The following is a 67208-nucleotide window of genomic DNA, read 5'->3' as shown; positions in this document are numbered from 1 at the left end:
TAATCAATTTGAAGGCCAGATACTCTCCAGGTGAGAACCATCACGCTGCTCGGGGTAGGGCATGGGAGGTGGCGTCTGGGCAGACCACAGTGTGTGCAGAGCCGGCAGCCTGCGGGTAGAAGCTGGGATCCAACCTGGGAGCCATCTAGGGCCCCACAGTCTCAGGCTTGGCAGCCACAGGTGAAATACTGCCTGGACGTGGACGCTGTTGTGCTATCCAACCGTGAGCAAGTCACTTTATCTGGCTAAGCCTCAGTTTCCTCACCTGAAAAATGGAGGTGACGGGTCCCCTGTCCCATGAAGAATACATGGAGTGAGGTGATGGCTGTTGTGTTTACAACTGAGAAGGACTACAAGAAAGAAGAAGGCCAGCCTTTCTAGAACATTCGCCACTCTGCACAGTGCCTGGCTCGGTGATCACAGCCTTGGGTTCAGGCCACGATTTCCTCCTCAGCTTGTTATGCCGGGTGGCAGCTGGTGTGAAATCACAGCTTGCCACAGGCGGTTGGCTCCAGTGCTTGTGAGTGTGGTGTCCCCACGTTGCCACGCTGCGTGTGGTGACTCCAGACTCCCCCGCGACTCTGAGGCTGAATGAACAACTGGGAAATCCTCCTCCGTCTGGCACATTCCATCAGCATTTGGGCTGCACGTGGTGTGAACACAGCACTGGGTTTGTAATGGGGATCGTAGTTTGAAAATAATAACTACATATGTTTTTCTTCTTCTGCAGGAGAACAGAAGCCCTTCCACGGAGGCGCGGCGAGGCTTGCATGTGGGGAAAGTTCTGGACAGAGAGGAAGGAGCAGAGTCCACCTCTTCAGCAGCAGGAAAAGGAAGAGAAATGTAGGGTGGGGCTGGGGGGCAGCAGACATGGCTCCAGTCTCCCTCTTTAGAGCCAGGCTCTGGTAGAATTGCCGGTTGGAAATCTACCCGAAAGCCCTGGAGGATGGCGGCACACAAACTCCAGGAGAAGCGTCCACGGCCCTCCCTCGGTGGGGTGTGCGTGTGGAGGCCACACGTCCCGGGCGTCTGTGCTGAGGGGCTGGCCCGCCAGGCTGCGGCTGCCAGCAGCAGGGTGACGCCACGCACGCATGTCCAGCCTGGGCCTCCGAGGCAGCCGCTGTGGGCTCAGCCAGTGATCTTCAGGGCCAGACGAAGGGCAGACAAAGCCCAGTCTCCTGACCAGGACGCAGCCCAAGCCAGCCTCTGTGCAGCAGAGCGAGAGCTGTGAGGACAACCCCGGGGGTCCAGCCCCCTGCCCAGGGCCAGGCAGATGCTTATCCTAGAGGGGAGTGGCCCAGGGAAGACCCCTCAACCCCGAGAAACCGAGCAAGCCTGAGGACACCAGTGAATGGGAAAGCACCCCAGATACTGCATATTCAGGTCCGTCTGGAGGACGGCTGTGTGAAAGAAAGAAATGGGATATTTGTTTCTTTCTTCCTGTACATCCTGTATTAAAGGTACAATCCACTGTTTATTCCTTTATACAGTCAACAACTATTTACTGTGCTGGGCGTGTTTTGGATATTTGGACGTCCAGAGTTTTGGCAATGTATAAAATAAAATTTGAAAAACGAGAGGAGGTCCCCGCTGCCTCGTCTTGTGCCAGGAGGAGCAGGCAGTAAGCGCGCACATAGACAAGCAAGCTTCCGAGGTCAGGAGAAGCGTGTTACAGCTAAGGGGTAAAACAGAGCATGCTGAGGAGGAGGCAGGGAAAGCCACAAGTGCTCACTGGGGACCAGAGCCAGCCAGGCTGCGTCCCTCCTGTTCTCCCAGCTGAAAACCAGGCTCCCAGACGAGAGCCTTGCCAGAAGTCCCACTCGTAGTTACCAGGGTTCGATGCGCGCGTGCTGGAATCCAGCTTCCAGCCTGGCAAGGCTGCGCGTGCTCGTCTGCTTCCATGGGTTGGGAGAATAATGGGCTGTGAACCCCCGGGGGCCTGTCTGGGTTGGAAGAAACGTGAACTTGTAAGCCGAGCAGAGCTAGGTCTGAACTGCAGCTCTTCCACTTGCCGCTTTCCAGTGAGCAACTCCGTACACTCTGTATACCCCAAATCACAGTGTACTCTCTGAGAGCAAGTGGTGAACTTTGTGCCTGGTACACTTTGCGGGGCGGGGGGTGGGTAGTGCACACTGTTGCTGGGCTCCAGTGGCTCACACCTGTAATCCTAGCTACTGAGGAGGCTGAAATCTGAAGAACACGGTTCAAAGCCAGCCCAGGCAAGAAAGTCCTTGAGACTCTGATCTCCAATTAACCACCAGAAAACCAGAAGTGGAGCTGTGGCTCAAGTGGTAGAGTGCTCACCTTGAGCTGAAGAGGTGAGGGACAGTGCCCAGGCCCAGAGGTCAAGCTCACAAATGATCAAAACAAAAACAAAAACATGCACACTGCAAGTCCACTGCCAGGACCAACCTGTTCCTGAAGGGAGGAGCCCATTGGTTTACCTCCGTAGCCCCAAGACATCACATGGGGTACAGGAAGCCGGTGGAGGTGGGGGGGGGCGGGGGAGGAGGAGCAGAAGCCCAAGAACCTCTGCTCAGAGGGGTAGGGGAGGGGAAAATGGGCTGCAGAAGCATCTGGAGCCCTGACGGGTCTGATGGTCCTGGGATGTTGTGTGGAAGGGGGAGGAGGCAGATTCTGAGCTGAGCCAAAGGGCAAAGGGAAGGAAACAGAAGGGACTGGGTGTTGGGTGGGGGGGTGGGGGGTGGGGGGCTGAGCAGGCCACTAGCCTGGGCGCAGGGGCTGCCTAAAGCCTCCACCAGGGAGCTGATGGCCAGCTAGGCAGCTGCCCTGCACCCACCTGAGTGTGGTGATTCAGCAGAGAAGGCAGAGGAACTCCCAAGGCAGCGATTCCACCACCGCCCAGGATACCAGGCTGGATGCCCTGTGGCACTGGTTACCGCGGGCAGCCGGACCCCAGGACAGAGCATGGGGCTGTCAGGCAGGTAGTCAAAGCACAGTTCTCCATGTGGGAAGCGAGAGCTGGAAGCAGAAGCTAGAGGCCCTAGAGGAGAGGGAGGGAGGACAAAGTAGCCCCTAGGTGGGATAGGGTCTGCTATACCTGGGTCATGGCCTCCTTCCTCTCCCACACTGGCCCTGGGTCCTGGTTTGGGGCAAACGTGGCAGAGCCTTGTACACAGGCTCACTGTCCCCTGCTGGGTCTCCGGCGGCCTCCCGGCTCAGGGCTGAGGCCACGTGGGCTGGAGGTATACAGGACTGTGTAGAAGGCCGGAGCGCTCCCGCCATCCACCAGGCCGGTCCATCCTCACCAGTGCCAAACAGGACCCTTGTGATGGCCAGCAGGCGGAGGAACTGTCCTTAGAGGCCGGCTGGCCTGTTGCTACTCAGTACAACAGTGACAAGAACCGTAATTATGACACACACCTACGACGGTGTGCCTTCCTGTGAATGGCAGTTCCCACAAATGGCAGCTCAGGAGTCCCCAGTGGTGGCAGGAACTCTCATTTCCCCAGTCCCTGGACACTGGCTGATTCACACACACACACACACACACACACACACACACACACACACACACACACACACACACACACACACACACACACACACACACACACACACACACACACACACACACCAGCTCTGAGCACGCCAGACCCCTTTCAGTGTCCCTCCCCAAGTTCCCTCTGGAGCCTCGGGCGGCCTGGGAATGGGGCAGCAGGACCCATCAGCTCCCTGGGCTGTGGACAGACAGTCTGGGGTGAGGGCCCCTCCATTGTGACCAGTGGCCAGCACTGAGGTCTGGACTCCAAGTGCATCCCTGCTGGCTGCTCCCTGTGTGACCTGTCATCAGCCCCATCTCTGCCCTGTCTCCCTTGTCGCTGCTGAGAAACCCCTTCCTCCATCGACACAGGTGACATCGATGGACATGTACTCACAAAATGCTTCCCGAAACGGCAACTCCTTTGTGCAACAGTTTAAAGATAATTTGAACAAACAAAAAGGAAACCATTTCCTCTCCTTTCCTGCATCTCTCTTTGCCTGAGAGGCCTTGAAGCCCCAAAAGTGCTGCGAGGAAGGGGTGCTTTGGGGGGGCCTCCTGGCCCTCCCCTCCAGGGGTAGATGAGCCTGGGTGGGCTCGGGCTCTTTGGGGCTCCTTTGCCGGGGAATGCAGGGCAGGCTTTGATGCAGGTGGCAGGTTGGGCAACCAGGCGCCAGAGATGGACACAGCACAGGACCCTGGCCACAGACCTGGACCCCACATTCCTTTTCTGCAGGTCCAGTGGGGTCCTGCTGTCTCTGACTGCTGTGAGTGCTCACCACATCATGCTGACCGGCTCCTTCTGGGACCTTTCCAGTCCTGGGTTCAGGAGAACCGCTCAGGCCTGATGGACACCGAGAAGGGTTGTCCTACTTTCAGTCTAGTCTGGAATCAGGGGGAGGGCAGAGTGGACGAGGGCATGGTTCGGATAGACTAACAGGTTAAGCCCAACCAGTAGGCCTCAGTTAAGTCCCCCTCCCCAACCCACCCTGCCTCCTTCCCATCCCATGCTCAGAACCCTGGGCCCACCACACATGGCAGCAGCCATCTTTATAAGTATATTTTTATTGAAAATAAAAAAGACATACTGCTTCTTTCCTTGTACATAGCACACAGCACCCCAGGGCTGCCACGCCCACTCCCTACCCAGAAGTCTCATTGTGAACTGCCATGAACGGCTCGCTGGTGGACAAGACGGCGTCGACTTGTGTATTTGTTCGTTGAGACAGAACTCCGGGACTGAGTCCCCTCCCCCGCGCAAAGAAGGCAGGGCTGGGGTAATTACAATTCATGCAGAACAGGTGTCACGCTACCTGGGCTGTTGAGATCACACTTTGTACAGATGCAGAGTACAGTTACTATATATATATATATGTATGTATAGATATCTCTTTAAATATATATAGCTATATATATTTGTCTATATTTGTACACCAATTAGTCCTTCTTCCAAAACCTCCTCTAGAGGCCCTCACAGGAGCGCTGGGCAACTCTGGGCGCTCCCAACTGCCACCGGGTTCTTATGTTCTTATCCTGTGCTCAAATGTGGCAGAGACATTGAAGAAAACGCAGCGGTGGCCTGTGGACTTCACTCCTGACCTCATGCAGGGACTGAGAACAAGTCTGTGTCAAGGGGACAGACTCCCCTCCCCCCACCTCGGCCGGGACGGTGGGCTAAACACCAGGTGGGTCTCTTGCTGGGCCTTGTGTTCTTGGAATGGCCAGTCCTGGGTTTGGGTGGGTGAACAGTGCTCAGGTGAACCCTCTTGAAAAGCTAGGTCCTTCCCTTGGTTTTCTCTACTGGGGGAGACGGACTACAAGTTCCGCTGAGGGAGAATTGATGTGTGCCCCCACCCCAGCTCCCCCAGAGTCCTGCCTGTCTTCACAGGGATCAAGGATGATGGATGACTTGGCCACAGTTCCCGCAGGTTAACTGCAAACTGGGAAAGCCAGACCCTGCCCACCCTTTCCTGACCCATCCCAGTACTCAAGGACGCCAGGGCCAGTAACTCCCCTCCAGCCCAAGTCACGGGTCTTCTACCCCATGAGACCCGAGGACTGGGGTCCTGCCTGCCCCATGTCTGGGGTGGGCACAGGCAGAGGTCCAGCGAGAAGCAGGGGCTGCAGCAGCAGAGGCCAGTGCCCTGCATGGGGCCTATGAGGCTCCGTTCCCCTTTCTACCCCCCACCTTCCTCCTCAGACCTATTTATCACCTGGTTCTGCTTCCTGAGTGCTCACCTGGGGTGGGGGGGCAGGGAGCAGTTAAGGGCAAAGCTGTTGGCATTCCTGCTCTGATGCCCAGGTATGCTGGGAGGTGACATGTAAAGCCAAACTGAAGCAGAGGGCCAAAGCGAAGGAGAACTAAAGCCTGGGTCAGGACGATGCTACAGCCCGGCAGACGGAGGCTCTGGGATAGTGCATCCTTTGGCCCCAATGAAGACTCACTCTCAGGCCTGTGAATCTTACCTGGGTATGAAAGTCTCACTTGTAGCCCATACAGAGAGGTACAGCAGTGGCTGAGGGAGCAAACTGGATTCACCCAGCTAGAGGGTGCAACCATGGAATGTGCCCGGTTGTTCCGGACAGTGCAGAGGGGTGGTGTGGGGAGCACTGGGGCCAAGAGCGTCTTCCTCACTTGCCAAGTGATGCACAATCACAAGGCCCCGCCACTGTGGCAGCCCGGTGCAAGAATGGCTGCCAGGCCAGGTCACCCGGGAGGGGGCCTCCCTCCCCTCCGTCCCACAGTCCGTCAGAACGCCGGACCACAGGAAGACTCACAGGAGAGACACAGGAAGACAGCGGCCACCTCCTGGGGGCTCTGTGGGTAGCACAGGCAGGACTTGGGGTGGGGGGACTGTGGGTGGGACACAGTGCCGGGCCAGCAGCGACCTATCACAGTGTCCCAGTGGTTTTGGCACAAGTGGTGGCCTTTGCCTGTGAGGCAGGGCCTGGCTCCCTGGATGCTCAGCTCCTTCAGGGTCCGGTGGTGTGGGGCTGTCCAGAGCAGGTACAAGGGCCTCTGCTCTTCCCAGGCCATGTCCCCTGTGCCTGCTCCTAGTGAGTTCTGCAGGCTGGACGGACAGACGGACAGACAGACAGACAGACAGACAGACAGACAGACAGACAGGAGGCATGGCCTGGGGTAGGGGTGGGGCAGGAGGGCGGAGGCGGGCCTGAAGACGATGCCATGGGGGTGACAGACAGAGGTGTGGGGAGCACCTTTGAAGGGGATGTCTGTCTCAAGGCGGTGCTGATGGCTTCTGTTGGAATGTCCACAGAGAAGCATGTGGGCTTCCTGGAGGAGGAGGAGGAGGAGGAGGAGGAGGAGGAGGAGGAGGAGGAGGAGGAGGAGGAGGAGGGGGGGAGGAGGAAGAGGAGGAGGAGGAGGAGAGGAGGGAAGGAGGAGGGGAGGAGAAGGAGGGGAGGAGAAGGAGGAGGAGGAAGAGGGGAGGAGGAGGAGGAGGAGGAGGAGGAAGGAGAAGGAAGGAGGAGGAGGAGGGGGAGGGGCAGGGGGAGGGGAGGAGGGGGAGGAGGAGAGGTTTTCCAGGCTCTAGATCAGCTTTCTTGTGACTAACGGGGGTGCCTGCCTCCACACCCTAGGAGACAGCCAGACCCTCTGGGGACATTCGTGGGCCAAAGACAAGACAAAGAGAGGGATGTGGAGAGGCTCAGGCCATGCCACCACCCCAGGTGCTGCATGCAGGGGGCTGCGCTCAGCCTGTCAGCAGGGCTGCCCAGCCAGGGCCAGCCTGGGAAGAGGATGTTTTCCTCCTTCAGGAGGCTCCGGGTTTACAAGGCATGAAGTCCCGGACGAGGCCAGGGTCAGCTGGTGCCCACCACCTTCCCATGTCCACTAGTGCCACGAAGGTGTCCTCCCGGCCAGTGGGTCCAGGCCTGCAGACTCACACCACCGCATTGTTCACATCCACCCCTTTGTTGCCCTGTGCAGAGCTCATGGGGTACTCAGCAACACTGGTGCCATTTTCTTCTTTCCTCAGTGGTTTCCTGGAAGGGGGTGAAGGCAGGAGGAGGGGAGGGGAGGCACAAACAGGGTTAGTCATCAGCATTTGGGGGGGGGGCTCCCAGCCCTCCAGGCCCTTAGGGATTAGTATCTTTGGACTGCTGGTCCTTGTGGATCAATCAGAAGCTAGATAAGATTCTAATTTAGCATGTCAACCAGGACATGGTTGAGGAGGGAAGGGGAGTGAGACAACATGCCTGAACTGAGACTTTTCTAGGCAATTAATGTATGGTCAGCCCAGAAGGATCAAGCTTTGATTGAATCCTTTAATTACGAGCAGGCAGTTAAAGGTGAATAGTTGGGAGTCCGGATGGTTAGAAGAGAGGCGTTAGTGACTGCGTTGTGCACTCTTGCCTCTGTGTGGCCAAAAGCAATAGAAAAATGTGATGAAGGGGATGTTGGTCACAAGAGGCTAGTGTTGGCGATGACGCTGACGGCGGTAGCTGTGCTGTAATGATGGCGGACGAGGCGGCAGAGGTGCTAGTGGTGGTCAGGGCTTTGGTGATGATGGTGTGGTGGCTGTGTTGGTAACCGTGGTAAAGGAGACGGTAGAGGAGCTAGTGCTGATGATGGCCCACGGTGGTAGTGATGATGATGGTGGTGGTTGTATGGTAACCATGATGAAGGCAATAGTGGTGCTAGTGGGGATGAGGGCCATGGTGGTGATGATGATGGTGGTGTGGTGGTTGCACTGCTAATGTGGTGGAGGCCGTGGTAGTGCTGCTGGTGGTGATAGCAATGGTAGGACAGCAGACCAATGGGGATGATGATGGTGAGTTCCATTCATTGGTACACACCAGTGGCTTTTGGATACTTCACACTGAATCATCTGAAGCTTGTCCCAGAGGCCATGGAGCCTCAAGACCATTTCCCCTCTGCACACAGGAGGTCAGGAAGGCTGGGCAGAGCCTTTGCTCTTGCTTGCTTGCTTGCTGAGGTGCTGAGATCTCTGTATACTGCCTGCTTCTGGCCTGGCTCGTTCAGGCTCTGACTCCTACCCTGCATGCCCCCACCCTGCCTGTGTTGTGCGTCCTGTGGGGCTCAGGGGCACGGTGCCCCACTGCTGCCTCTTGGGTGGATAGGATTCCCAGGGGGCCATCACTCATGTCCCCAGTGGTGCTGGGGTTGAACCAGGTAGACTGCAGTTGAATGCTGTCTAAACTGAGTATTTATGGTGATCTCAAAAGCCCAAGATGGATTTGTCTTAAGTATCCCCAGAGCTTCCCAAAGCAATCGTGGTACTTAGTGATGAGTTCGAAGCCCATAGGAGAAAGGCTGTGTGAGTGAGCTGAGGGGAGAGAGGAATTCCAGGAGCCTGTCGGTGGTGTTCTGAGTGGGATCACCCGGCCTCAGTCAACGCACTTTTCTTTGTGAGAAAAGTCGCCCCCCCGCAGCACGAGAGGGGACATGAAACCCACACTGGGTCCACAGTGCAGCATGCTTTATATAAAACACTCGCAGTAGAGATCTCCTTGTCTCTCCTCACTCCTCTGAAGCAGCTAGGCTGGAGCTGGAGGTCATTTCATGGGGAAACTGAGGCTTACCGAGGGCTCTGACTGCGGAGGTCCTCTAGCTAGACTGTGGTGGAGCCTTGCTCACCGTCACCCACTACTACTGTCTGTCTGTCCTAGTCATGCTCACGAATGGGTTGGCATTCCCAGCAGCTCTTCCACAGGACATAGGAAAGCCTCCTCCACTCCTCAGAGATTCCCAAGGGCCCGGAGGCTATCAGCGGCATTCACCTTTAACCCTGGACGCTCATCACGTCCTGTACCTCATTCATGGGGCTGCTCACTGATCTCTGCCAGGGCAGGGACATGAGTCACATGGAGGCTCTCCTGAGAAGTAGACTCCACTTGCTTCTCCCCTGGCACCCAAGACACATCCTCTACCAATGTGCTCCCTGGGCTGTGCCCCAACGCTGCTCCCCAAACCTGTCAGGTTTCCGATGAGAGCTGGATTTTTCCTGGAGCAGAAGATGACTCTACCCCTGCCCCCGACTTCCTCCCTTCACCAAGCACGGCATTGAATGGCTGACATGGCATGCTGCACCACCTTTCTGAGCCTCAGTTTCCTCATCTGTGAAAATGAGCATGACCATGGCGCCCACTTAGTAGGCTTGCTGGGATGATTAGACACGTTAGTGCGTGTCCAGAGCATGGGCGGGTCTCCGGCACAGGGTAAGTACACGTTAGCTCTCAGCGCTGCTGTGGGAGAGGCGTCGGCAGGAGGAGGCTGTGCCCTGCACAGCAAAGGCCACAACGCTCCGGTCTGCCGGGGCAGCCTACCTAACACGCCCTCTGAGGTTCCAGAAGTGCTAGGGGGAGCCCAAGAAAGACATTGCCACCAGGGTCCAGGCAGAGATGGCCACCCCGAGCTCCTTAAATGGCATGGGTCCTAAAACCAAGAGAAAGGCGAGTGAGCTTCTCCCTGGCTGGGCCCAGGGGTCCTGGGAACGAGGGAGCTTGGCCCCATCTGGAGACCTCTTGTCCGGACCTGGGCCTGGCTAGCCACAGCTGCTCCATGCTGTCCTCTGGCAGGGCGATGCCCAGAGCTCCTGCGGCACAGTCTCGAGGGACTTCTGCAGAAATGGTGTCGCCTGGCATCTCCGAGCTGGGCGGGCAGAGCAGAACCCAGGGGGCTCTCTTGGGTCTAAGGAGATGACAACTTCACACGGGAGAGGGTAGTCCTGAGCAGCCTGCCGAGGGAGGGGGAGGAAGGGAGGGGGAGGGAGGGAGAGGGAGGGAGGCTGCCCAGCTCCCTTCCTGTCTCACTTGCCCCAGCAGAGGGTCTGCTTTGATGCAGGTGTCAGGACCCAGAGGCCTCCTTCCCAAGATACCTGTTCTTCCCACTGCCCAGGATTGATAGCGTGTACATGCACGTGCGTGCGCGCGTGCACACATACACACACTCACCCCTGCATGCACATACACCACTGAGGTTCACTGTGTGGCTCCTCTGACTGTAGATTTACTATAGACAACACATGTCCTAACTCCAGACCAAATGGGGAGCCCCAAGAGTCCCCCCCTCATATTTGCTGATGATGGAGGCTCCAAGGCCCTGGGGCCTGGAGGAAGGTGCGCAGATGGAGAGGGCTGGGTGCCTCCCTGCTGCTACCTCTCACCTCCAGCCCTTCTCAGAGCTGAGCACCTCAGTCCGGTCAGGACCGCGCCTGGCAATGATGGTGAGAAACAGCAGCTCCTGAATCTCAAGGGAAGCCTGTGGGAGAAATGTCAAACCTAGACAGCAGGGACACCAGCAAAAGAGGCTGGCCCTAGCCACAAGACTGATTCGTATACTGCAACAAAGCCAGAATCTAGACTGGCACCAAGGCACCAAAGACATCCGAAAGGTTCTGAGCAGCCAAGGCCATGGTCAGTGCCCAGCATTTGACCAGAAGAGGCCCTTCCTGGCCCTGCATGAACTTGGACTTGACTCTCAGTAAGAGAAGCTGTGCTGAGTGGATACTGGGTGAGAGAGACAGAGACTGCGCCTGAGGACATCCCAGCAGGGAGATGGGACAGGTGGGTGTCTCTGCACGGGCCCCCACCTGGCCACAGATGCTTGGCTCCACGAGGTAACCCCGTGCCATGGCCCCGGGGCTCCAAGACCCTTCAAGGCCAGTTCCATGCTCCCACAGTTTGTGGAGAGCTGAGCATGGATGGAGAGTCCCAGTCCTGTCCTGTCCTCCTGTCCTCCCTGCTAGCAGGGACCACAGTGTGCATACCAGAAACTAGGGGAGCCAAGACCACAGAGGGCCCGGGAAAGGGGTGCTGGTGAAGGACTGGGGGCTGGGCATTGAAAACTGCACATGTTCTCCATTCCCAAGCCAGGTTCTAAGTCACTCTTCCAGAATGGGGCAGGGGCGGAGGGAGTTAAGTGTGCTGGGATTCTACAGAGCACTTACCAGATTAAAACCTGCAGTCCAGGATGTCTCTGTAAACAAGTCTCTATTCAAGCCTCAGGAATAGCCACCAAACAGTCCCTAAAGGCCAGGCGCGTGCCAGGCACAAGTCAGAAGAGATAACTGAAGCCACCTGACATGCGTGTGCACACACCCCTCAGACACGCCTGCGTGGGCCCATGTGTGAACCACACCCTTCCCTCAACAGAGGCAGAGGGCAGTGACCCAGGGCAGGGAAGACAGACGGAACTTGCTTTCATCTGTGAAACAACAGGTTGGCCCTTCACCTTGGACGCTTATAGTGGCTCAGACTCTGTAGGAACCTCATTCCCTCCCCTCTCTCTGACAGTCCAGTTTTGGGGTGGGGGGTAGGGGGATGCCACAGGCTCAGTAAGAAGGAGCCCTTCTCTGCGCCACCCCAAATCTCCAAAGAGAAAGCACCATTGTCACATTGACAATGAATGTCTAGTGAGTCTATAATCCAGGGAAGAATTCAAGGGAGCTGGTGCCCTGGTGGCAAGGGGCGGGGACCGAGGGCTGAGTGTGGGGAAAGCAGGGAGCCCCAGTCCGCCCTGCAGGGGGTAGAGGTCTCCTGGAGACCCTGGAAGCCGCGTATTGACCACATCTTGAGGAGGCACTGTGGCTCCAGACGGAACCAGCACAGCATGCTAAGCGGCTCAGCCACATCCAATATGGACACTATCATGCTAAAGTCAATTTTCAAGACACCCCCAGGGGTGTCTGTTAGGTGCAGGTACACTGGGAGTTGAGAATTAAGGGTGCTGACCTTGCTGTCTTCTGTAGCGGAAAGTCAGTATGCACTGTTTAAAGGCAAGCACATGACGCGCCCAGGCAGGGAGAGCTGTACCCCTCCCTTCCTCACTATAACCTGCCTTTTCTCTTCATAGACCTTGCTGTCTTCTGGAGCAGAAAGTCAATAAGCACTGTTTAAATAGCTGCCTGCCAATCACTTAGAATCTATGGAGAAATACCAAAGAAAGCAATTAAAAGTGGCTGCCTGGACAGGTGCTGCTGGCTCACGCCTGGAGCTACTCAGGAAACTGACATTTGAGGATCAAGGTTTGAAGCCAGCCTAGGTAGAAAAGTCTGTGAGACTCTTATTTCCAATTATCCAGCAAAAAGCTGGAAGTGGAGCTGTGGCTCAAATGGTAGAATGCCAGCCTTGAGTGAAAGAGCCAAGCCCTGGTACTGGCAGGCATGGACAGACAGACAGACAGACAGACAGACACACACACACACACACACACACACACACACACACACACACACACACGTGTCAGCCTCTCAAGGGGACTAAGGGAAGAGGAGGCGAAGGCCAAGGACTATTGTTTTTCTTCATAGCCTTTGTGGAACGATTTGCCACTTGGGAACTGCATGTGTGTGTTTTTATACATACCGGAGTCGGTATGTATAAAAACTAAACTAAAAAGGTGTATGAAGCCAGCAAAGCCCTAACCTCACTTCTTCATCACTCAGCACCCTCCGGAGGCACACACCAACACCCCGATTCTGAGTGGAGAAAGCTGCACCCTCCTTCCCTCACCACAACCTGCACGTTCTCTTCATAGCCCTTAGGGTCTTTCATCCTGTTCCCTCTGGTAGTTTGCTGGTCTTGTGCTTAATTCACCCCTTCCACTCACAAAAGGCGGGGGTCCTGGGCACCAGGACATACACAGTGAACACATGCGGACCAACACTGACGTCCTGAGCAGCCCTGTGCCAGCCACTGGGCTTCAAGGCCCCGACCATGAGGTAAGAGCTTCTACTACAAGTGGCTGTGAACAGCCGTGAACGCCAGAGCTGAGCCCAGGGGAAGGGGTGCAGAGCCCCAGTCTGGAGCGCAGACTCTAGGCTTCAAATCTGTGCCGAAAAGCTGACCAGATCGCCCCCTGCAGCCAGGCCACAGACGGGAGGGCACTTTAGGGGTACTTCCTGAGTTTCCCTGAAGACATCCTCAAATGTCAACCTGGCATCTCTAGAATCACCTTCCTAGCCAGTTCTAGAACCTTCCACTTGCGCTAGGGCCATTTACAAAAATGGCTTAGAAAAACTACCTTGGGACTTATGGCTGTGAGGGTTAAAAAAAAAATCCTGTTTAAAGAATGGGGTGTACTGCTGAATTTGTCTTCCGATGGTTTTCCATGGTGAGAGAAAAGGCGTGTTCCAAATGAATGTGCGGAGTGACCAGGGTGGCCCTGGGCAGTGCCGCGCTGCCCGCTTGCTCTTCCAGGCGGTGAGATGGGCTCTGGGGGTGGCCTTGTCTACAGGAAGGAACGTCCTTCTCCCCCAGGCCTCACCTGGCTCTCACCTTCCCTGCAGAGCCCCTCCTGACACTCAATACCCTCCTGCGCCGGGGACTCTCCCTGGATTGAGGGCGGAAGGCTGAGTGGAAATGGCTGAGCTGCCGTCTCCGCTACCCCCAGCTGCCCATTCTCTCCCTGCCCTGTGCCCCAGGAAGCTGGACTCAGCTGGCTTGGTTCCTCTTGGACTGGGGTTTGGCCATTCGAGTCATCCATGGAGACCCAAGAGGTAGCAGAGGTTGGGAGAAGATCCAGCCCTTCTTCCCTGTCTTGGGAATACATTACATCTGGCAGGTCTAATCACAGGCCCGGCTGGAAGACCTTTCTAATGTGTGAGCGACTCCTGCTCTCAGAAGGCACCCATGGCACAATTTCCTAGTCTTTCCTCTCCCTAGGGTGCTCACCATCCCCACTGCTCTATTCCCAGCTAGTTTTGCTGCTTGTACCAGCCAGCGGATATGCCTAGAGAGATGTCCTAGACCAGAGCCACGCCCACCCATGGAGGAGCCACGCCCACTCCATAGTAAGAAAGCCTCTCTCCTGGGAGAGGCTGGGAGATGTGGTACAGATGTGTTCATGGGAGTCAGTTCTGCTACATTCCCTTCCTCTCCTCCAAAGGCAGGAAACCCATTTCTTCAGGGGAGCTTGAGGCAGGAAGTGGGCCCCGCTGTCTCAGTGTGCCTTTCGGAAGCTCTGAATCTATGAGAGGTTAGGCTGAGCATCTCCCAAAGATGAGGGGGGACTGGCAGCCAGGGCCGCAGTGCTGTACTCTCCCCTGAAACCCTCGGGCTCCCACAGCCCAGTCACAGGCAGCCTGCTCAGCCTGGAATCAGAGGCTCCCCAGTCAGACTCAGGTCCCCGGGGGGAGGGGGCAGCTCTTCCTGGGGCCTGGGAGCGCAGGCCCGTGCTCTGCTCCTGAAAATCTTCCTAGTCCAGCAGTTCATTAGCCACGACTCTGCTGAATTCACCATTTCCCCTCAACAGCCACCACAGGCCACTAGCTCCCTTCCCAGCCTCAGGGCTTCTAGGTCCTTCCTCCCTGGGGTTACTTAGTAATGGCAGAGCCTGAGTGGGATCTCGCCAAGGCCAAGGCCCTGTCCCGGGCTCTCTGTCTGCCGGTCCTTGTGGCGAGGTAGGGAGGGGCACAGGCACTCTGCACCAGTCCTCAGAGCCCCTTCTTCCACAGCCCTGAGGACAGATGGAACGCGGGGGGCGGGCGGATCTTCCTAGCCAGAGTGCGAGTTGAACTTATTGTGAACACCACAATACCGCTCAGTGACCAGGGCTGGGCTTCAGTTCTAGGTTCAAAGTCTGGCTTCACGCTCCCTGGTTGTGCCATCCTCTGCACAGCAGCTCCCTAACTGTGAGAAGGTGAAATGGGAACACTGGGGAGAGAGGAGCCAGCACTGGCCGGGGAGTGACGGGAGGGAGCCAGAGTCTCCCTGTCTCTTGGGAGTGTGCCTTAGCCATCTCTCTGCAGTATAGGAGGGCTTTCCCGGGAAGCACAGCCCTGGGCTGGGCCTGTCCAGTGTGGCAGTGCCCCCTGGTGTGTGGGTCTTCTGCCAGGCGCTGGATGCAGGCTGATGGCTTTTCATGGCTCTCAAACCATGTGTGGATCAATTGCTTGTTGTAAGATGTGTGTGTGTGTGTGTGTGTATGTGTGCGCGCGCGTGTGTGTTGCTGTACTAGGCCTTGAACTCAGGGTTTGGGCACCGTCCTTTAGCTTTTTTACTCAAGGCTAGCACTCTACCACTTGAGCCATAACTCCACTTCTGGCTTTTTGGTGGTTAATTGGAGATAAGAGCCTCATGGACTTTCCTGCCAGGGCTGGCTTCAAATAGCAATCCTCAGATCTTAGCTTCCTGAGTAGCTCATATTACAAGTGTAAGCCACCAGTGCTTGGCTTGTTTTTAAAGACTTTTTAACTTGATATGCTTGCCTTGCTGTATTTGAATGGTAAAAGAATGAAAAAAGGATGTGTTTAAGTGTCACAATTATTCTTTGGACCTCAGTAAATTAGAGGGAAAAAATCTTTCTTCAAAATACATGATCAACCCCCATTCCCCTGTGGTATTTTACATTTATTACACTGCTCTGAGCCTGACCTATTACTCCCCTAAGCCTGACAGGGGCCATATGCTTGAGATCTGCTTTACAATAGTCTAGTAATAAGAAAGAGTGAAGGGTTCTGGGGGGAATGGTTATAGTAGTTATAGTGAAAAAAAAAATCTTGCTGGGTGTGGTGGCTCATGCCTGTAATCCTAGCTATTCAGGAGGCTGAGCTCTAAGGTTTGCAGTTCAAAGTCAGCCTGGGTAGGAAAGTCTATGAGACTCTGGTCTCCAATTAACCACCAGAAAACCGGAAGTGGCGCTATGGCTCAAGTGGTAGAGAGTGTGCCTTGAGCTGAAGAGCTGAGGGACAGCGCCCAGGCCCAGAGTTCAAGCCCCATGACTGACCAAAAAAAAAAAAAAAAATATATATATATATATATATATATATATATCTTGGCCATCTCTGGGTGAGGGTAGACGGGAGTTCATTATACACTCTGTGCTTAATTATCTATCTTAAAAAAAGAAAGAAAGAAAGAAAGTGACGAGGGCCGAAGAGCGCCCAGCCCGCCGGGTCTCTGGGACACAGAGCCGGCACAGTGGGTGAGCACTCACCTTTTTATGGCTTTGTAGCAAATGATGACAAGCACGGTGAGAAACACCAGGGAGGCACAGCATACGGCGATGACGATCACCAGCCCCGACCACCAGCTTTCCTCAGTGGGGCACGAGGTAGAGTTGGGAGCTGGAAGAGACAGGAACAGCCTGAGTCTCCCCGGAGGAGCGGGGCGCAGCCAGTGTCTGAGGTGCGTCTGTCTCTACGGCCATGCAGCCATCCATCACCCGGAGGAAGGCCCTCTGACCTTTCCTGTCTCTGCCCCTACCCCAGGCAGCTGACATCATGGCTGGCCCCCAGCCAGGCGCTTCCTCTCCCCTCCTTTGTGCCTCCATCCTGGCCCTGGAGTGCGCTGTGCGCTGCCCGGCCGTCCATCCTCCCAGGCATGAGATAACTGACAGCCGGGTCAGGTTTAATTTCCCATGAAAAATAACAGATCATCTCATTCTCTCAGTTGAGGCATTAAATCCGGTGTTTCTGTAGGTGGGGGCGGGGAGCTGGGCTCACAGGGGACTCTGGGGGAGGAAGGAGAAGGAAGCGGTCAGTGTCGGCGTCGGATGCTGTCTGTCTGATGTGTGGATCCCGCCCAGGTGGTGGGCACCTGCAGCTTCCTGTGTGAGCGGGTGGGCGGTGGGGAGGGAAGGCCAGTTGGAAATGTAAGGACGCCCTTTTGCATCCACTGTGTGAGGGACCCCTGAAGCACGCATGTCAATGGGCCCATTCACTTCCCTCTGAGAAAAGCGAGGACATCCCAAAACCATTGGCAAGACCCAAGGAGGAAGCATCTAGAACTGCAAAAGGGATGGGAGTAGGGGAGAAAAAAAGAGAGGCAGGGAAGGGCTGGGGTGGCGGGATAAAAAAGCAGCAAGCAATGGACAGACAGACTCACACAGGGCAGGTCATCAAGATATGTCAGACATGCAAATGATCGGAACAGTGCCCCACTCGGTCCGCTCGGAACTAGGCACCCAGGGGCTGCATGTGTATGCAGGGTCAGGTGGAGCACTGCGCAGGCACCGCGTGGATGGTCTTGTGCCTGTGTCCACCATGAGTGCCCCCTCTGACAGCTGGGCCGGAAGGAGGCACAAATGGGAGCTACGCCCCATTCGGGCATTTCCAGCACTTTCTAGCTCATCTGTACCCTACTCTTCTGCAACTCCTATTCTGATTTCTAAATTCACACATTAGATTTGCTTGCTCCTGACATCCATATAAATGCAGTGCGTGCAACAAACATTCCTTTTCTGTCTGCCTCCCTCCCTTGATGTAGTGTTTGAGGATTCACCTGTGTGGTTGCATACTTCAGTCATTCCTTTATACTGCTGAGTAATATTCCATCGTGTGGGCGTGCCACAGTTGTCTAGTCTCCTGTGGGCAGACTATAAAATGTTCCCAGGTTTTTGTCCAGCATGAAAAAAAGCTGCTGCAAACATTTGCATGCAAGTCTTTGCACAGACAGGTTTTCATGTTTCTCTTGGATAAGCATAGCAGTGGCAGCTCCGGGTCCCACAGAGTGTGCGTGATCGATGATGCCCTGAGGAACTGCCAAGCTGCTTTGCCCAAGTACTCATACTTTCGTGCCCTGCTTCCTTGTGGAGCCAAGAAAACGGGTGAGAGGAAATGAGAGAGCTACTGAGATGCTACTGAACTCAGCCGGCCCAGAGCTCCAGGAAGCCATTGCCTGGTGCCTGGGGGATTGATCTGTGCTAAAACCCCATTAACAGATGCAAAGCCCAAGGGGCAAACCTCAGATCCTCCCAGACCCCAAACAAAACTGGTGAAGCCTTCTCCAGAACGGCAGGACCAGCACATCACCAGCCGCTCTCAGTCTGGCCCGAGAAACGACCACAGCAAAGATACAGGGCCCAGAATTCAAAGCACGAACAAACGCTGAAGTGAACTTGTCTAAGACTTGACACCAGACTCCAAATCCTTCCTTTCACTTCCTCATTTGGGGGTGTCTCTGACTTGACGAGATCTTGCAGGGGTGCCCTGGCGCCGACCCACCTGCACACACGTCACTGTGGGAGAGTCGTTCCCTCCAGGCTTTCTCTGTCCATCCGGGCTCCACCCCTAAAAGACGTGCCCCATCTTCACTGCCAAGGCTACTTTTGGCGATGACCTCAGGCTGCAAAGCCTCTGGGCAAGTGTGGACCACAGACTGGCCCTGGACCACAGAAGATTGCCTCCCCCACTCCATCCTGGGGCTAGGAAGAAAGAAATCTACCAGTGTGCAGTCTTGGCCAGGGCCTGTACTCCAGTCTAGTAGCACTTGGAAATATGGGGATTGGGTGATCCCAGAATCTATGGATGTTAACGACACGGGAAAAAATATTTACATGTAAGGAAGAATGGGTCCGTCGAAGCCCCCATGTTCATCGGCTTGGGGGGTTCTGTAGCACCCCCAAACCTGGCAGCTGATCACATCATCTCTTTGCTTTATGTTCTGTTACTGGGGTGGGGGTTCTTTTTTACGTTCACTTCTCAAGTCACAGCTGACGCTGACAGCACTGAACTGTGCCCATGTCCTTCTACCCAGTTCCCTCTAGTACTCGGCAGGCCAGACCAAGAGTGGCTGGTGATGTCCTGAGCAGACTGGGGACTCAGATTTGAGGAGACAGTGCCTTGAAGGTGCTCATTCGCTCACTCATTCTCCGACATACACTGAGCATGCCTGGTGCCTGGCACCATGCTGGGAGCTGGAGATACAGCGATAAATCACACATGCGCCATGCCCTTGCAGGCCTGGCGCCAGCTGTGTCTTGGATCATTACAGAGCTGACTAAGACCCGCTCATTTTGCTCAAGGAGCCAGCAGTCTCCAAAAGCTGCGACATGATTTGCTGATAGGCCAGGCGAAGGTCAACTGGAGAGAGGACACCAGGTGTTCAGGTGGTGCTGGCGGGGCGACGCCGGGGAGGAGCAGGTGGCCAGACAGGAGAGTCTGAGACACCAGTACTGTCACGAGCCCAAGTAAGGGCGCCCCAACCCGCTGCCACCTCTGAACATGACAGAGTGGCCGGAGCTGTCCACACACCGCGGCAGGGGCCACACCCCCTCCCCACGCTCAGTGAGGCCGGGTCTGCTGACTTCAGTACACACTGGTGACACCTGTAGAGATGGTGACGGGCAGGCCAGCAGGGCAAGTTAGAAGGACCCAAGCTCATGTTTGCTCTCTCAGGCAAGCCTCATTCTTTGCATCAGTTCCAGGCACTGGTGGCTCACGTCTGTAATCCTAGCTACCCAGGAGGCTGAGAGCTCAGGATCACAGTTGAAAGCCAGTTTGGGCAAGAAAGTCCGTGAGACTCTCATCTCCAATGAACCAGCTGAACACTGGAAGTGGTGCAGTGGCTCAAAGTGGTAGAGCACTAGCCTTGAGCAAAAGAGCACAGGGACAGCACCCAGACCCTGAGTTCAAGACCCAGGACTGACCCCACCTCACCCTACCCCCCCCCAAAAAAAAAGGAAAGAAAGAAATGCATCAAGCTGGGAACCCACCCATGGCTCACGCCTGTAACCCTAGCTACTAGGAGGCTGAGATCTGAGGATTGTGGTTCAACGCCAGCCTGGGTAGGAAAGTCCGTGAGACTCGTAACTCCAATTAAAAATACCAAAAAGCTGGAAGTAGAGCTGTGGCTCAAGTAGCAAAGTACCAGCCATGAGCCAAAAGCTCAGGAAGAGCACCCAAATTCTGAGTTCAAGCCCCAGACTAGTAACAACAACAACAAAACAAAAGCTTTGTGACATCTCCTTCCAGCCAAGAAGGGGGACCAGGAGCCACATAAACCCCAGAAAACAAGCCAAATGTGATTCTCTAAATAGTGAGGATCAGCAAACAACGATTCCCCTAGACACCAGAGACACAATGAATTGTGTTGGGCAGGGAGAGCCCTGGGGCCCGGCCAGCTGTGAACAGGGCGGGGCAGTCCCACCACTGCTAGGATGGAGAAGCAAAGAAAGCCAACAGCAAACAATGATGGTGTGGAGATCTGATTACACGTGGCGGACAACGCCATAAAAAGAAACAGAAGAGAAGCCAGCGAGGTGGGAGCTTCAGGTGAGCCTCTTATTCAGAGTCAGGAGCGATCTGCGGGGAGCTTGTGGGTTCCCCCAAATTCATACAAGAACGGTGTCTGGCCAGACGGACCCTTCGGCTGCTCTCCCTGTCTGCCTTCCTGTGAGTTTGTTGACAAAAGAAGTCGCTTTCTAGTGGACAGCAGGAGTCCAGTGGTAACTTCAAAGCACACAGGTAGGCATCATGGAGCCTGGACAAATTATACTCTGCTCTACAGTGAGGAAACTGAGGCTACATAGGCCCAGCCCAGACCTGGAATAGCTAAACGTTGGGAATCTGAGGTCCGAGGGAAGCTGAGCGCTGAGTGACAGGAGGGAAATGTTCCCGCGAGAGGGATGAATCAGTCAGAGTTGCTGCAGGCTTCTGGAGACAACACCACTTGCAGTAAGGTATCATGCAGCCATGCAGTCACACACACTTGTCTGGAGGAGCGGGGAGACAGCCACGTTATTTCTTTTAAAGCTATTTTGCATCTTGAGCTGGAGGCTTTATCTGTGACTCAGCCTCTTGACCCTGCGTGTGGCCACCAGTGGAGAGGCCGGCTGTTCCCTCACGCAGTGTCCTTCCTGAGAATAGCCTGCACCCTGGGCCCCACTGGGACCTGGGGGGCATCATTAGATGTCCCCCCCTTAACCTCAAACTCCGTGGTGACTCATGCCCTGGCTGCCTAAGTGGCTGCCTGACTGCGCTGTGGGGAAATTCGACTTACTTATGGCCAGGTGAGGAAGGCTTCCTGCCTTGTCTACTCTCTTCTAGCTTTGGCAGGGAACCTAGCCCCACGGGGTCTTTCCACCTACTTGGCCAGCGCTGCCTCTGTGGTGGAGGTCAGTTCCTGTCTCGTCCCATGGGCCAAGGTCCATGAGCCTGTCTCCAAACACAGAGGTCAAAGGCCAGAGCTGCGGGGCTGAGCCCGGAGTTATTGCTCTGTCTTAGGGTTAGCACCCCAGACAGGTGGCAGGAGGAAAGCTTTCCCTCAGGGAAGGCCTAATCCAATTACAATCTGTCTTCTGCCAACGGCCATTCAGATATTTATACCATCACTTGTGGGCCTTACAAAATCATTAACACAAGATGGCCGCAGGAAGCTGCGGAGAAGCATCCACATTGGTCCCATCTCCAGGTTCTTATCTAGCCCCCGGGCTGAGCCGGTCCTCCTCTGGAATGGGCACAGATGGCCCAATCGGGTGTCAGGACTTCTCTGCAGGTCTCTCTCCCACCAGGTCTGAGGAAACTGCCCCAAGCTCCAGGACAGAAGCAGCACATGAGCCGCAGCACGCAACCTGCTGCCCGCCAGCCACCCGTCCAGCCCCAGCTAGCTGGCAAAGGACACCACCTGGCTTCGTGTGGCTCACAGGGACAGTGAGAGGTGGGAGCTCTGCTGGTGGCTTGTGTGGTGGCTGAAGCTGCTTCACAGACCCTTGGGAGAAAGAGGAAACCGAGGCATGGAACAGCAGAAGAACTGCTGGGGATGCATAGAGACCAGACTCAGATTCTCACAGCGCCCAGCCTGCTTTATGTACTATACCCGAGCAAAGGGCGTGGGGCTCAGAGTTTGGTCTCCTGCCTTGGTCCTAAGCCTGGATCCCAATGAATGGCTTGACCCAGACCCAAGGTCCAGCGGGGAAAGGAAGGGGAGGGGCACCTTCTGCCCCACCCCACACAGAGCCCCATTGTCTCTGGACACAAGGGGTTGATTCTCAGCCACTGCTTCCCATTCATGGGCCCCAGGGATCCTCCAGTCCTGGGCAGGCCTGTGCCAGGGGCATCTACCAGCCCTAGGGCCAGCAGGGCCGGCTGTGGGGCAGCTCATTCCTGATAAGAAATCAGAAGAAGGTACCTGGGTTTCTGAGATGAACTTGAAACCACATTGGCCTGGGTGCTTGTACCAACCCCTGAACTCAGCTCCCCTTCCACACAGAGGGAAGAGGTGGCTGTGGACCTGGCCTCCATCTGTGCCTCCATTTGGAGGGGGGGCTCTCACCCTTTCTCTACTGATTGGATGCTATCTCTAGCTTCTGGGTCCTACACAAGGTAACCTCTTCTCCATAAGCCTTCCTCCCTCAGCCAGTGGCTCCTGCAGCAGGAAGCAGCTGACCACCCACAACAGTCAGCCTTGGTTTCCCTGCCTGGAATAAGCAGAAGACAGAGGGCACAGGCCCAGCCCCACAGCACTGCAGGACCCCTGGAGGTACCTCAGAGGGGCTAGACGTTTCCATCCTGCTGTAGATTGTGAATGCTGTAGCCTATCTGGAGCTCCTGGCCTGCAGCTGCTGGGAAGCAGTGCACCAGCGGTGCCTCATGCCCTGGGGGACAGACGGACAGGCACTCCAGCCCTGCGGGACTCGTGCTCCATGGCCTCCCCAGCCTGTCCCTACACTACTGCTGCTCCAGTCAGCCCAGCTGTTCAGGTGCTGAAGATGGAAATGTTGGTCCATGACATGCACAAAGCCGAGACGACAGATGTCAGGGTGTCACCAGGCTGTCTCTGAGCTCCAGAGTCACCCACACCACAAAGGCTGAGCCAGCTTGGCCCTCGCTGGGCTTCCTATAGGAGGACTTCCCGGGACCCCAGGTCCAACCTTCCTAACTGCTCTACTTGTGGCCCTGAAGCCTCCTCTCAGCCACACCTCTGTGCATGTGGCATCTCCCAAGAGCCAGCACCCCAGCCTGGTCTTCCCCAGCTGGAAGCATCTAGCGATGGGCTGGACCTCTTCTCCCTGCCCTCCTCAGTCCCATCAGGAGCCTCCTCCCTGCCAGGTTCAGGCCCCGCCTGGAGCTGCCCTCTGCTGAGCCCTGTTTTCTGAGCCCATGGTTAGGCCGTGGGTGGCCAAATGGTGTGGCTGTCCCTTCAGCCCAGTCCCACTGCCAGTCCCCCTGACTCCTGCTCCCCTCTCAGTAGCCCCTCCTCTTTGGGTATCAGTTGCCCAGTTCGGCAGCATTGACTTTGAATCAGGGCCTGGAGAGGCGTGAGGGCCCTGACCCGGCCCTGATTGGTCACATGTCATCTGGGCTTCTCCACTGCATGTTGTGAAAAGCAACAAAGCCTGTTCCACAGGTGGGTCAAGAATGATGTGGGATGCGCCATCAGAGAGCTGGGGATACCTACCCACTTCCTTCCCCTTGCCCCAAACCGACCCCCACCTCTCCTGTGCCTACAGACCCACACTTTGAGGAGTGGGTTTCCATGGCTCAGACAGGTCCTTCTACCTTTAAGTGGTTTAGGGGTCATGAAGCTCAGGCTAATGACCGGAGCAGCAATGTCAGGAAATGATCATCTGGCTCTTGAGGGAGGCACCCAGCAAGAGGCAGGCCTCATCTGGCACCACGGCGTCCTTTCCTGCAAAGCAGAGCAGCTTGAAGGGCTAGGAGGGCTTCAGGGCAGGGCAGGTAGGTCTCGGCATGAAGTAAGGGCAAAGGTGGCCTGGAGAGGTGAGGTTTGAACAATGGCTGGAATTTGGCAAGGGAGTTCAACCCAGGGAAGGAAGGGTCAACGTAAAATCCCTGAGAGAGTGACCGCTCCCAGCAGGGACAATGAGGTGAGGCTGTGTGGGGTCTGGAGGCCGTGAGGAGGAGTGAGAACTGGAGAACTGGTGTAGCCTGGAGCCTCTCAAGAGGGGTGGCAAGGCCTGACTTCCAGGGGGAGAAGTCTTGGAGCATATTGCCAGGAGCAGGAGAGAGATGAGGGGGACTTGAACTGCAGGGCGGAGGGGGGGGGAGAGTCAATGATAGAGCAAAGGTTAGATTCAGGAAATGCTTTGAAGGTCAGTTTGATTGGGTGGAGGGAGGGAGGGACAGAAGAGCTAAGAGTGCCTCTCAGGATCTGGGGCTGGGTTGTGGAAGGACGGAGCTGCCATGGACAGGTGGGAATGGAGATCAAGCATCCATCACCCACCTGGAAAAGATGGCATGCCAGAAGCTTGATCTCAGCATCCAGAAGTGGGGTGTGGGGAGGGGCATGACTGTGGGAGTTGTCTGTACCCACAGTGGCACCCAGGCCCCTCTTGGGGATGTTCAAGCTCCCTTCTCTGTGAGAAGGGAGAGGAGGCCCTGTGGGGAGGTGCTATTCAGGTTGGCTTTGGCTAGAGAGAGATGGGGGAGAGGCACTGGCAGCTGGCATCCCACTGGTCCCTGCTCCCCATGTGGGTGACTGGAACCTCTTCCCTTGATGCCCGGGCTGAGGAGCCCTAGACTCTTCCACTGGTGACTTTAACTTGTGGCCTGTGCTCCACAGACCACTCTTCCCTCCAATGTATTTACTTCTGCCCAGCGTTCTGGGCACAGAGCCAGCATGGTGGCAGTGCGGCTATTTCTCATCAAGGTCCTGTCCTCAGGCTCAGCTCCTGCGGAGCATCTAAACCCCATGCATTATTAATCATTATCTCCATCACTCCTGAGCCTAATTAGGAAAGGAAAATTATGAATTGGGTCTATGTCTCTCTGGCTGGGGGCGGCCACCGCGTTTTGCCAGCATGAGGGAAAGAGGGTGGAGGCCAGGGTGGGAACTGGGAACAGTGGGAGGCTGGCTGGTATAGTTAATTATGCCTCTGTGGCCTTGTTTCCTTGCTCTTGGCCCAAACAGCCTCTTTATTCGGCTTCTGAAGGTGAGGACCTGTTCATCCACAGCAGCCACTGTGCTTGTCCCAGCCAAGCCGGTCCCGTGCCCTGCCCTCTGTCCCTCCATCCCTGTGCCAGACCCCCCAAGCACGCTGCTCTCAACGGGGCTGCAGATGCACCCTCGCCATGAAGGTGCACCCACAATCGTCAGCTCTATAACAGAACAAAGCTGAGGAGAAGTGACCAGGGGGGAGCATGTCCAGAAAGCTCCAGGTGATCACCTGAGCCCCAAGTTTCCCCCAGTTCCTCATCGCTCCAATGGGAAGGCATACGCTCACTCAGCACCCAACTATCCCATTGCTACCACACTGTGCTCTGTGTCCAGAGTACTGGACAGAAATGAATAAATAACTCAGAGGGCAAGTGGGCTACAGAGAGTAGGGGCCACAGGTCAGAATCACAGATGGAAAGGTCCTGAGCCCCATCCCCGGGACACTAGAGGAGGTCTCAGACACCAGTGCAGGGAGCAGAAGGGATTAGGGGTACCAAGATACTGAGAACATGATGGTCAGGAAAACAAAGGGTTCCCACCCTCATTATGCACATAAGCTGCTGGAGAATAGACATCAATCAAACAATCACCAAGGAAATGCAGACTGTGTTCTTGCCTTACCAGCACTACCTTACTGTGTGTGCCTTAAGGGCAAACAGCAAGAGATTATAAAACCAAAATAGCAATGCCCTGGCCTGGGGAACCAATGGGAGTGGATCAACCATAGTGAGCTCATCCTTGCCTGTGAACGTGCTCCCAATGTTGGCATTCGTGCCCGGCAGAGCCCACCTTATTGACATTCAGTAGACACTGGATAGCTTTCTTTCTCTCCTTAGGGGGCCTCTTAACTGATTGGTGATGGGAAGATTCCAAATGCCCAGTCTAGTGGAATCTCTGTTCTGTCTAAACAGTTGTGATGTGGAATGCAGATTTAGGGTCAACTTGGACTTGTGGTTGACCTGGCCTGTAGGCCGTATCCCTCCCATTGCCTGTTTTATTGGGACACAGCAATGCCTTTAAATGTCTCTCACTGCTTCTGTGAATATCGGCAGGGTTGGATAGTTGTGACAGAGAATGTGGGACCTATAAAGACTCAGGTATTTACTTCTTGGAAAGTTGGTTTGCTCCTAACCAAGAGGAAGTTTTCACCAAAGATTCTTAGGCAGATTCTTAACATTGCTCTGAGAGCACACCGAAATCAGACTTGGAATTTGTATTTTGCAAGTAAACACTCAGGCTCCTTCTGGTTTATTTTTAGAAAAGTTCTTCACTGTAAATGTCACACCAACCACTCTGGTAGGAGTCTCTAGGTTTGTGGCACAGGGCCCTGCCCTGCCTGCAAGTTTTAACATTGTCAATGTGGGGAATTGTGAAGCACAGCAGACGGAAGGATAGACAGACAGCTGAACCTGAGTTTTGGTACTAACTTGGCTACACCGTACGTGCTAAGTAACCTCTTTCCCCCTGACAGAGGACTTGAACCTGGCAATCCTCAGCTTCTCAGAAAAGGGTGACCATGTTCCCTCATGGCGGGAAAGAACTGTTTTCCATGTGTACTAGATACAGTAAAGTGTCACCAGAGTGACACATACAACTTTTCCTGACACCTGCAGACCTTTGTAATACTCTACCAGGGTCTGGGAGCCTGGAGTTTATTCCCAGTACCCACAGAGTGTCCTTCACAGGTGATTGACAGGGTCAAGTGTGAATGACCATCCTCTTTCATGGCTGGGGCAACCCTGGGGCTCAGAGCACCTCTAGGGCCTGGCCTGTCACGCTCACTTGCCTCCTTCCCAACCCTTTCCCACCTCCTCCATGGCTGTCTCCCCTGGGAACATCTCCTTCTCAAATCCTTGTGGCAGGATCCGAGGAGTGGGTCCATATCGGGGGACCCAGACATGAGGTCACTAAGGTGCTGACAGTCCCTGGCTGCTTTACCAGGTATGGGCAGAGATGAAATTCTACCCCAGGGAGATGCCTGTGAACTCTTCAATCTGGACCATTCCTTCCCAGAACTCTTACTACTTCTCTGGATAGACCCTAAATATATATATTTAGAAAAAAAAAGAAAAAGAAAGAGAAGAAGGAAAGAAAGAAAAAGAGTGAAAGAAAGAAAAAAGCAAGCAAGCAAGCAAGACAGGAAGGAAGGAGGGAAGGAAGGAGGGAAGGAAGGAAGGCGGGAGGGAAGGAAGGAAGGAAGGAAGGAAGGAAGGAAGGAAGGAAGGAAGGAAGGAAGGAAGGAAACCTGCCTATGGCTTTGGGACAAAACCATAATATTAAAGAGGAAGAAATATCCATGCTACTGGGCTAGTGGCATACTCTCCAATATCATGGCCACTAGTCATGTGTGCCTACTTCAAGTTAAAATTAATTAAAGTGAAATAAAGTAAAGAATTGAGTCAGTTATACTCATTGTATTTCAAGCTCTCAGTAGCCAGGTGGAGGGAATGGCTACCACACTGGACAACACAGATATGGTCATTTCCATTAGCACAGAGTTTGTTGGATGGCACAGGCCCAGGGTTCTGGGAGGTACTGCTCCTCTTTTCAAAATGGAAGCCATGATAGGCAGACATGCCACTGTGGTGAAGCTGGTGAGGCCTGAGACCTGATCTAGAACAGTCCTATGGGCAGCTTCTGCCACTGGCCTGTCCTGTGGCTAGGGCACCAAGACTGGGCAGGTCTCACTTAGCAATGGGCTCCTGCTTGCGACTGCCCTTCTCTTATCTGGACAGTCAGTTCCTGGTAAATACCAAGGTCATACAACCTGGGTCTGGGGTTGTCACTGGAACTCCTTAAACTTCTGCAACTGACTCATCTCTCTGGACCTTGAAGACCTCTTGCCCAGTGGGAGTGGCAACTTTGGGTGGAACAGGGTACTCTGGTTTGGCACCACTGACCTCTAGGGTGGATTATTCCTTATGGTGAGCTGTCCTACACATAATGCCAGATGTTCATGCACATCCCTGATCTCTGTCCACTAGAGGACAAGCATGATTGCCTGCTGTTAGGAACCACAGATCTAGAGGGTTTCAGGGCCCCAAGGACACAGCTTTAGGGGTAATGCAGACCCACCTGGTCTTTTGGAGTGCACTGGACCAACTCTAGCCCACCTAGCGAGTTATACTTGATGACCTTCTGGCTGGGACATTCTAAGATTCCTAGCCAACTGCCTTCAGAATGACCCACAGCTACTGGGAGGCTGTGCAGTAGGATTGTTTGTAACAGGGTCCAGGAAGAAGCCAAGGCATTATTTCCAAAGCACCCATAATTCTCTCCACCAAAGCGGGAAACAATGTTTCTTTGCCACCCACAATCCAGTTCATTCTAAATCTGAGCATAAGGAGCCCATTGACTCCGAGGCAGGGGGCAGAGGGGTGGGGAACGGGTAGGAAATGGTGGCCTCTAGCCTGTTCTGATTGCTGGCAGGGGTGACACTGAAACTTGGGAGCAGAAAACAGGAAGTGCATATATTGCCTTGTTTTTCTCTGGCAGAACAAGAAACGGTCCTCCCTCACCCACGTACAATCTTGCCATCTTTCCTAGATGGAAGACAACAACAGAGCCTTCTGAAGGGCGGCAGGAGATTGACCTTCACCAAACCAGGCAGGGGACACTGTCTCTTCCAAATAGAACTCCTTTGGTCATGGGAGATAAAAGGGGTAAGGCCACTGTGACCTACTGTAGGAAGGACAGCTTGAAGTTGGGGTGCACCCACAAATCCCATGGTATGCTAAATCCCAGTGTGAACCATAAACAACTTCTCTGCTGTAAAAAGATGTCATCAACACAAGTTATAGAAAATCAGAGCCACCGTTCAATGCGTCCCCGCTAAAATCAATGAGGGCCACTGAGTGTGTATGCCAGGCTGTTCCCACACTTTCACTACTATTTGTTACTTGTCACCTGCTGGTGAACGAGCAAATTCTATGATTTCAACAAATTTTATGGAAGAAAAATACTAATACCTTAAAAAGTTCCATTTTTAAAAAGAAAAATAGAATGAAAGCTGTCACCCCCTTTGCGGGTGCTTGTCAAGTGCTGTGGCACATGCATGTGGTCTAAGGTGTCTGAGCCAGGCATTGTCCCCCTTAGCAGAAGAAGAGGGGTCAGGGACAGAGCTGAGGCTCCAGGAAACCTCACCCCGCAGCCTCGCTTCATGCTACCACAGGCGATTGCAAAGCAGGCAAGACCATGATTATGGGATTTTAGCAACAGCCATGTTGGTTCAGCTTGGAACCATGGGGAGTGGGGGGAGAACTTGATCTCAGCCCTCTGGCTTCCATGAAGGGTATCCCTAACCTTCCCCAGCCTCTCACCCATTCCTCCCAAGGGCTGACACCACAAACTGAAGAGTTGGTATGAGAGGCGAGTTAGACCTGGGCAGGCCAAGTTTACTTCATTCACGCTGTGGACTCAAAGTCAGGGAGATATGGGGAGTCATTCGTCCATACCATTTTCAGAATGAATTCTCTCCCTTTAACTCAGTATAGTCATGAACTCCTGTAAACACCTTATTACAAATGCAATGAACTTTGAGCCCCTCAACAATACAGCGACTGCCATCTGCTCTTTGTTTTTCCTGACAGCTGGTCACGCAGGTCACCATAATTGACCTCTCCATCATTTTCCTCTGACAGGGACATTAATGGGGCCTCAGAGGTAAGGGCTGCTCATCTAGACACCAGCTGTGTCATCTGCGTTAGCACCCGTTACCCAGACCAACACCACAGCAGCCAGTGCTTCCTTGGGTACTCAGAGCTTCCCATTTCCTTTCACTGGCCAGCTTCTAGATGTTTCTAGAACTTTCCAGTTTTAAGAGGCCAACTCCTTTCCGATCAATCCCTCTAGACTCTATGCATTTATTGCTTTTCAGAGTGAGAACACCCCTGTACATACCTGGCCTGTTATTGCTTGTGAGATATAAAATACTACTTAGAAGTAATATATTTTGGTAATGTATTCGTATCAGTATGAGTGGAGCTACTCATTCTTTTTCTTTAAGAGCTCAATAGAGTATCATTGTAGTCCACAATTTATCTATTTTTCAGATATAACACTTCAATTCTTTATTTGTAATTTCCAAACCCCAAAAGCTACCTTGGTACCCAAGCTAAATGTGGTACTACCTATGTGCAAAAGTGGTTCTTTCTATGGCCTTCCCTGATCTCACCCAGTAGTCTGCTTGTCTTCTGCAGGAATCCTACCCAGTGCTGGCCTGCCTAGCCCTGACACTTAAGCCACAGTGTATAGCAGGAACCACTTCTCCAACATCCTTGGCCTTCTAATTTCCAAACCTTTCTAGCTTCTGGGGCCTGCTAAGGCACATGGACTTTTCCTCAAGCTTCTGTTTGCTAGCGAAATGGAAAGCCAGATACGATGATGGGCACCCATGGCTTGGCTCTTGTCCCAAATCTACTAGGGGGCCAATTCAGCTTCCCCCTCCCCCCAGCCATCCCATCCCACAGGAGGCCTTAACCCAAATGCTGGAGATTTCCTGGCGAGGTGAGGAAGGATTCACCAAGCACAATGAAGAACAGACAGTCCTGCCACCCCTCCATGCTGCCCTGCTCTCCCCAGTCCATGCCTTCCTGGCACAGGCAGCCACCCGATCTTCCTTCCCTTCCTGCTGAGCGCCTTGCCTCAACCTCTCTGGACCACCTCCAGGAGCTCATACTGACCTCTGCTCTCTTCCAAGCATTGTGAGATGTACAGAAATCAGTATTGTTAAACGTGAGGAATCTTTGCTTGTGAGAGACCATGGCTTCCCTCTTCTATTTTGAAACAATGGTTGTGACTTGCTAGGCCTCTTTGGTATCATTTCTGATAAGGCTTCCATTTTTGTACCTCTGAGGGGGCTGGGACATCGGTCACAACCTCTGAAATGGATCCATTTTGACCCATGTCCTTGGGAACAGAGCAAAGAAACAAAGTTGTCATCTTGAAAGATGGAAAGCAAAATAAATGCAGTATTTTTAGGTCCTGGGTGTATGGTCTGACTCTTACCAAGGGTAGATAGGTAGGAAGATCCAGAATCACTATTTCTAGAACCACCCCTATTGGCTGTCTTTCCCCAGAATATCTGTCCAGTTCTCTGCTTCAATTCTAGACAGAGGCCAACTCTATATCTACAGCTTCCATCCCAGGGTGTCCCCACCCCCAGACTGTGTCCAGCTGCAAATCAGCATCTCCCCTTGGACAACACAGGCAGCCTTTGGCCTCCATGTCCAATACAACTCGTTCCTCCCCACTCCCTGCCTGCTCCCCTGACCACCGGCTGCCCAATCCAGAAACCTGGGGGTAGCAGGGCAATCCCCCACCATCTCCCTCCCTTCCTCAGCCCTTCTTCCACTCAAACCAAGAACCAGCCAATCACTTCTGTCTCTTTGACCGCAGCAGCCATTCACCCGCCTCCACCCTACCCACTTCCCCTCGTGGCAGCCTGAATCAGGTGGATCACGTCCTTCTTAATACCTTTAGAGACTTCTTGCCAAAGGTGGCCTAAAACCCTCCCTGGCAAATGTTGCACCCATTTTGTTACTACTCTGGTAGGGAAGAATCTAGAAACTTTCCAAGTAATAACAGAGGGATCAGAGCCAGCAACAGTGGGAGATCTTTTAAGGGGAGGCTGAATGGGTTGTGGGATGTGAGTTAGGAAGGAAGGAAGGCAGGAAGAGAGGGAGGGAGGAATGGAAAGAGAGAGGGAGGGAAGAAAGAAAGGGAAGGAAGGAAGGAAGTCGGAGGGATGAAAGGAAGGAGGAAGGAAGAGGGAAGGATGAAAGGAGAGAGGAAGAAAGGGGGAGGAATGAAGGGAGAGAGGGAGGGAAAGGAGGGAGGAAGGGAGAGAGGGAGGGAAAGGAGGGAGGAAGGGAGGGAGGGATTAGTCCTGTTGTCTAATGGCTGCCCTGAGGGACAGCAGCAGTTCATTCCTGCCAACACCACCATGAACAGTGCCCACACTCTGCTCTTCTTTCACCCACAGATGCGAGGTTGGGTGGAAACGTCAGAGCTAGTTAATCCCACAGGGCTTAGGGGGCCCACAGAAAACATCTTAAGAGTTGAGTAAGGAGATAAACTGCTTTGCTGGATATACAGCCCAGAATGTTCTCGGAGATGAGACGCAAATCCTTTGTGTACTTCTGACAGTGAAGGAATCCAGGCCCTGGCCTGCCTGGGGTGCGGGCTGCGAGGTGGGGCCTGGCTGCGAGGTTTACATGTGTGGCCTGTGGGAACTGCTCCTCCCGTGGTGTCCACTCTGAGGTGCCCTGGGTGTCGGGGGCAGTGTGCTCTGTTCCCAGGAGGAGCAGAAGTTCAGTGGAAATGCACAAAAGGGAATTTACCAAGTCTTTAAGTCTTATGTCATTGGATTCTGCCAATTTTGGGTCAAGAACTGAAAGTGTATATTGTGCTTGATGGTGTTTTCCTACTTCTCAAGAGGAATATGGAGTTGATGCTGGGGACCCTCTACTGGGACAGTCAACCACTCACTGAGTGAGCCGCCCCGCCCCGCCCCCCATGCTAGTCCCTCCTCAGGCAGGTTCCTGTCTGGTGTCCAGTACTTCAGGGGTTGTGTGGGCTGCCTGGAAGGGAGGGGCTTGCTCAGTTCTTTCCCTTTCCTGCCCCTTTCCCTCCCTTCTGCCTGGTGCCTGTCTCTGCAATGCCTTTAGGAAGCAACTGAAGACAGGATGACTCATGCAAGCCACAAAAACATCAAGTCTGCAAGGACCCAGCCTCAAGGGAGTACACGGGAGTCTAGGAGAGTTCAAGATGAGAGGCCATTCACAAGTGAAGAGTGCGACAAGAGCCCTGCCGAAGGTCACAGTCCTGACCCTCAGCCAGGAGCGGGCCCCTTGGGTCAAGTCAACATGTCCCACGGTCTCTGAGTGACCCACAAGCAGGGCACTGCACCACCGGCCCTGTGGGGTGGATTCAGGGGTGAAGAGGACCCACTCTCCGCTTTGCCTGAGGCCCGCACACAGGCTTTGCACGTGTGTGCCACTGGCGTGGGATAGGTGCTCAGTAAATAGTTCATACATGAATCAGAGGAGAGAGTGGACATGTCAACACAAGTATGATTTGTGCAGGGGAAGATTCCAATGTGGAACTCAGCTGAACAACTTACAGCTTAACAAAATGGATACCCGGAAATTGGAAATTATGGTGTGTGGGGGGGTGTCACCGTTGTGGGTAGGAGTTAGACAAATAGAGACAGGAAGGGTGGGTAAATACAGTCATAATATTCAATCTATCTATATGTGTGTGTGTATATGTATAATATGATATATATATAAAGTATATACGGTATATGTATATATATATACACAAATATACACATATAGTCCCTCAGCTCTTCAGCTCAAGGTTAGTGCTCTACCACTTGAGCCACAGCGCCACTTCCGGCTTTTTTCTTTTTGCTTATGTGGTGCTGAGGAATTGAACCCAGGGCCTCATGCATGCAAGGCAAGTGCTCTACCACTGAGCCACCTTCCCAGCCCGTGGTAGCCTCTTATGGTAACAATGGCTTCACTGAGTTTTCCAAAACCAGAAAGCGTCGACTGGCGGAGGGGCGCCTGGGCAGGATGTGGGATCTGGCTACTTGGGAGGAAGGCGCGGTGGCCAGGCAGGTCCTGGGCATGCCACTGTGGGCATGGTGGCAGGGAGGGCAGCTCTGTGTGCCTGCTACGTGTCACCCCTGCTTCTGTCCACTGTGTACCTGGAGCGCTTGACCTCCCACCAAAATGGCAGGAAGGAGACAGCCCAGGGCTCCAGCTATACCAAAAGGGCCTTTCTACCTCTTAGGGACAGCCACTGGTGGACAAAGTCGGCTCAGGTGACTGGGAAGAGAGAGAGGAGGGCAGGCAGCGGCCATGGTGGGGTGGGGATGCAGGTGAACTTGGGAGGAGAACACAGAGCGGGAGGAGGGATGCCCTCCAGGAAGCCAGCCTGCCCCCAGCGGTCCAGGAAAGATGCTGCTTCCAGCCGCGGGAGCGGGCTCCATGCCGCTGCTGCTTACACTCCAGCTTCAAACCTGGGGGAGTGGCCAGTGTCCCCGGCAGAGGAGCCTCCAGAAAGAGTCTGTTTACCACCCAGCTCTGTCCTTGGCAGAGGCCGTGGTCTGGACACCCACAGTCTGGGAGCTTTCCAGACAGTCTGGCCCAAGACACCTGAACCTTCGCTGAGTCCCTCCTCCAGGGCCCGAGGGGCAGAGCGGCTGCCCGGTCACAGCTGGTCCTGGTGAATTTCAGAAAGGTCCGCCCTGGGGGCGGGGAGACACCATCTCCCCGAGGGCAGCCTGGCCATATTTAGAGAAAGCTCCGGGATGCAGGCAGCATAAATCAGCTCCCCACGCACTGGGAACAAAACCAGGGTGGTGTCTTGGCACACTTTACAAAGAGATGGTTGTCACAGCCAGCAACTCAACACAGACACACAACAAAAGCGTGGAGCTCAGGCCCCCTCCTGCCCCTCTGAGATGACTGCCTCTTGGCCCTGTGGCTCCAGCAAACTCTGCAGGAGCTCTCACCCCCAGCCTCCACTCCGTCCAGCCACGTCCTTCTACCACCTGCACTTTGCTGCAGCTTCCTGACCAGTCTCCCCCAGGAGACCCAGAAACATGGTCTTCCGGTTTGTCAAACCCTGACAGCTATTCCTGCCACAGGTCCCTTTACATGTCCTCTTCCTTCTGTCTGGAAATATTCTCCCCTAGCTTCATGGGGCTGGTTCTTTTTCTTCCTTCGAAGATCAACCAGCTGAGATGGGCCTTCCCAGACATGACTGAAGTAGGGCCTTCTCTGTAGGCTCCATTTTGGCTCTGGAATCTGCCAACTCCTTCTCCCCCTCCCCCTCCAGATCCTCAGGTCCTACCAACATATGGCCAGAAGTAGGTGCTCAGCAGAAGTTTGCTGAGTGGATGGGTGAGTGTGTGGGGTCTAGAACACCTGCAGGAATCGCCCACGGATGCTCTCTCTGTTCTAGCTTCCTTTGGTTCTTGAGCAAGAAGTTGGAAGTTTTGTGTTGTGTGGTTTGGTTTTAAGTAGTAACCTTGCTTTGGGGCATGCCAAACCTCTTCGTTGTTATTTTCTAGTTAACCGGTTGGCATTGATTTACTTCGGAGAGAACCCTCACTATGACGGTTCTGCGGGCGTTCTTGGAGTCCCTCTGTCTGTACAGACAGCCTTCCTAGAGGGGCACAAGGGCTTTCTGAGCTCTTGTGACTTGAAAGTGCTCAGACCGTGGCTGGACCAGAGTCCGCGCTGAATGCTTTGAGGTAAATCGATACAGGACGGTGGACAGAGGTCTGGCTGCATTTCCTGCCCTCCGATCTTCCCCTGGCTTGTGGCATTTCTCCACTGTGCTCACCCTCCAGTGCAGGTTCCCCATCCTCCTGAGCCACGGGCTCTGTCCTGTCCTATCTTCTCTGCCTCCTTGAGCTGTCCCCAAGGATCTCAGTGCCACTACTGAAGAAGAGAGCTGAGGCCGCCACCCACAGCCCCAGACTCCTGCCCATGCCAGCTCGTTTGCATATTCAAGGCTCATTGGAGAAATGTGGAAGTCATCACCTCTGCTCCTCCCCACAGCAAAGCAGACCTGAAGGGGCTCAGCCCCCCACCACAGGGTCTGCTCCCTGGTTCCCCACCTCCTCTTAACTTTGCTTTCAGCCTACTACTCAGCCCAGAGCCCATGCCCACCAAAGGGCTTCTGGCCTCCAATCCTTTACCCCAGCCACTCCCTGTGCTGATACGGTTCCCCTCCACACCTCCACTGCCAGCCTCCTCCTGGAGAATCTTTCTCCCATCTCAGCCCAGCCAGTGCTTCGTCCAGCACACCTTGCTGCTCTCTGACACCTGTGCCATAAATGTTGCGTGAAGAAATGTGTGTGGGCCATAGGATGCTCTTTAAGTCAACCAGCGAGGCATCTGTGTGAGGGAAGACTTATCTGATGCCCTTGTGTTGAATGCCCACTCTTCCAAGTGGAAGGGAAACGCATGGGCCCCTGCCTGGAGCCCAGAAGGCAGATTGATTGGCGTAGCATCTAGGGTGAGGTCAGCCATGGTGGTCACAGTGGAAGAAGATGACCGCTGTGGGCAGATGCTGCCAGGGACCTCCAGGATGTGCCACTTCCCTGCCGCTCAGTGCTGACTGACTCCCATGTGCCAGTCTCCCTGCTTCCCAGGCCGCCCAGTCGGCATCTCCAGGTACCCAGCCTGACTGGCAGCTGACCTCTCTCTTGCCCTCAAAGCCCTTCTGATGTTTCCTGGGATCATCTCCCAAATCACCACTTGCCACAGAGTCTGTTTCTAGAGAAGCCTAAGGACAGACAAGGACCCAAGTCTGCTAACAAGTAATAAACTCTTAGGAAACATTGGCCCTCCCCCAGCTCTCCTCCCAGAAAGCTTCCCCTTCCTCACCATCGGTCACCCCGACATTCATTTATGCAAATGCTTGGCGTGCACCTTCCGGCTGAGTCTGGGGACAAAGATGCATAAACAGTCCCTGTCCTCAGATCAGCTGCCTCGTCCTGGATGCAAGTGAGACCTACAAGGTGAATATGGACTCAGACTAAGAAGCTAGTGCTGTCAGGGGAGGGGGCCCTGTTCTAACCTCTGCTGCACATTAGACCCTTCATCTCTTTCACAGCCTGGTGAGGAGAAGTTCCACACAAGCCCCCCCCCACCTCCATGCTGTGTATGTCAGATCACCTGGCAGCAGACCCCTGTGACTTGGAGAAAGAGCAGAGGCCTTCATTGAATCTAATGATTTGAAAGTTGCTATTAGATATGCTCTATTCTTGCTTTGAGTTATGTTCTTGCTTGCATTTTTCTCTTTCAGTAATCAGTTGCTTTGGACAAACTGAATCAGCACCTAAGATGCACAATTTCAGGACCCCTGCTTTCCAGCACCCTTTCCAGTGGGATTTATCCCTGCTGCCTATGGAAATATCTAAGTGTTCTTTTTCCCAGAAAGACTCCTGAGCCGTGTGCTTTAATGGTTTCCTAACTGGCTTTAGTTTGTCACATAAACTGTGGGTAGTGACATAAAATGAAGCAGGTCAGGTAAGAAGCCCCGAGTTCTTTGCACCTGACGCCAGGCTTCCCGGTGGTATACAGACGGAACTCAGCCCTTTGCACAAGGCGTAGTGGCTCCAGTTTTAAAGCAGCAATGTTCAAGGGACACTCAATCTTGATACTAAGTAAGGCCACAGTTGGTTAAATGAAAGCTGCATATAGTAGATCCGTAAAAATAGATTGAATACTGAGAATAACCATGTGTCAGGCTTCGGGCAGCCTATCCCTCAGAACCCAGAACTAGGAAATTATATATAATCTAACCGAGGATCTAGGCACTTGTCAAATAATTATTACTTCAGCTACTCAGAAGACTGAGAAGGAGAGGATTGTAGACCAGCCTGGGAAAAAGTTAGCAAGACCCTATCTAAACTGAATACATATGAGGCCCAGGTAGGAGGATCAAAGTCCAAGGATTATCTGAAAGAGTGTATCTGGGGGAACAGGGGAAGCAGAAAGGGCAGGAGGCCTGACTCAAGTGTAAGTGCTTACAGGGCAAATGGAAGTTCCTGAGTCCAAGCCCTAGTAGCACTGACTTCAGTAAACAAATACATAGTTAAAAGGTGAGTTATTAGTAGAAAGCAAAGTGAGAAGTGCAGAGAGCGTATGCACACATGCGTGGGAACCTGCTAATGAAGGGTGGGGTGGTTGCAAGGCACCCCATGTGGTAACATGCCTGCAAACCCCTCACTTGGGCCTTCACTGAATCTAATGCTTTGAAAGTTGCAATATGTTCTATTCTTGCTTTGAGTTATGCTCTTGCTCAGGAGGCAGAAGCAGAAAGACTGGGAGCTCAAGACCAGGATGGGCTACAGAGGGAGACTTGCTCAAAACATAAATAAATAAAATGAAGAGCTAGGGGTGTGGCTCAGTGGTAGAGCCCTTGCCTGCATGCACAAGCCCCATTCCAAGTTTCACATAAGAAAAGTAAAGAAAATCTCGGATGTGTCTCCATCAAGAAATAGCATCTAAGCTGGGTGCTGCTGGCTCATGCCTATAATTCTAGCTACTTGGGAGGCCGGTAGTGGAGACAGGATGAAGGATCACAGCTTAAAGCCAGCCATATAGGAAAGCTCTCGAGACCCTTTTTCAACCATATCTAGAAGCAGTGGTACATGCCTGTCATCCTGAGATATATGATACTAGACCAACAGTCGGTGACATTCCATCTCCACAGAGGGAAGTTGAATATGGTAGCACACAGCTGTAATCCCAGCAACAATTAGGCATAGGCCCAGATGGAAAGTAAGACCCTATCCTAAAAATGAAAGACAGGGCTGGAGACATGGCTCAGTGCCAACCTAGCAAGTACAAGGCCCTGAGTTCACTCCTCCTAGAACTTACCCCCAAAGGAAATGGCGTCTGATTCCCCCCTGCCTGATTATGAGGCAGCTCTGGTCACTTGATTCTAAAAACAGAACACAGTAGCAGTGACACTGTCTACAGCTTCTACCTGCTCAATGCCTCAAGATCTGGCCGCCATGTTGTAAGGAAGCCCAGACCACAAGCTGACATGCCATGCAAGGGGTTCAAGTGTCCAGGCCAGCTGAGCATCTAACCGTCAGCAAGGGCCAACCACCAGACCTGAGGAGGGAAGAATGTTCTAGTTGAGTCCAGAGGCTGTGAGAGGAGGAACGATTTGGGGGGATAGCTCATTCTATATCCACAGGTGAAATCTATCTATATAAGGTGAAGTAAATTCAAGGTCAGCCTCAGGTATCTATAAGGACTAGACTATGCAGAGGCTCTGACCCAGGAAGGACTAGAATATACAGAGACTCTGACCCAGGAAGGATATCGGTGATGGGGAAGAAGGGGAATGTTAGGCAGGAAAAACAGCAGGAAGGAATGAGACAGCCTTGAATTAGTTTTCCTTACCAGCTGTGCAGCCTGGAACAAGTAACTTGCTCTCTCTAAACCTGTGGGTTCTTCATAGAAATTGAAGCTAAGACTGACTTTTATAAAGGAGTGTTTGAGGATTAAATGAGATAAAAAAAAAAAAAGAGCTCCTACCAGAGTATAGGCTACTAAATATTGGTTTATTTCTAGCATTCTAGAACTTCCACAGTCCTAAGGTGGCCCTTGCATGCAGAGGTGAAGCAGGTGACCCTGTTCCTAGTTCCATCACTGCGGTGTGGCCTTTGGGGAGTCACTTAATCTCTCCTCTGATTTTTTTCCAAGAATAAAATAAACGCAAAAATAAAATCTGTCTCGGGGCTTTGAACTTCTCAGAGACTGGTTCTGTGGACAGGCAGGCTCCTGCCTCTTCTTTGAACTTCTCAGAGACTGGTTCTGTGGACAGGCAGGCTCCTGCCTCTGTTCTGCTAGTTACTTCTGGCCCCATCTGCCCTGGAAGAGCTCACAGAAGGCATTGTGTGCTGTTCCCAAGGGCTGGTACACAGCTCTTCCCGTGGCCTTGACCATCTGAGTCACCACATCGCTGCCACTTACAAGGCAAGCCCAGGCCTTCCGCTCGGGAGGTTGTCATGGGCTTTTCTGGCTGGGTCCCCCCATGTTGCCTTTGCCTGGGATCTCTCCCTCCTACACCGCCTAGAAATAACTGCACCCTGGGGACCACTAGACTGAGACAGCTCTCTCTGGCAAGAAGTGTTTCTTTTCTACTGAAGATCTAAAAGAGTCTACACCTCCCCCTTCAAGAGCCCACTTCATCCCTGGAGTTTTGTAGAGGCAAGAAAGCCGAGTCCTCCTTAGAGAACTCACAGTCTGATGGCCAGTGGCAAGACCCATTGCATTCCAGCCTCTGCATGGGGCTCGCTTTGCATGGAATCCTGGAGATCATTTACATACAACAGGCAGTTATTAGTCCATTTCACGGATTCAGAAACAGCGGCTCCAGGCAGTTCAGGATTCCCTAGCTAATGAGCAGAGAGGTTGGAGGGCAGGAAAGCCAGGTTCTGAGTCAACTTCTTCAGATCCAGACTCTTGAACAACTTTCCAAGGAGTTCTGATGCAAAGTCAAATTTGAGGCCCCTGCCTTGAGCCTCCCTACAGCCAGAGGGCAGCCACCGCCAGACTGGCATTACCCTAGCCTGAGGCCCCAGGAGTGGGCCCCAGATGGAGCCCAGGAAACCCATGCTCTGGTAGATCTCTGGTAGATCTCTGGTAGAACATACCCAAAACCCTCCAAACAAATGCAATCACAAAAGCCAACTTTGAGAACCACTTTGCCATTGCCAGAGCAGGACTTTCAGGGGTAAAATCAGGATAGTTCTGAGCAAATCAGGTGCTGTCTGGATAATGGGGGACATATACCGGACAATGTGGAGGACATTCAGCTATTCCTGCAAAGGCTTCTGATTAATGTTCCTACGAGGAGATCTCGCAGGTCTGCACAAATAGACTTTTCTCTCTCCTTTCTTCCTTTCTCTATTCCCAGCACATGTGTGGAAGCCAGAACTCCAAAGGATCAGTGGTCCTTCAATAGATCTCCAGCCTGATCCAAGGTCCTAATTATGAGCCCCTGCCACAGCAGCTCTCCATTTCCCATGCCTGCCAGCCTCTCCCTGCTGCCAGGCCTATCCCAGGTCTCCCAGGGAAGTCTCTTGCTCCTTTCCCAGGACTTCCTCTCCACCTCCTTCCTGTCTGATAGACTAAGACACGATCACAAACCCAAACCAGAATGATCCATCTAAGATATAGGCCTCCCATTACAGACCTCCTCAACCAGCAATTACAAGCAGGGAACTTAACCATGTAGAGGGCAAGGCTGAGGCTGTTTCCAGATAATGAAACACTTCTGGACTTGAATGAGCAGGGGTGTACTTCATCCCTGCTGGGATTGAATATCTCGTCCCCAACTGCACCTTTCAAGGCCCCAAGTCTAGCCAGCATCATGGGCTGCTTTTGAGCAGAAGGCTGTTCACAGAACGATTAGCAAGGATGGGTACCTGCCCATCATTTGCTCACGTTTGAGATTTATCAAGTCAACCCTGTTGGGTGGCTGGAATCTGGGAACATAGTTTTTAAAATAACCTCACTTCTTCCATGACTGATCTAAAGACGAACACGAGACCCAAGTTGGTCCAAGGAAAGTCAGCCCTGGGCTTTTTCTTGCAGTGGGGGAGGGGACTCTATTGGTGGCACAGGGTCCTGGACCCTGGGGCCACAGGATTTGCATCAATATGAGAGAAAAGCAACCAGGAGAAAGCAGAAGCGATAGTGAGAGAAAAGTTGAAACAAAGAGGGAAAATATCCCAAACCCAAACCATCATCACTTGTAGATCTAGTAGATCTACTACTAGGAAATCCTGACGCATGAGCCAAAAAACTTACATTCCCCTCCCCTCTCTGTTACTCATAACTAAAAAGTCCTGTAACACTGTCCAACCACACCTCCTCCAGCAATATTCCGTCTCCCCACAAGGTCACATGTTTTGGCCGGTTCCATATCTGTGGGCCCTAGCCTGGCTTCAGGCCTCATGGGTACTCCAGGAGATGAACAGCCTCAAGAGACCCCCCCACACACACATTCCCTCTCATCTGGCAGTTCAAACCCAATGCACTCCCTATATTGTCTCTGAACCAGACCACGCAAGAGCATGCCCTTCTTTGCTTACCATCTCGGGCTTTAGCACTATCCGTTTAAGTTTCCTAAAGCCCAGGTTCTGTTCCTGCAGTCTCATGAAGAACTCAAACACTAAAGCTACAGTGGAGACATCAAATGTTCCCCCACAGATCCACTGGGTTGAAGGCCTGGCCCCCAGCCTGCCATACTGTAGGGCGGAGCTTTTAAGGAGTAGGGCGTCATGGAAGGAAGGAAGGTCATTGGTAATCTGTCCTCATTTCTTGGCTTCCTTGCTGCCATGAGGTGAATAGGTCTCCTTTACCATGTGCTCCTGCCATGATGTACTGCTCTGCCACAGGCCCAAGACAGAAGGACTAAGTAACTGTGAACGGAAGCCTCAGAAACAGGGAGCCAAAAATCAGCCTTTTCCCTTATTAAGTTGATTATCTCAGGAATTTTGTTACAGAAAACTAACACAAAGCCTGTGACTAAAACAAAAATGAATACACTCCTTTTGATTCTTTTTCACACCCTCACTACGGTGCTACTATGGCCTACTACAGGTCACCACTTGCTTCTCTTCCCTTCTAACAAAAAGAGGAGGGAAGAGTAGGCCTTCTACAAAAGGCTACAATGTAAAAACATTGACTTGCTTTTGTTGTATTTATTTTTCTGGTCACCTTCTATCTATATCACTGGTTTTTCATTCATAAAACTAAGACAACCCCCTTATTGAGCACAGTGAACCCCAACATGGGTTCCACAGACTCACACCTCCAAGCATCTGTCCATGCTCTTCCCTCTACCTAGATGCACATTTCCCATAACCTCCTTAAACAAGCCCATTATTTCTTAAAAACCTAGGCCAATGTTACAGCCACTGGGGCTGTCTTTTGCCCTAATGACTCCAGAGTTTCTGTGTTCTTTCTGTGGTTTGCTGACAGGATGGCCTTTCCTGTGGGCCTGAGTGGTCCCAGAACCAAAACAGGCCTTTACCCTTCTGTGAGGCACAGAAGCTCAGTCAGAGCAAGAGGAATGGGGCGCCCTAACTGAGGGATGTGGATCTATTACATACCAGCACCCAGATGGCGAGCTCAGGACCCAGAGAGTGGGAGGGAAGACTTCCCAGGAAGGGAAGACTGTATACTCCCAGGACAGGGAAATCACTGAGGCCATGCCCTGGAGCACAGGTCCTGGGACTCCAGTGAACATACTGAAAAAGAGGGCTCCCACAGAGGCCTGGGGCAGAGGGCCACAGAGTCCTTGGTTCTCCACATGACTCTGCATTCAAATCACCTCAGAGTTTATCCTAACAATCCCTGAGCCCACCTCAAAGACTCTGCCTCTGTCTTTGTGGGTTTGAAGTAGGCCAGGAACTCTGTACTTTAAAGTCCAGGATTCAGGCAATGCTGAGACAGGTCATTTGAGGGCCACACTTTGAGAAGCCCAGTTCCACACATTGTCAGGAAAGGGCAGGGACTGGTAAGGTCCTGACAGATAAAAGGCAGAAATTCACACCAACTGCAAAGCTGTCCTAGAACATCAGCAATCACCGACAGAGTATCTAGAGTCACAGAGAGCAAGCCTCATCAAGGTTATTTAAAATATGCCCTCAAATAATTCAGTTGTGACGTGTTTAATGAGGTAGATAGAGACATCACGGGCCTCTGTAGACTGAAACTGGAGTGATCCATCTAAAACACAGAACCTCCTTTGAGAGGCCTCATAACCAGCAATTGTAAGTAGGAACTCAACAGTGCAGAGGTCAGAACTGAGGCCATTTCTGGCTAAAGAGCTATTCCTTTGTCTGAGTGACCAGACAATCAAATTGTTACAAGATGTGGTCACCCCGAAGTTTAAGCACAATTAGGAGCAAATGACTGAAAGGGTCTCCGACCTCCTTGGCTCTTAGAGCTTCACCTTTGGCTCTACCCTGTCCCCTCAAAAATGAATTTAAAAACAAGAACGGCATGGTTAGGTGGGGGAAGTATCTAAGACAGTACCCAGCAGCAGCCCCCTATAAAGATCTGGCCTTCAGAACAATCCAGGCTCGGTCACTTATCAAACAGAGATTGACTTTTATCCGATTAACCGATGGGGAAACATTCTTCTCCATCTCGCAGGAGCATTCTGGAGGAACGGCGTTTTGCAGACTGCAGGGAAAAGTTGGGCCTTGGCTTGCCTCCCGCTCGGCCAGTGGAAAATTACAAAGGAGGCAGGGCTGCCCTGAGCCTTGTTCACCCACCCTTCCTGGGCCCAGGAAAACATACAGAATATCCCAGAAAAAAAAAGAAAGAAAGAAAAAATGTAAAAAGCACCAGCTAAGCCTTTACCTACCTGGTGCGGAGAGGAGTCTGGGAGGCGGTGGGGGCGGGGGCGGTGGGGGCAGCGGGGGCGGGGGCCGGCACTGGCAGATGTGCTGGCAGCTGTCAGTCACCTTGACGCAGGACCTCTGGGGCTCACCGTGTGTCACCTGCAGACATGGGCACAAGCAAGAGACCATAAGGCAACTGGAGGCTGAAAGGGGCCCATCTGGTCCCTGCCAGGCTGGAACTTGGAACTCTTCCCCAAGTCCAAGGCAGGTAGAACAGACCCCAAAAAAGTCCAAGAGGACAGAAGGCTGGCCTGGCAGGATGGAGACCAAAGTTTTATTCCCAGTTCTGCCAGGGACTTGTGATGGGACCTTGAGCAGGAAACCTGGATATCTGAGAGATGAACTAGACCTTGAGTGCTACTCTGAAGAACTTCCCCATGGTACAGATCACTCCGTCAGAAGTGGCTGCCGAAGATTGTCTCATCTAGACAGTGACACTGTGCTGACATGAGTCCTCAGTCACCTAAGCACACCCAGCTTTCCATCTTAAGGTCAAGCCTCTGCCATCTCTCCAGCCACAGCTCCCATGGCCTTTCGGTATCTACTCTGGGGTGAGGCCACCCCATCTTAGGAAGAACCTTACCTGGCCAGGCTTCTGCCCAACGAACCATTTGTAACTCTACATCGCCCTTCCTCCCAAGATCTCCTAAATGGTTCCCCACTACTCAGGCTTCAGACCCTGTGCCATGTGACCCCCGACAGCCTCTTACCTCTGCCTTCTCCCTGTGCTCCCATCCTCTGCCCTACTCTCAGCCTCCTGCCAGCCCCTGGCCTTTGCACATACTGTAACTCAGGCTGCAGTGTTTTCCCACTAATGCCTGCTTCTTTACATACGACTCAGACTGGCTGTCAAGCTCAGAGAAGCCTCTCACCTTCTTGACCAGGATGAGTCGCCTCATAGGCTCCCTAGTACCAGGTTCCCTCCCTATGCAACTGCAGGCTCAGGGAAGGCAGGGCCAAGCTTTGAACTCCCTCTTGTTATTGTAAACCAAGGAAAGCCTAGTATTCTGGAGAATGGATGGATGGATGGATGACTCTCAAAGACTGAACCAAAACTCATGCCTCCTGCATCTTGGCCCAGTGACTCGCAGCACAAGGCATCAGTTAGGAGTTCCCAACCCTGGAACCTCCATCCCCACCCAGGCAGCTTGGACAAATTCCCCTACCTGACTTAGACTTTCACAAAGGCTGGGGGTACCACTGTGGCTTCCAGGTTAAATGGAGGCAGAGCCCATGGATGCCTCTCTCCTTTGTGATGGACTACCACTATACACAGAGGGCCATAAAGTCAAGAGTCCAGGGTTTTGTGCCAGTTGCAGGTTGCAGGGAATAAGCTGACTCAAAGGCCAGGAGAGGAGAGCTGATGGCCCTTCAGCGATGGGCCTGGCTAGTCACCAGAATGAGTGACAGAACCCAATGTCCCTACATGCTGATATCCTCAGCCTGTCCCTTGCAGGCAGAGAGACTGGGTAGACTGGGTACGCCTACTGTACTTGGGGGAGATGAGCCACCTGGGTGGCAATGGTAGGTAGACTGATTTACAGCCTCACCCGCATATCTAAGAGGCCAGCAACCTCCCACCTGGCACCTTTTAGTGTTTTTAAAGGACCATTGATTGCCTTTCTGCCTTGCCTCCCACTGGAAAGAGCACATCCTCCAACAGCGAGCCTTTTTGCTCAATTATGGTACCAAGATGATTAGCTCCTTACCCCTGAGGGGGGTTGAGTTCCCACTGTCAGGCCTGCCCCCCCACCTTCCAAGACCCTGAGGTCACTGGAGAGCTGCATGCTTCCAAGGGCTGGCCTCTCAGCTGCTTCCCACCCCAGCTACCCCGTGTTTGAGCTTTGAGCTATGCCACGGCCAAAGCAAGGGCTTTCCCAGGCTCCAAGGGACCCTCTATGCAATAGTTCAAACTTGAACTCTTATGTGTTTGTGTAACCTGGGCCGACACAATGACCCATTTCTGGGAGCAGAAGGACACAGATGTATAAGGGTGTTTAATAGGATGAAATGACAGGAAGGAAGATTGGGGCTGAGTTTTAGGGCTGAGGGAGAAGGATGTGAGGGAATACACTGCATTCTTAAACACCAATGGCTTCCGGTCTTTGGTGTATGGAGGCCCCACTGAGATGGAAGCAGGAAGAACTGTCTAACCACCTGTCCTTACAGAACAAAACAAATCTAGGCTGGCCGTCCCTCTGTCTGAGGGCTGGGTCCGGTCCAACTCAAGGGGCCCCTCTTGGAGTTTGATTGCAGCACAGTCTACAACTCACCCCTTTTCTACCAGCCAGCCTCTATTCATCCTTTGAAGTCCTCTCTGTCATAACCACTTGGGACTAAAGCTGCCTTGAACTTCACAGCCCCCAATGTGGACCCCAGCCTACCACTGCTTTTTTACCGCAACCATTTTCTTTTTGGAAATTCTCCTGCTGTCTAGACTGTGTCTCTCCACACTAAGCATGTATGCAATGGTAGGTGAGTCTGTTTCTTTCTCCTAAAGGGTGACATGCAGAGCCCTGCTGGGTGTCAATCATGAGCACATCTTTCCATGAACATGAGGGAAAGGGGAAGATTAGCAGCCACACAACTGGTGGGAGGAAGGCTCAGCCAGTCTAAGGAATGTGCCCAGAACCCATTGCTCAATGGATACTCAACAAAGAGGTGTGTGGGGATCTGCCCACTAGGGTAGAAACTCAGGATCAGTTCCATTACCCACCCCTGCCCACTGTGGGGTTCTGCTGGCTTGTGGTAGTAGATTTAGAGGAAGACTTGGGTGGTTGGAAAAGCTTATCTGGGCATCTGGCTTCATGGGTTTCTAACTTGGGAAGTCTTACAAGCAAAAGGAATTAAAAACAAGATGTCCTAAAAGCGAAAAGAGCCACTTGCTCGTGGCTGAACTTTAGAAAGATCGAGGCCCAGTTAGGCCTTCAACCTGTGACCCCCTCCCTTCCCTGCCAGAATGGAAGCTGCTAAGATTACCTGCTGGGACCATTCTTCTAATCACCCTCACCTGCTTTACTACCCTCCCACAGTTCTACCAGGAACCAGAATCCTGCCAACTCTGTGTCTACAGAGTGGGCTAAGACATAGGGAGGTCCTACAGCCAGACACCGGGTTTTGTGGTCTGGGGAACACATTGCTTCATGGCATCGATCCCCCTGCCCCATGCACCACCTCAGTTTTGGATTATCAGTGTAGCCTTCAGGTCAAACAGGTTCTGAATCCACCCACTTCTCTTGATCTCCTGTTACTGCCCACACCAGGCCCTCATCAGCTCTCATTGGGTGGAACTTGCCTCTTGTCTAGGTTTCCAGATAAAAGACAGGATGTCCTGATATATACTTCTTTTTAAAAAGACCCTGTGTCAGACACGGTAGCTCACACCTGTATAATCCTAGCTCTTCAGGAGACAGAGCTGAGGACTGCAGTTTGAAGCCAGCTTGGGCAGGAAAGTCCAAGAGACTATCTCTAATTAATCAACAAAAAAGTGAGCCAGGTGCTGGTGGCTCACACCTGTAATCCTAGCTCCTCAGGAGACTGATATCTGAGAATTGAGGTTCAAAGCCAGACCAGGTAAGGAAGTCTGTGAGACTCTTATCTCTAAGGAACCACCAGAAAACCAGAGGTGGAGCTGTGGCTCAAACTGGTAAAGTGCTAGGCTTGAGTGAAAAAGCTTAGGGACAGCACCCAGTCCCTGAGTTCAAGATCCACAACTGACAAGAAAAATAAAAGCTGGGAGTGGGCTCAAGTGGTAGAGCACCAGCCTTGAGTAAAATAGCTAACGATCAGTAGCCAGGCTCTGAGCTCTAGCCCTAGTACTTTGGGAGGGAAAACAAACAAACCAGCCCATGGCTTATCTGAAATTTCAGTTTAACTGCAAGTCTTGTAATCAATCCTACTTGCACCTTACCACAACCCCTCCCCCAGTTCATCCTCTGTGCTGGAGCTGGGCTGTGTCTAAAAAGCCAATTGGATCTAGTGCTGTCTCTTATTGCACCTCTTTGCATCCTGATCTGCCTTCATGTCTGCTGCAATACCACATCTTCAACAGGCGAACATGGAAGCTATTTGCTCCCCTGATCCCTTGCCTGCAATTCCTGGTCCAATCACCTCCCAGTGCCATCCTACCAAGAGGGCAGGGACCACTGAGCCACGTGTCCTTAACACAGAGCCTGGTATACAGGAGATGCCCAATAAATGCTGCTGACTGATCCCAGCTATGGCGACCTATGGCATTGGATCGGGGATAGCTCCTGTGGCATCACACAGAAGCCCATCAGGCCAGATCTGAGCTTGTCTCCTGGCACTTGCTTTGGACAAGCAACCACAAAGACGATGGCTTCTGGCATCCTTTATGGAGAGAGGCCAGCACCACAGTAACTTGATGAGACACACTCCTGTCACACCTAATAAATTCGCCAGCCTGTCATCTTCTTCGCTTGCAAGAAGAAAAAAGAATCGACTGAAGTGAACTTAAAAGAACCCTAAATCACAAAAGTGCAAAATCTCAACTGTAGACTCATGAAAGTAGAAAGGGGAGAGGCTAAGGAATGCCCCCATCAGCCCTCAAGCAATTTAAAAGTCATCTGACTTTAATGATTTAACTTTCTTATCACCAAGCAGCAGCCAGAGGCTACCACTGGCTTCAAGGGAGGAGCCTGGTGCGTTGGGAACCCAGGGTCTTTGGCTTCATCAACCACTCAGTTAATCATAAGACTTGGTGTCTGTCCCATCTCCCCAATGTTCCCCCCCCTGGGGGAGTCTTCTAGGGAAAGAAATGCTTCTGGAAGCCCAGACAACTCTAAGCTCATTCTCTAGTTGAGAAATTCCTATGACGTGACAGATTTATTTTCTCCACTTAAAGAGAGCCACATAGCCTCCTGCGTCTCCATGTTTTTCTCTGCTCTCCTACGTTTCCCTGGACTCAGCTCTTCTGCTTAAAAACCAGATCCATTCATTCCAAAACTCCTTTTCTCTTGGTTTCTCTGTCCTTATCATTTGTAAATTAATTTCTCCAGACCTCAAGCCAAGAGTTTGTCCATTCTATTTATTTGGAGGATTCTTTACTAATTGATTTTCATGAAAATTGATTTGTATTGAGTCAGATGATTTAAAACACACATACACACTCCCACATGCGCGCACACACACACCACTTGCTTGTGCAAGTATTGCCTGGCTGAAGGACTCTAATAAAACTGAGCTGCTTTGAAGAAAGGAGGATTTGGGGCTGGGGTAGGACACGTGGCTCAAGACTGACAGGCCTCACCAGCTGCCTCTCCATCCTAGCTGTAAAGTCTTCCGGAAGAGCGAGAAGTATAAACACATCGGATTCAAAGGCAAAGTAAATCTCACATCTGAGGTTCAGCTAAAAGTTTGAACAAGAGAAACCAGTCCCAAACCACCCAAGTGTTTAGCAGTGACAAAATCCTCCATCCTGAGCGCACACAGCTGAGTCTAATAACCGCTCTTTCACACATTAAACAAAGCTGTCAATTCTGAGAGGAAAACAATTGTGCAACAGAGGTAAGCTACAGAAGAGAGCAGAAGATGGGGCCTGAGCAGGGGGTTGGGGTGCGCATTAGCTCAGAGCACCCAGTTCTCTGTGTGTGTGTAGTGCGGGGCAGGGGGGTGCCAAGGCTACCATCCCAATAGGACTGACCTTGTCTATGCCAGTGGAGTCCTGCCACTGGGGCAGCTCATGGACCATAGCAATGTTACCCCATCCCTTCTTTGATCTGTCACCCCAACTCAGGCCAACCATCCAAAGAGTTTCTAACCCCCCAAGTGCCACCAGGAGAAGATGAAACTGCAACTACTACTGAGTGTGTCCTTCAAAACCCCACACAGAAAGCCTCCAACCACTTCCGAAATGCCAGACCATACTGTGGTCAACAGACCTGGAAAGCCCGTTTGCAGAGAGGAATCTTAGCAACAGTATTTACTTTAGTGCAGGCACTAAGTAATCCTTAGCTCACCAAATACCTACATTAATGTCAGATGCCGGTGACTCATGCCTGTAATCCTAGCTACTCAGGAGGCTGAGAGCTGAGATCACAGGTTTGAAGCCATCTCCCAGGCAGATAAATCCAAGAAACTCCTGTCTCCAGTTAAACATCAAAAATGCCAGAAGTGGAGCTGTGGCTCAAGTGGTAGAGTACCAGCATTGAGAGAAAAAGCTAAGCAAGAGTGCCAGGTACTCAATTCAAGCCCCAATACTGGCACAAACCCAAACAAACTAAAGAATCCAACCACCAAAATCACCTACAGTTGCCCAGATAGGAGGAGAAATCAAGGCTCAGAAAGATCAAATATGAGCTGGTGCTTAAAATCCAGAGCTCTCCACTGTACCATTGACCGGGTACCTTTGGGACAATACCAGGGACCACAGCATCTAGCTAATTCTCTCTCTCTGACCAAGGAACGCTAGCAGGAGGCTGCTGCCTGGTCTCTGCCAGGAAGCTGGGGGAGGAGAATGAGGGCTTCCACCTCATTCCTGATAGATGGGTGGGTCTTTACAACCCATCAGAGCTTCCCCAGCAATTGGAGCCACAGGAAACCAACTCCTGCATGGAAAGCACTTTGGAGAAGCTAACAGAAAGTTTCAATGAGTGTTCTGGTTAGGAAATAAAGCACATTTTCTTTCTTTCTTTTTTAATTTTGTTTTCGTAAATGTTAGCATCAAAAGGTAATGTCAAGCTGGGTGCCAGTGGCTCATGTCTGTAATTCTAGCTACTCAAGAGATTGGAGGATCGTGGTTTGAAGCTAGCCTGGGCAGAGAAGTCCATGAGACTTTTTTTGGGGGGGGAAGGGGAGTCCGGTGGTGGGGCCTGAACTCTGGGCCTGAGCGCTGTCCCTCAGTTCTTCAGTTCAAAGCTAGCGCTCTACCACTTGAGCCACAGCGCCACTTCTGGCTTTTTTCTTTTTGCTTATGTGGTGCTGAGGAATCGAACCCAGGGCCTCAGGCATGCAAGGCAAGCGCTCTACCACTGAGCCACCTTCCCAGCCCGTCCATGAGACTTTTATCTCCAATTAACTACCCAAAACAGAACTGCTAAAAGTGGAGCTGTAGCTCAAGTGGTAGAGCACCAGCGTAGAGTGAAAAGCTAAGAGAGAAAGCGAGAGAGAGAGAGAGAGAGAGAGAGAGAGAGAGAGAGAGAGAGAGAGAGAGAGTGCACTGGCCCTGAGTTCAAGCCCTAGTACTGGTAGAGTAATACTAATTATTATAATTATTAATAATAATAATGTCTAACCTCCTTTCTATGCCAAGGTCCTGGCCTGCAGGCTCTTAGGCCACAAATGAAGCCTCCTTCCAAGTTTCTCACCTTTTTCTGAACCAGTGTATTTCCGGACCATACTAGTTTTTCTTTTCCTAAACTCTCCCTTGGACCAATTAGTGGGGGTGGCTGTCGGCGGCCAGAGTCTAACGTGACCTTCTCCCCCCTCCCCTGCCCAGGCTTCCAGCCCTCCGCAGCCTGCTCTAGGCTCACCTGCATGAAGCCCCAGAGCGGGTGGAGGGCGCAGCGCAGCAGCAAGGAGGGCCAGCAGCTGCCGCGACGCAGCACCAGGTCCCGGAGGAGCATCTCGCCCGGCGGCGCCCACGGGTGGGGCGAACTGTCAGGGAAGCAAGCTCAGGTCAGGCGGCCAGGCGCGGGCACCACTGCGGCCCGCGCACCGCACCGGCACGCGTCCCGGTCCGGAGCCAGCGGGTTCGCTGGACACCTTAAGGCAAACCCGCAACCGTCCCCGGAGCTGGCACACCCTTGCTGAGGCTCCGTGCATTCCAGAAGTCACGATCACTCCCGGCGCACACCCCCAGAGGACTGCGTGCACACTTCGAGCCCATGCACACCTCCGGAAACAGCCCGGCACACTTAGAGAGCCCGGTGCAGTTCCCGGAAGGCCATACGCAACTCACTCGAAAGCCGGCGGGAACCGCTCGCGGCGCGCACACCCACGGCAACGGCCGTGCGCACCCACGGGCCCCCACTCACACTCACCTACTCCTGCCCGCACACTCGGGGCCCTGCACGCTCACACCACGAGACCGCTCACTGCGTGCGCTCCGAGCGGTCCCTCTGGCCTCACTGCGCACCCCTCACGACACCGGTGCCTCCGTGCGCACCCCTCTCCTCTCCCCCCGTCCCCCGCCAGGCCCCAATCGCCCGCCCGGGGGCAAGGGTTCCCATCTCCGCCCGCACCCCTCCGAGGCTCCCCGCAACCTTGCCTGGAGGCAGCTCCAAGCGACGCTCGCCGCGGGGAGGGGAGGTCAGCGCTGCCCCCACCGCAGCGGCTCTGCTGGCCAGCCACCGGACGGCCCCCATTTAAAGCCAGCCGCCTCCCCAGTCCCCCCGCCCTCTAGGCGGGGCCTCGGTCCTCACCCTGGCGGCTGCGCGGGCGCCTGGGGGCTTCACATGCCGAGGAGCAGCGCTGGGCACTGGAGCAAAAGTTTGCGCGCCGCTTGGGCCTCCAGGGCGGCTGCGCCGGGGACCCGGGCGCGGCGCGCTCGCCACGGGGCGCGGGGCGCGGTGGCTCCGGCTGCGCCTGGGCGCGCGCGGGGCCAGGGCGGGAGGGGCGGAACTCGGGGCCGGGCCGGGGCGGGCAGCCCAGGCCGAGGGCGGGCAAAGTCTCCACCAAGCCACGCCGAGCCAGCCGCGCCTGCCCTCCCCGGGCGGATGGCGGAACGCCCCCCCTCCCACCCGCCCCCCCCAGCACCACCCAGATCCCCGCCCTTCCCGGTGGCGCCGTGCGGCTGCGGGGGACGCGGGGGGACCCGAGATCGCCGTGCGCCTTCCGCCGGCCCGCGGGGGACAGCGGCCCGACGCGCCGGCCCCGGGCGCCCGCTCAGGCAGCCGAGACGCGGGTGGAAGCGAAATAAATAATGCACGAAAAAGGAAAACAGACGTGAGCCGAGCCAGAGCCTCGCCCGCCTCCCGCCCCGGGCTGCGCTCCCGCCCGCGCTCCTCGCCGCCGCCGCCGCCAGCGCCGCTGCAGTGATTCCTCGTCTCCATCTAGCGAGGCTATTGTGTATCGGGCGCTTAATCATTTATTTATTCACCCTGGAGGCCGAGGACTCCCGGTTACTGGGAATCTGGCTTGCCCTTCCCCCAGCGTCTCCCGAGGCTGCCCGGAGACCGGCTTTGGCGCTGGATCTCTGCGGACTCCCCCTCTCCCCCGCCCCCCGTCCCCCGCAGGCTCTGCCCAGTGCCAGCTGGAACGGTGCAGGCCGCCCCCACACCCCCAGGCCGCGTGCCTTGATTTCCCCCTTGCAGTGTCTGCTTGGCAGCGGGATCAGCACTCCGCTGCATCTGCGAAGGAGTTGGGACGGCCCCCAGGAGAATTTCTCCATCATTGCTTGGCCTCTGTGGTTATCAACAAGTCGGTTGGTAGGAAAGGAGCTGGGGTACGACCGACGTCTCGTCCCAATAAGCAAGCTGCTCCTACCTGGCAGACAGCCGGAGGGCTCACCTGGTGTGTGCGCATTGCAAGCGCTTTGGAAACTGCGTGGGAGAGGGGTCGCTTCCAGTCAAGGCCATTTTAGGTTGAGCAAGATAGTCAAGGGCTGAGGATGCTGGGAAGAGAGTCAGACACCAAGAGTTCATTCATAAAGTTACTAGTGCCCTTTCTCCATCTCCATGGGCACCTCCCTGACACCCCGTGTTAAATATATATATGTATTATATGTGTGTGTGTATATATATACATTTATATATATATATACATATATGTGTAAATAAGGCCTGTCTCCTTTCCCCCAAGAACCTGGGGCTGAGTGTCCTGGTTCACCCCTATAATCCTAGCTACTCAGGAGACTGAGATCTGAGGGGAGAGGTTCAAAGCCAGTCTGAGCAGAAAAGTCCATGATATTCTTATCTCCAATTACCCAGCAAATAGTTGGATGGAAGTAGAGCTATGGCTAAAGTGGTAGACTGTCAGTCTTGAGTGAAAAGGCCAAGGGGACAGTGTCCAGGCTATGAATTCAAACCCCAGTGCCAGTACACACATGTACATGCACACACATGTGCTTGCCTGCACACACACACACACACACACACACACACACACACACAAGTCTGGGGCTGGATAAGATGTGCTAAAGTCAGCCATTGTGTGTTCTGTGCTTTCCACTTGTGTGAGAAAAGGGCCCGCACCTGGAGACTGCCAGGAGGGACAGGAGGTAGAGGCTTCAGGACAAAGTGACCTGAGGCTGAGGAAAATGTCAGGCGCTTTAGTAACCCCTTGTACTAAGATACGGAGATACTGTTCCTGCCTCCATTCATTCATTCCATACTAGGGCACCTACTAGGGCCCACAGCATTTGATGCCAAAAGAGTGAACTTCAGCATTAGAGAGCAGGAATGGCAAGCAAAGGATGGACAGTGGGACTTCCTAGGAGATTCATGATTTGTACAAAGGGACTAAAGTACACAACTGGGCCCCTATTGGCCAGCTGAGGACAAATGGTGTTTTGTGTGTTTTCTATTGTGTGTTTGTTCAAATGCCTTTCCAGCTTAAGCCAGTCGGAGAATTTTTCTTATCCAGGACTTCAATCTTTAGCTATGACAATGCCTCTGATTTTTATTCCGTAGACTTTATCCCCCAAGATGACCCAAGGAACAGTCCATTCCCTGAATACAAGTAAAAGGATATCTGCATCCTGGAGAAGCCTAGCCATGGCTGTCTTCTGCAGACTGAGTTTGGTGGGTCATGGTATGGTGAGAGACTAGACTCCCTCATGTCAATGGGAATCAATGCAATGGCACAGGCCAAGAGGCATACTGTCACGAGAGACAAGTTGGGCAGAATGACCTTAATGGGCAGCAGATGGGTTGGCAATGAGGTGTCTTAAGCTACAGGAAGCCACATCAGTGGCTAACAGATCCTGTGACTACAGAAAAGACTGATGGAAAGTTGACAGAGCATGGCTTGATTTGTATAGATAAATATTTTTTTAGGACCAAGATGACAGCAACTACAGTAGTGGAAAGTCATCTAAATTTGGTCTAAGTCCAGAGCCCATTGATGGAAGACGTGGCTGAGCTTCCTTGAAGGACCCATACAGTGCCACTGAGGATGGTTAGGGACAACTGTCATCCAGCAAGTGATTGAAGCATCTGGAAGTTTAGTCTTGGGCAGTAGGTAAGCTGCTAAGCAACTGGTCCAGAGTCTTGTGCATGTGAGCATGCATACATGCATGTGTGTCTTTGGAAGCTCTTCCTGACTTTCAACTTTGATCTCAATTAGGAGTTCCTGACAGAGGAGGAAAAGGACCAGAGCTTCATTTGCATTTGACTGATAGTGTCCTGGTGCTAGTTGTTGCATTACATCCCCATTCAAGGGCAGGACTGGTGGCCTGAGGTGCCAGGCATGTACCACCTCCTATGCAGGGTGGTACATAGGGAAGAAAATAATAGGGAAGAAAAAAATCAAAACCCAGGGACCTGAAGGTCAGGTAAATAGTCATTGAGGGACCCATGGGAATGAGCACAAAGGGTGACAGTCCAGGCACACATGAGAACATCCACTGCCAAGGCGTCTGTCAACATCAGATGGACAGGAGGACACAGCCTATTTCTTGGGCTACCTTAGTGCTTCCCTGAGTGATGGGATAGCCCTTTAAAGACTCAGCTATGCCACCAGCTTAGAGACAACAACTGATGGGGTTGGAGCACTGTTCTTGACGTGGAAGGAGTTGATGCAATGTCTCCAACAGGTAGACTGCACAAGGAGAGGAAGCAGGCTTGGACGTAGCAGGTCATCTTCCTATAGAAGTTGTCCTTCTTGCTGCTGCAAACATGGGTGCCGAAAGGTTAGAGGTCCTGGCCCCTAGAAGGTGTGGCTTCCAGTAATGGGCGCTGTACCTCCTCCCCTCTCTTTTCTTTTCCCTTCTCTCCTTCTTTCCTTTCCCCTCGCTTTCCTTTCCCCCTTTCTTCTCCTCTCTCTAAGTGGGGACTTAGACGAAAGGTCATGTGAGTACATCGGTCCTTTATAAGCCAGTGAGAAAGCCATAGGCTGACCCTGCTAACTTCTGACGTGGGTCTTCCAGCCATCAATCAATCAATCAATCAATTTTCCTGTTATTCAAGCCACCTAGCCTGTGGCATTTTGTTAGGTTACCTGCCTGTCTAGGATTTGCTGGGGCTTCTCTGCTTAGAGATAACCATGAGCAGGCAATGGCAGCATCCACAGGCTCCACAGTGTGAGGACCCAAGACCAGTTGACGAGCTGGCCCTGGAAGTGTAGAGGCAAATAGTGGGGCAGAAGGGGGCTCGCTAACAAGTGTCCGTCAGGGTCCTGTGAGTGGCCACTCAGGTCACACTATGGCTGTTTTTTTAAAGGAGGTTATAACTGACCGTGTCAAGTCTTTCATTCTTTGAGATGATGACATTTGATTCTCATGTTAGTCTAAATATTGTAGGAAGACAGGAACGGCTCTATCAGTCCATTTTTTGGCCACAGAGTACCTGAGTCTAGGTAATTTATAGAACAAGAGGCTCATTGTAGCTTACGGTTCTGGAAGCCCAAGAGCAGGGCCCTGATAGCTTCTCGGGCTCTGTGGAGGACCTCGTGTAAGAAGGACAAGTAGAACGCAAACAGATGGCAGTGTGAAGCACAAGAGAGCTGAGAAAGCTTCCTCTTGCAGAAACCACATCAACTCCTCCTGAGCATGGAGCCCCTATGATCTTAGTACCCCTCAGAGGTCCCCAACCTACCAACGCCACCACACGGAGGCAGGAGTGAGGACAAACCATGTTCACAGCACCGCAAGCCTGGGTGAGCTAGATTGGACCCCGCTGGTGCATGCGCTGGTGCATGCGCTGGTGCATGCTTCGCCTACCTCCTCCTGCTGCCCAATGGAGAAGGCAGCCATTGCTACCATTGTTCCATCTCCTGGTCCCTCCCCTGTGTCACCTGCAGCATGGCTGCCACCATGCCCACTGGGAAGGGGACACAGTGGTGGTAGACCCAGGCCCAGCAGAGCCCCAGTGTCTGAGGCTTCCGCTCCAATCCCAGGCTCACACCATGAGCCTCACACCATAGAGCGTGGAGCTGGCTTCCCTACTGACCATCAACACAACCTAAGCTCACACCAGCGTGAACGCCCTGGGGGTGGACTGTGACCACTGTGGGGGTCTCGTGGAACAGAGACCTGCTGTGCAGCACTCCTGCGCTGGTCACCTTCCTTCTCATTCTCTCTTCCCTCATGCCCTCTGACCTGGACTTGTACCCCCCAAATAAGTGATTACTTCAGCTTTCCTTGGGACCTTGTCCAGGACGCGCTGGCTTGGACAGGTCCTCTGGGGTCATGAGCCTTAGAGGTTGCGGCATGTGTGTGAAATGACGTGGAACACCATGGGAACTAGGACACCTGGGAGTCCGTGGGAAGTGGAGGGAGTGGGTTTTTGACCGCCCAGAGGCTCTCCTTCGACCTCTGCATTTTTGTGAACATGAGCAATTCATTTCCAGCAGGGAGAGTTTCATACTGGTCCAGAATCTGGGCTCTTGTGTTGGGCTACTTGGTTCTCTAATCTTTGGAGAATTTCCTCACCTTTAAACTCGGCTCTTCAGGTGTGCTGGCCTGTGCCTGTGATCTCTCCTACACTGGAATCTGGTGGATCATAGTTCAGCCCAGCCCCCCCCCCAAAAAAAAAATTCACAGATTCCATCTCAATGAGAGACACTGAACATGGTGGCGTATACCTGTCACCACAGCAACTGTGAGAAGCATAAAATAGGGGGAAGCGTAAAAACGGGCACACATCTGAGCAGGAAACAAGACGTTATCTGTTGCGAGGGAGATTGTTAATTGGCATCAGGGTGGTTTTTTTTTTTTTTAACAAAACACAAAAGAAACACTTGAGCAGTGAAGGAGCATTCATTATTAAACCTTGAAATGATGGAGCCCAATTTTATTTTGAAATGCTGCAATTAAGCACGTGGCTATTTAAAAAGAAAAAGGCATTGGAATCATCCAAAGTGTTAACCAAGTCATTGTCAATGTCACATTTTATAGGTCGGCTGTGTGACTGTGTGGAGTGTTTTCCTGATTGGCCAGGTCTAGGGTGGGGGGGGTGTGATCATGAATGTCTGTGTGTGGGGAGCCCCACATCTCTCCTGGCTTTGCTTGACTCATCACACTGGTCCTTCTGAGCTTTGTCCCCTCCCCAGCAGCCCCTAGAGGAGGAGGGCTGTTCCATCTCTAACTGTGCATTTGCTTTTTCTCCACCAACACCTTGGTTCAAGTCTTTGAGTTTGAGGTAGATGTTTCCACATGGTGTGTGTGTGTGTGTGTGTGTGTGTGTGTGTGTGTGTGTGTGTGTGTGTGTGTGTGTGTGTGTGTGTGTGTGTGTGTGTGTGTGTGTGTGTGTGTGTGTGTGTAGGATCAGGAAGAAGCTCAGATTTATTTTAAACTTTACTTTAAAAACTAAAAACTGACCAAGGGTTGTGAAGTCTGAGTTTGCTTGGTTGTCCCAGCCGGGTCTGTATTAAAAGAGTCCAAAGGGATAGGAGCCAAGAGAACATTAGCTTGGAACCTCCTGGTGGGCTGTTCCTTTGCTTAGGACAGTCTAATCCAAATGCCAGCCCAGTGGACAGAGCCATGTCCTAGAGTCAGCTGAGGGCCAGTATGTTCTGGGACCACCAGGAAGAAGGACCTGGGTCCTACGCTCTAAGATCTCACACTCTGGTGAGGGAGGAGAAATGTACATAGCCCTAATGCAAATAGCGCAGTCTCTTCCCTGCCTAACATTCCTTATGCCACCCCCCAGCGCCTCCCCCCCTCCCCTCCCCTCCCTGTCCACTGTACCTTTGTACTCGAGTTTCTGCAGCTTACAACAGGCACCCTGTTGCACCCTTCCTCTCCTTGCTCCTGCTGCTTGCTCTGCCTAGAATCTCTTGTCCTCCCATGATCCTGGCCTGTTCCTATGCAGTCCTCCTGCCTTGTTCTCTCCATCTCAGATGCCCACTAACCATAGCACCCATCATAATGGCTCTCATTATGCAACTGTACTCTAGTTCCTCCGTGTGTTGGCAGCTTGATCCCAGTGTGGTAATGCTAAGAGGTGGTGGGATCTTTAAGAGAGAGATAGGCCTTGTGGGAGGTAGTTAGGTTATTGGTAGTGCCACCCTTGGAAGGGATTAAGGAAGATCTTGTGAGGCCTTGAGTTAGTTTCTGTGAAAATGCCTATTTATTAACAACAACAACAACAACAAGGCTGGCCCCTGCCTCCTTTGGTTTGCTGTCATACTGGTGGCTGTCCTTCCATGATGTGGTCAGTCACTAGGCCCTCATCAATGGAGCTGCCTGATCCTGGATCTTCAAACTCTAAAACTGTGAACTAAAAGCCTCTTTTCTTTATAAAGTACCCAGTTCTAGGGTGTTTTGGTATAGCAATAGGAAATACTGACAGAACTTGGGGCAGGAGGGTGTCAAGAGGTACATGTGGTGGTGTTTGTGGAATGAACTCTGATTTTGGTGGTCCCTAGTGGGGATTGCCTTCTAAGGGACACATTATATGTTACTCCTTCCCTATGTTTGTTGTGTCTCTTCCTCAGTAGGAAACAGATCCATGAGAGTGAAGGGTTTAGACTGTATTATTCATTCTATGGAGCAAACTCTGCACCCCACATCTCTCCATACCACAGCTTTCAGCCTAGTTCTCTGCTTCAAGCTTCTCTGCCTGAGCCCAGAAAGCCCACTTAGCAGGGAAACCAGACCATGTAGGGGGCACCTCACAACAGAAGGCTTCTGTGTGCATGTTCAGCCTACTTCTCCACAGGGATGGTTCTGTGCTCTGTGCACTTTCTCAGGAGCCCCAGGGGAGAACAGCCTATCACCCACAGCAGTAACAAGCTCCCTATCAACAATTTACCTGGCTTCCTGCTCTGGGCTCACTTGCACCCCAGTGCTATCTGATCATCTGCTTTAGGAGAACCCAATCTATGAGCTATCATATTCCTGGAGCCCAGAGCAGCGTCTGACCCTGTAGTGGCCCAGCCTGTATTTGGCCAATGAATGCTCAGAAAGAAAGACAATTTGCAGCGTTCTGCGTTTCATGCCCTGCCTTCTGGTAAAATGTTTGGGTGGCTTTTTTATCCGAGGGATAGCTTGCTGCATTCTGCATCTTCTTGTTGACATTGGGATTTTCATGGGATGGCTTCTGCCTGCAAACCTGTCTGGTGTGAACTTTGTAGATTTTTTTTTTCGGGGAAGGAGGAGAGCTTTGCCATTTACTTTAGTCAGAAATGTCAGAGGCTTCCGGGAACTGGGGGACCTGCTCCTCACACCAGCATGAGCCAGCCCTGCACAGAGTATGCCTTTCTCAAGAGAAACATGTGGAAGGCTGGATTTGGGCCTCCCTGCGAGATATTTGAGGTTAGCTGTGTGTGTTTAGGACTTCCTCAAGCATATCTAGAGTGTAGATTTGGTGCCAGTCCTTGGGCACCAGCCATTGGAATATGGTCCTGCAGGGAAGACCAAGAAGGAAAGCGATGGTTGTAAAAACCCTGGAAGACACAAGCCATTCACATTGCGGCACTGTTGTAGCTTCTGCCTGCGACAGACCAAACTGGGGCTTCCTGCCCCACCCACACTTCACACACCGTTTCTCCTGCCTGGACAGCGAGACAACTCTCTGCTTCCTAACAGAGTCCCTCTCATCCTCCAAATCCAGCTCAAAGCTCTTCCCCAGACAGCGTCTCCTCCCAGATCAATGTCTTCAGGCTGCTGTCCTGGGCATTGGTGGTCTGTGTTTGGGGACATGCATGGCTGCATGTAGTTAGTAAAGGACAAGGGGTGGGAGGGAGAGGACTGGTGACAAGAAGCAGCCATCCACCCATGCAAAGGACACACTAGCAGACAGCCTAGACAGCCAGGGAGATCGCCCTGCAGGACTAGAGCCTTCTTTCTACCTAGCCTCTGTGTAACTCCTAAATGGAAGGATCAGGAGACTGATTCAGTCTCCTGTGAGCCTCCCATGGCAGCCATAGACCCAACATGGGCATTGAGAGATTTCTAAGAGACCTAGAGTCTAATTCTTTCCAGGTGCTTTCATGTCTTGACCCTTAGTTCTTACCAGGTGACCGGAATGGAGACCCTGGTCCCGGGGGTACTCAAACCAATGATAATGTGCAGCATTTGTTGCTATTCTCCCCCAAGACAGTCCCCAGCCACATCTGTCCCCTTTGCCATGTGACTGAGCATGCCCCTCATGCTGATTTGGGTCCCAGTGCCCCCTTCAAGTCACCCCATCTGAGGCCTCTTGGGATCAGCCAAGTGCTGTTGAACCTCACTCGGGCTGTGCATGAGCCCAGTTAGCATTGGCAAAGCCATTTAGGCAACTTGTGGTCACCTGTAGATCATGAGCAAGCCCAGCAAGCTGCAGGACTGGCCTGGGTCAAGGCATCTTTGCAGACTCTGAGTTAAGTAAAGATTTCTCCTGATGTAAGATATCATTGCAGCTCCTCAGCTGACTATCTAGGTTTGAGCCCAGTAGCCAGCTGTGCAGGCCACACTCAGATACTGTCTTTCATGCTTGCAGTTGGGGTTCAGGCCCAGGCAGCCTGCACCTGTTCTTCTACAACCCACGAGCTAAGAACTGTCATGACAGGTGAACAACATTACCAGTTTGATGGCTGGGAATTTGATCTTTGAACCCAAAGTCAGGAACCTGCGAGGTCTATAAAAAAGAATTCTATTCTTCTCATTAATTACAAAATACTGTCCTTGGCTATGTTTTGGTTCTTTATTGTGATTTAAGTGTCTACATAGTATCTTTGATTTTGCTTCTCGGCTTACAAAGCCTAAAATGTATATTATCTGACTTGTCAGCAAATAAGCGTACTGACTCTTGCTCTATGAATTTGGTGGAGATATTTGGTGTTCGGATTTGGTCCCTAATCCAAGAAGTGGAAGGGATCAGATGAGGATCTTCTGAGATTTTCTGGTTCAAACCCACAGGCAGGATTAAGTCCCGAGTCTGTAAGTCTCTGAGCCCTGAGCCCTTCTCTTTTTTAGAGAAGATGGATTGTTCAGAGGCCTGAAAATCTCCAGTTGAAATGTTCTCTGGATGCCAAGGCGTCTCCAAGCTGCCCCTTTCGGCTGAAGGCCCTGATTCCCAGGAACCTGGCTAGTTCACCCAATCTTTCTCTAGCTCAGCCTTAAGCTATCCAATGTGAATTTGTGCTGTGCACCTCTGAGATAATTAAAATTTTTTGAGCATTTAAGACAATTTGTACTGGAGTCAGTGCAGGTGTTCTCTCCCAAAGTTTTGCAATCTAGCCTTATTAGGAAGGAGAAATGGAATGGGGAATTATAAGAAAAAACTCATTTCTTCTCGGAGTGTGTTAATGAGTTGAGCCACAGGAGGCCATGTGTAAGTTGGGCAGCAAGCAGCTGTAAATTAAATTTATTACGTGCCAAGGGATTCTAATAAACATTACTTAAAAATAGCAACAGACAGTCATTTCTATTATGTCGTGTGACCTGGTTATGAAGACACTTTTGTGCCCTTGCTATTAATCAGAGTAACTTTGAGAGGCAGTTGGTAAATTCTTTGAGTTACTGGCACCTTGGACTTAATTAGGATTGCTCTAGAAAAGAAGCAGGGTGAGTTAAAAAAAAAAAAAACACCATTGTAGTGTATTTCACTGTGCCCTTGAGGCCCTCCTTGTTCATTAGATGATGTTTATTAAGCTCTCTGAGAGGGATAAAGTTGGGGAAAAAAATGTCACTCCCTTTAATAAAATCTCAGATCCTAGAAGGTGAGGTCCACAGGGCAGTTTCTTACCTGGGATGGAAGGAGAGAGCCTGGCTAGAAACAGGATCCTGATTACTGCTGCAACCCCCACACCAGCCTCATGGGGGTGCTGCTTGCTCCTTACCCCTCTGGCCATGGAGCGGACAAGGTCCTGTCTCCTGGATGGTGGGACACAGAAGGAAATGTTGTGCGGGACTCAGAATTGTCTGTGGAAAATATCAAAGCTGAGCTTGTCGTTCTCTTAAACACCCCTCATTTGTTGTGTTCTGAGCCCTGCAGAGGCTTCCAGCCCCACCCGCCCTCACTGACCCCACCCCACCGACCTCAGGAGGAAATGCATTTGGGAGGCTCAGACCAGGGGGACTGAAAATCAGATTGGCCTGTCTCTGAATCTTATTCCTGTCATGTCATGTCTTGCATGGGTAACCATTCATTTTCTCATCTGTAAAATTGGGAGAGGTAACCTGTACACAACTATCCTCTGTGTGTGTGTGTGTGTGTGTGTGTGTGTGTGTGTGCGCTTGCACTAGGGTTTGAACTCAGAGCCTTATACACTCAAAGCTAATGTTCTACCACATGAGCCATGTCTCTACTTCTGGCTTTTGCGTGGTAATAGAAGATAATAGTCTCTCAGATTTGTCTGACAAGGCTGGCTTTGAACCATGGTTCTCAGATCTCAGCCTCTTGAGTAGCTAGGATTACAGATGTGAACCACCACCGTCTGGCTTGCACATAGTTTCTTATGAAAATTACATGACTTGATCTCTGGAAGGGTGGCTACTTGGAAAAGCTTCTTGGAAATGTGGAAGGAAGGAAGGGAGGGAGGGAGAGAAAGAGGGAGGGAGAGGAAGGCAGGGAAGGGGGAAGGGGAAGGAAGGGAGAAGGAGGACAGAGAAAGAGGAGAGAGGAAGGAAGAAGGAAAGAAACAGAGTCTTAGTATCAGTCCCTTGACAGTGTGGATCCAGTCACATGCAGGGACACTAGGTCTTTGCTATGTCCGAGTACCCTAGAGGCCACTGCCTTTGTCTGGGACCTCTATGTATGCGGCTGAAGGTCTTGGGGCTGAGATCATGTCTGTCTGGCTTTCTGAGCAAGTGCTCAGAAAGTGTCTGTAAAACGCAAGACCCAGCAGAGGCTGTTATAAATGTAGGCCACGGGGTTGAGGAGTGATAGGAGGGGAAGCTTACTGTGCAAGCGTGGGTCCCCCTGAAATGAGGTGTGATAGGTATGCGGTATGTTTTGAAGGTGACAGAGGCAGGCAAAGGGAAGGAAGGCAACGTGAGCTGGCAGCTCCTGCTGGGGGCACCTGGGCTTTCAGCCCTTCCTGGGAACTATGAAGACCGAGCTGGGGTTCTCTCCTGGGAACACAGGCTGGGGCACGTGGCTACCAGCTCTCCCCTCTGTTGGAAGCGGTGGCACCCTCTGCACTTCCAGTGTGACCCAAGTCAGGGACAAGCCAGTAGCAGACAGAGAAGCTGAAGGGTTTCTGGCACTAGATGTGTGCTCTGCATGTCCAGAGCCACCAGCCACGGCTGCAGCTGACTTTGCAGGAGGTGAGGGGACCTCAGGCAGAGGCCACACAGTGACATTTGCGCTTCAATGTGGGGTCTTTTTCTTTTCTTTTCTTGTGCTGGTTCTGAGGCTTGAACTCAGGGCCTGGGTGCTGTCTCTGAGCTTTAGGCTAGTGTTCTACCACTTGAGCCACAGCTCCACTTTTGGTTTTTGCTGGTTGATTTGAGATAAGAGTCTCATGAGCCTTCCTGCCTGGGTGGGCTTTGAACCCAATCTTTAGATTCCAGCCTCCTGAGGAGCTAGGATTACAGGTGTGAGCCACCAGCACCTGGCCCACTCCAGGGTCTTTTGATCTCACCCTACATCTTATTACTCCAAAGATGGGCATTCCTTGGGCACCCTCAGTTTAGGAGAGTGTGACTGGCCACCTTGTTACCTCCAAATCTCAAGTCTAGAGACGGACATGTCATCTTCTCTGGGGCCCCATTGCCATTTCCACTTGGGGACCTGCTTTTTCCGTGTCTGTGAGGACCAGCCTCCAAGATGGCGCCGGGGATGTTTGCTTCTTGGATTTTATGCACTGGTGATGGGTCTTCCCACGTAGCCTCAGGGCTGGCCTGAGCCACCAATAGAATGACAGTGTGTAACGTCTAGGTGGCGGTCACAAAAGGTGCTGCCGCTCCCATCTTGGCCTCATGGCTGTCTTGTTTGGGTATGGGGAAAGTGGGGTACTATACAGTGAGACATTCTGGTAGTTCCATACAGATCACAACCTTAGATGACCTCTGACTGAATGTCACAAGAACTTCTGGACTTCCTGGCCCCGTAGCATGACGGGGGCCGTTTTATGCGACTGTTTTGATTAATGACCATCACCCTGGAGTACCATACCCTCTGTGCAGGCCCTTAGCCTATGCTTCCGTGGACATAGTTGTCTCATGTGGCTGCATTTCAACACAGCCTTTCCCCAGCCATTAAGACCACCACGATGTGTCCATGTAATCCCAGCTACCATGGGAGCCGCAAGAACAGTGCGAGAAAGCAACCAGGGAGGCACCCAGGATGGTGGCAGTCACCAAGCCACCTGAAGCAGGCCATGGATCTGGACTTTGGGCGGAGTTGGTCATTGTGGGCTGTCAGATAGAAACCTCATGTCCTAAACTATGTGGACTTGGCCGTAAGGATGGCTGGGGATTTGGACATGGGCTTGGGGAGGAGGGAGCCAGGCCTCCCTGGTCTGTCAGCCTGACCCCAAGGGCAGATCGCTTAGCTCACACCAGGTGCCCAGTATGGGGATGAACCTGGAGCTGCTCTGGACCAGAGTCAATGCCCGGGAGAATGTGGGCCAGTGGATGGGCCGGGCAATGTGCAGCCTCAGTTCTGGGAGTCAGGCTGGGTGAGTCCCCAGACGCTGTCCTCGACAGACGCTGTGTCCCAGTACCTGTGTGGAGGCTTATAGTCCTCACCAGAAAACTTGTTTTCTAGGCCCTGGCCAGGAGGCCTACCGAATATAAGCAGCACTCTATGAAGCATGAACTTCAGCTCGGGTTTACAGGGTTGGAGGCACATGGGACTGTTGGTCTGCTGAGCAGTTGTAATTTCCTGAGTGGTTGCAATACTACCCTACACTGTAGACATAAGCAATCATTCTGCCTATGCCACTTACCTCTGGCCTCTTAGGGAAGAGCTGCTTTAGTTGTGTGCAACAAATGTGCCTTGGAGAATTACTGTGAGCTTAGAACACAGAATATACCCTGCCTTCCCTTTGGAGAACTTGTAGTCTGGAGAGGAGATTGAAGTAAGAGAATACAATAACATTTGGTAGAGAGATAAGCCCAAGATGGGAGGCTTCACAGAGCGGGGACAGCTAACTCCTGATGGGGTTGCAGAAAGAGGTTCTTATAGAGAAGTGACTCTCAAAAGCCAATAACAGAGCCAGGTGCCGGTGGCTCACACCTGCAATCCTAACTACTCAGGAGGCTGAGATCTGAGGATGCAGATCAAATCCAGTCCAGGCAGGAAAGTCGGTGAGACTCTTGTCTCCAATGAGCCACCAGAAAACTAGAAATGTGGGAGCAGTGAGGAGCTGTGACTCAAAGTGGTAGAGCACTAGCCTTGAGCATAAAGAGCTCAGGAACAGCACCCAGGCCCTGAGTTCAAGCCCTATAACTGACAAGAGAAAAAGCCAATAACAGCTACCTTTCACAGAACACCTACTGTGTGCCAGGCAGCCCCTACTCTGTGCCAGGCTCTTCATGTACCTTATCCTGTTTGATCTCTGTAACTGTCTTGTCAAACAGCCGCTTTTGTCCCTGTTATATCAAAGGGAAAATGGTTCAGGGGTATTAATTTATCTAAGGTCATGAATAGAACTGGTATTGAATCCTGTGTGTCTCTCTCTATTTTTTTTAAAAGAAGTTGTCAGGCACTGGTGGCTCATGTGTATCTTAGTCTTAGCTTCTTTTTGAGATGGGGTTCAATTCTTGTCTGGGCAATAACTGGACTGCAATCCTATTTTAAGCTTCCCATCATTGCTGGGATGACAGCCATTCACCACTGTGTGAGGCCCAGCCTGGGGAAGGGGGGAAGGTCTCTAGAGAGCAGCCATTTCCCCATTCTCTATCACTGTCTCCTGGCCCTACTCCTCACTGCTCCCAACATCCATGTATCTGTGTGTGTGTGTGTGTGTGTGTGTGTGTGTGTGTGCGTGTGTGTGCATGCACGCGCGCATGCGTGCGTGCGCATCAGTACTGGGCCTCAAACTCAGGGCCTGGATGTCATCCCAGAGTATTTTTGCTCAAGCCTAGTGTACTCTACCATGTGAGCCACAGCTCCACTTCCAGCATTTTGGTATTGACAATAAGAGTAACAGATT

General features: G+C 52.6%; 1 protein-coding gene across 1 annotated transcript; it reads right to left on the bottom strand.

The window, feature by feature from the left end:
- Positions 1–6868: 6868 nt before the first annotated feature.
- Prima1 (proline rich membrane anchor 1) lies at positions 6869–51646 on the bottom strand. Its single transcript, XM_069997685.1, has 4 exons — positions 51554–51646; positions 44027–44162; positions 16419–16548; positions 6869–7507 (listed from the first exon to the last, which is right to left on the bottom strand). The coding sequence occupies exons 1-4, from the start codon at positions 51644–51646 to the stop codon at positions 7405–7407; spliced, it is 462 nt and encodes a 153-aa protein (XP_069853786.1). The 3' UTR covers positions 6869–7404.
- Between the last annotated feature and the right edge of the window lie 15562 nt (positions 51647–67208).

Source organism: Dipodomys merriami, unplaced genomic scaffold (assembly GCF_024711535.1).
Source record: "Dipodomys merriami isolate MVZ:Mamm:240054 unplaced genomic scaffold, mDipMer1.0.p SCAF_50, whole genome shotgun sequence".
Taxonomy (NCBI): domain Eukaryota; kingdom Metazoa; phylum Chordata; class Mammalia; order Rodentia; family Heteromyidae; genus Dipodomys; species Dipodomys merriami.
Note: the sequence above shows the minus strand (reverse complement) of the source record. Positions and strands in the feature narration are given on the sequence as shown.

Bases quoted from the DNA above. Each gene is read 5' to 3' on its own strand.
- Prima1 (XM_069997685.1), bottom strand. From the start codon at position 51,646: ATGCTCCTCCGGGACCTGGTGCTGCGTCGCGGCAGCTGCTGGCCCTCC. The intron at 44,163-51,553 runs GTGAGCCTAGAG...CCATGTCTGCAG, and splicing joins CGCTCTGGGGCTTCATGCAG to GTGACACACGGTGAGCCCCA. The intron at 16,549-44,026 runs GTAGGTAAAGGC...TGTCTCTTCCAG, and splicing joins CAGACTCCTCTCCGCACCAG to CTCCCAACTCTACCTCGTGC.